The following is a 72,089-nucleotide window of genomic DNA, read 5'->3' as shown; positions in this document are numbered from 1 at the left end:
GGTTTTTTCGATTGTTCTCAAAAACGGTAAGTTTTATCGAAAAGTACCTCAGACCAAAGTTGTAGATCTCAAAATTCTCTATAAAAATGGTCCTCATGATTTTTTTCTCCAAGACCAAACCATTTCCCAATATTGCCTACTCTCAAAAGACAGCCAGTCATTTACAGAATCCCCTCTACTCGCATGTCCTTGAATAACACATGGCTATTCTAGTCCGTGTGACGTCATTCACATACCCAGGAGTGCCCAACCCACTAAGGGCAAAGGTACACCCCCCTCATCATCGCAGAGATCCCCCCAAAAGCAAGCTTCCCCCCCAAATAAAAAAATACCCCTCAAAACAATCTCCCTAAAATTTTTGATGTCGCAATCTGGGCCATGACCCCTCCTAGCAGGGGCGGCATTTCACCATTTCATTTGGGGGGTCGAGTTTCTTAAATGTGTATAACCCCAAAGCGAAACCAAACACACATTGAATAACAAGAAGTTGTCATAAAATCGGTTTAGTATGAATAAAATTAGTGTTTAGAAACAATTAAAATTTTGGTTCATTGACTAAAAAGTTATCATACAAAACATCTCGCTACTAAAGGTTTTATACCTTTTGGAAAAGTTATAAAGCATGAATTTTGAAATTCGGAAGAGCAGGGAATCGTGCTACTAATCTATCAGTGCCCGATGTCGTGCTGTTTTGCCAGTTCAGCTAAATGGAAAAGGTAATTTTTTTTCCCTTTGTGCTTCCAAAATATTTCTCTAACCTCCTGAGACATAAAAAAAAATCTTTCTCTACTAGCTGAACTGATTGTAATAGTTAAAAAACAATTGAAGTAACGCAAAGTTATGTATTAAAACACTTTTTATATCTTGCTCTTCAAAATCACTTCAAAAGCTACTTCAAAAACTGTGAGGGACTTAAAATTTTCATCATTGAATAATCTAGTCATGTCGGCGCTCTCAGCTTCAATGAGCTATCATCTGCCTCTAGCTCTGTTATTCCCTATTCCAGACATATAAGTCCATAACAAGGACGAAACTGCAGTCTCTGGATGTGAAAACCATTCTGTCGGTATATTGCTTGTATTTTTTCTTGCCTTATGCTAAAAATTTTACTCACAGTTGAAACATTTTATTTTTCGTTTTCAAAATCCAATCCAAATAACCATAATCCATAATGGATTGAAGATATAAGATTTTTATAGAGTAAAGCATTTTTCAAAAATCTTTTCCCGGTACAAACAAATTGGATAAAAATTCAAACGAAGTCATACATGCTAAAGGGCATGAGCTTTTTCATCATTGAAAGAATTGTTTTGCAACAGTTCTTCCAGTCGTCAAATCATTGCTTTAAAGTTATAGAGAAATGTTTTTATCGTTTTAACTCTTGAAGATTATCTTGTGTCACTCCACCATTGCATAATTATAGAGCCCCATAAAAGGTATTTGGTTGATATGTCTTTTTTTATTCAATAATCACATGCATTTTTAAGAAGCTTCTAAGAAAGCATTATAATGTATTGAGCAGCTGTAACGTGTTTCTAGCAGAAGAAAGCAATGAATACCCATTAAATAAATATGGAACTTAAAAAATGAGCGGAAAGTGAATGTAAAATATCAAGGAATTTTCTTGTGAAAACCATGCTGCTACACCACTTTTCACGAGTCTCTCATATTGGACATACCATCGTTACACTGGGCTCACAAGTGTGCAATATTTAGCCTATATGAGGCAATGTCTTCTTTAGTTTAAATTAACCATTATTCTCTATCTGTTTTCTATGTTCTGAAAAAGCCGAAAATACTCCATGAATTTCTAAGTCATCATCCAAATAACGAAAAACACTTTTTCTAGTCTGAAAATGTGTCAAGTTTCTTCAAATAGTTGCTGAGAACCAGCGTGATTTCCTTTAATGAAAATTGATTTCCGACTTAGATAAATTGAATTCACCCATTTTCTATCATTCTGCTCAAAAAATTTGGGGGTGCGACCGCCCCCTCTTGACCCCCCTATTTGCCGCCCCTGCCTCCTAGGTGGGCACCCCTGATGTACCTGCTTCTTTTTGAGTTAAACGTGCAGCTCGAGTGAATAAACGTATTTATTACAAGCGTCTACTGTTGTTTGTGCTGATCAATATTTAAGAAAAATGTCACAATTTTGCTTTATTTGCAATAAACTTTGGAGTGAAGGTGAAACTGTTGTGCTGCGCAGTTGTGGAATGCCAACTTTAATCGATGCAAGTGTCGGGTGAAGTTATAAAAATGCTGATTATTTAAGAAGTCAAAAGTCCGTTACAAGTCGCGTCGATTGCAGAAAATTATACACCCGGAAAAGTTCAGTCTCTGCAGCAACGTGAGGATGAACAGGCCAGTACTTCAAAAGTAAGTCCTCCTCGTACTGTAGCGCGATTAAGTGAATTTAAATCCAGCTTTTGTTTTTAAAGACACTGCTTATTTTGTGGCTGTGAAGTGGATGAGGAGGCTGAGAAGAAGAAAGCGCTGAATTATCGCAGAAAAATTCATAAAGCATTGACTAAATCATACTCAAAATTAAAACGTGCAAGGGCAGCTTTTAACACACCTCAGAACGATCTTGAGCTAATTGCAAAAGGGATTCTTTGAATGCAAGTGTAGAAAATTTATGAATTTTACTGCGATAATTCTGCGTTTTGTTCTTCTCAGCCTCTACATCCGCTTTCTCGCCACAAAATAAGCAGTGTTTTTTACAACAAAAGCTGGATTCAGATTCACTTAATCCCGCTCTAGTACGAGGTAGACTTACTTTTGAAGTACTGGCCATGTTCATTAGGGTGGATTGAAGAAAATCAAAATCTGATAAACGCTAAGTAATAACCCGGAAAAGTTCCTTTTGCAGAGATATTTGGTTATGCAAAAGGATTTTGACAGCAAAAATATCTTGAGGTGTCGCTCGCGTCTTGAAGTTGACCATAAATACTTAAAAACTGGAAAAAGTTACAATAATTTCATCAAATGTCGAAATTTGACGTTATCGCTCTTAAGAGCAGACTTTTTGGGTAGATTACACATTGCATAAGATCATTTTAATAATAAACTGTATTTTAAAGTTCCACACATGCGTTGAATCTTGAATTTGACCAATATAGTGTCAGAATTGAATAACATCGTGTTGCTCCGTACTTAGAGAAAAAATATTAGAAGTTATGATTTGTAAAAGTTTGCTTTCATATTAATTAATTCTTACATAGATATGGAAAAAATAAGTAATAAAAGCATTTATTATATAGTAAAAAAAAAATGTTAATTCTCCACTTAGCCCATAACTTTGGCTAAAAATGTCAAATTTACCTATGATAGAGAACAAAGGTTAAGTATAAAATTTTTTAAAAAATATGGCTTGCAACAGCCCACATAAGTCACCCTTTGAAACAAAAGACGTTAAGAAATTTTAATGGGTTTTGAACCCTCAAACTGTAACCACATTGATTACAATAAAACATAAGTTTGGCGTGCGAGTTAAACTATAACACTTCTCATAATTTTCATTCTTGATTGAAATTGTGGCTTGATGGTATTGTGGCTTAATATTTCTAGATTCTAATCGGACTCGAATAAATTCATCCCTTTTGGTTAGACAACAAACTGTACTTGACACTTCTTTCTCTTATTTTACCAATCGTCTCACTGCTTTAGTATGACATGTGAGGTTTTGAAAACCATACTACTCAGTAGGTACACCATCAAGCAATTTCTTTCAAAGTTTTATCGGAAACTCCCTTTTTGAAAGAGGGAGCTGCCGTGTTTTACCAGTTCTGCTTATCGATGAGCTCCATAGTAGTCTCTCAGCTTCAAAATTGAAATCTGAAATTATAAATGTTCATTGTCCATCTTCGAACTGGTCGTCGTAATCCGTCTCAAAACAAGTTCTCTGATGATGGTCATCCGCAATGCCTAGTGTTATATTTTTTAGATTCTCAAAGTAACCAATTTGCAGAACGAGAGCTGATGATCGAAAAATAGTACGATGGTAAGTTTGAAGAATTCGATTGTACAGCGAAAATTTACAATTCCAGATTTCAACTTGAGTTCTTTGATAAGCAGAAGTGGAAAAACTCGGATCATCTTCTTAAAAAAGGAATATCAGATAAAACTTTAAAAAAGAAATGGTGCTTGAGGGCATAACTACTGAATTATATGATTTCCAATACCTCACGTTATACTAAAGCAGTGAGATGATGCGCAAAATTAGATGAAGAAGCGTCAACCACGGTTTGTTGTCTTACCAAGAGAGATAGATTGCTTAGAGTCATATTAGAATCCAGAAATCTTACCCACAATGGGTAAGATTTCTGGGCTATATCACTAAGGCCAAACATTGTCAGGAGTCAAGATAATAATGCGACTCACCAGTCAAACTATGTTTTATTGTATGAAATGTGGTTACAGTTTGAGAGCTCAAAAAACATTTAAAGGGGGGCTGTTTTGAGGGGTATTTTTCTCAGTTTTTGGAGGGGGCTGTTTCTTTTGAAGGGGGGGGGGGCTCCATGATATTGAGGGGTGCTCCCATGCCCTTAGTGGGTTGGGCATCCCTGGATATGTGAACGACGCCACACGGACTAGAATAGCCAGATGTTGTTCAAGTCCATGCGAGTAGAGGGGATTCTGTAAATGACTGGCTGTCTTTTGAGAGTAGGCAATATCTGGGAAATGGTTTGGTCTTGGAGAAAAATCATGAGGACCATTTTTATAGAGAATTTTGAGATCTACAACTTTGGTCTGAGGTACTTTTCGATAAAACTTACCGTTTTTGAGAAAAATCCAAAAAACCTAAAATCTTGACCTTTGACCCCAAATAACTTTTTTAGCGCACATGGGATCGATGGGGACTTTTGACATTTTATTTGTAATGCTAAACCCAAGGTCTCTACAAAAATTTAGCTTTCCCGGAATTTTTGTTATTTGATCACTATTTTTATGTCTAAATTGACCGGGCTAGTACCTGTAAATATCATAAACAAAATAAGAAAAAAGAATTAGTTATTCGTAGATATAAATTAGTTCTTTTGTACATATTAAAGTAAAAAGACGAACGCATACATTTTTGTTAAATCAGCAATTGTATGGAAAATTCTTCTCAGAAATTATTCCTTTTTTACAAGTCCTTTTTTAGATTACTGTCCCGTAAAGGAAAGTAAAGGAAAGACGTTAAAAGCATGAGAGATAGCTTAATGCATCATAAAAATATCACTAAAAGCAAAAATAAAAAAATAAGTAAATACATAAAAAAAATTAAATATTGGGGGGGGAGCAAGGTTCTGAAACGGAAAAAATGTGTGTCAGCCGATCTATCTGTCTGCCTCCCCCCCCCCACTCAATAACTTTTGAGTGAAAAGTCTTTTTTTTTTTTTTTTTTTTGGTCTAAAGATCTCGACGAGGACACCTCATTCCCTTATTTCACTTTTTGATGTGAACATTTTTTTCGTTCGGTTTTAAACAGTTAAAAAAATATTAACATTAGCGCCTGCAGGGAAATTTAAGGTCAATATAGGCTCCGAACTTAAAGGAAGATTTGTTTCGAACAAAGTTTGTTGGAATTAGCTCTTGATGAACAACATGTATAAAAAAGATTTTTTTACTTAACTGTTTTAAGGGTATATTTTGAACAATTTAAAAGTTTTTAACGCTAACGACAGCGCGAAAAATTATTTTTCCCCCGCCAAAAATATTGCAAAAATTGGGCAGATTCTGAATACAGTCTCAATTAGACATACATTGTTAAGCACAAAAGTTTAGAGGGCACTTTACTGCACAAAAAAGATATTTCACCGAATAGCAATTGAAAGCCTAAAAAATCGAAAGAACATAAACAATTGTAATAGATGCCAAGACACGTTTAGAAAATATTATAAAATTCAACATTAGCAGACAAAAATTAAAATAAAAAAGTATGTTTCATTTTCTTATCACGATGTCTTATCTTTATATTTTTTAATAATATAGATTTTTGATTACAGACGTTATTTTCAAGTCATTTTAAGCCGAATTTCCCGTTAAACTTTAAAAAAATAAATAAAGACATGAAGAATGGCTTCAAGCGTCGTAAAAATATCAAGTACAAAAAATAAAAGTCAAAATTAAGTAAAATAATTGAATAAATATCGAAAAAATAACAATTGAAAAGTAGGATTACAGAAAATGCGTGTTGGTTCGTCTGTCTGACACCCCCTTCCCCGATCCACCGTCCCCTAGAATTTCGAACTTTTGAACTTCGAACTCATTCCCATGTTTTACTCTTTGATTTCAAAAAGTTTTCGCTCAATTTTGAACAGTTGAAAAGTAAAAGGCGCATTTGCTTAACACAAACTTTGTTGGGAAAATATCTTAATGAAGAACATTTATGCAAAAGATCTTTTTTGTTTTTGTTGTCAACTACTTTAAGGGAACAACAAAAAAGTTTTCAACATTAACGAAAACGCGAAAAATTATCTATGTCACAAAAAAATGTACAGATTCTGAATGCATTCTTAATTTTTGGTGCCAAGTGAAAAAAAAATTATAAATAAAAATTGAAATACCGTATCTCGTAGACTTTACATTGATGAAAGTAAGAGAAAAATATAACTGAATCAAAATGAAATGATGTTAAAGCGCAAATGTTTTTACCATGGTCTGCGGAGTGGGGGAAAAACCGACAAATTCCCGACTCCGACCTGTGCACTAGCTTTATTTGAAGCACATTGATGTAGCTCTTTACTTGATGTTTAAATTAAAATTTAGACTTCTACCATTACCTTCAAATTTTGACACTCTTCTGGTACTCATCAAGAAAAGTAACTATATGCTCCCTGTCCATCAGAACGTGGGTAGATTATTATTGCTGGCCGTATTGAAATACAAAGGAGCACTATTCCGATTGTACCAGATAAAGTACAAAACAAGTCTATTGTGCACGTCAGAAAACTCAGCCTTCTTCGAAAAGATATACATGCAATATATGCAATATTGTTCGTGCGCAGAGTTTTGCTCTTGTGACAGTCGCTGTGTAAACTCCCAAGGAAAAAATAACTCAATGCATGAAAACAGTATACAGTGGCTCCCAAAAGTCTTCGTACACCTACGACTTTCAACGAAACAGGCCCCAATCCATTGGTAAGAATAAATATTTCGGAATAGGTATTTAATTATAAGATCTATGATCTATTTTTAACAAAACTAGATGAAAAGTTTTTAAAAAATATTAAAACTTAATTTTTAAAAAATCAAAAACCAAAAAGTGCCGGAAAATTTATGTCACAAAAGTCTTTGTACACTTTATAAAATGTCTATCTATTATTGAATAATCTAACTTTTTATTAAGTTATTAATTAGTAGAATATCATACAGTATTCATAACACCTTTTAAACGTCTGGGAATAGATTTCATTCTTTTTCTTTCTTTTTCTGCGTAATTTCTGAGTAAGTGTTCAACCACACTTCGAGTCTTACTGTTTCTAGTTCTATTTTCGTTTTAAAGCCGTATTTTCGTAATCTAGCCCATAGATATCTCTAAATACGTTATTTTAAGTTCAAATCTGGAGATTGAGGGGGTATTTTCTAAATTCTAGGACAATTTTTGAGGAACTAGACGCAAACGTTGGAAACTGTGTGCTTCATATCGTTATCTTGATAAAAAAAAAAACAAAGTTGTTTCCAATAACCAAATTTTTGGCTATGAGTTCAAAATTGGTTTTTAAAATATTTAAAGGAACAGCATGATTCATTATTTCATCAAAAAATTCCAAACTACCAAGTCCTGATGCTGATATGCACCCTCACACTAGAACACCTCCACCGTCGTGATTAACTGATCCAACTAAGTTCTTAAGATTAAGTTCCTAATTTTTTCTTCTACTTACAATTATGCAACAATTTAACCAAAAATGTTATTTTTGGTTAAATTGTATTTAACCAAAATGTATTTACCATTTTTATCTGTAAGTAAGACGTAATTCTAAAACGTTTTGAGCTTATTTATCCCTGATTTTGCGATGAATAGCGTAAGCTTTCTGTTATTCACGCAACCAAGAAAATGTCTGCGAGAAGAGGCCCCATTTAATTCAGCTAATCAGAGAACTTGGCGAAAAATTTTAGGGGAAAATTAAACGTAAAATTTTTCTTTTAACTCTGTAGAAACTTTTACAGCACTCAAATGTGTATTTTTCATAATTTTTTCAACTTTAAATCTCCGATCACGTTTTGTCAACTTTGCCGGTTGACCTTTTCTTACCTTGTTTTTGGTCCGATTCCTTTGTTTAAAGCATTTTATCAAGCACTATACTATACAAACAAATAAATTAATTAATTTAGAGTCATTTCAAACCAATTTACCGCTACCGTGAGGGACAAAATCAAATTTCGAATGGTGTGTGTTGTTTTTTACGAATACCAGCCATTTTAAAGTAATAAGCACAATATTAAGGAATAAATAAACAAAAAATTAAAGCCAAATGACTTTTAAGGGTCAACACAATGCAAAAATATTAATAAAACGGCATATGATAATTTTAATCGTGAATTTATTCGAAAATATTTGAGTGTACGATGACTTTTGTGGCGTGTTATTTCTCTGTTTCTTCGTTTTCTGACTCATTTCAAAAAGGAGATATTTTGAAAAAAAACAATGGGTTTTGTTTAGAATGACATAGGAATGACGTGAAAAAATATTGGACTCCATATTCGAATTCAGTTTCGAGTTATTTTGGTTTTACTAAAAAATTTCAAAATGTACGAACACTTTTGGGAGCCACTGTACATGAATTCAGTGACTCTACTGATGATACTTCAGAATAAAGGATGCATTTATCTAGGTAAGATAATGCACTCAGTATAAGTTTTTGGTAATTTTGGCGAAGTATCAAATGCGTATTTAAATTAAAAACTATTTACCTTTTTTAGTCAACTTGCTGGATTATTAGCTTGTTGTGCGTTCTCCTAAAAATGTACGAAAAGAAATTGCAAGAAATCAGATGTTTATTATGGACGAATGAAATGCTTGCTCCTTGTTCTTTTTCTTTTTAAAATTATGTACATGCAAAATATTTGTAATGTGTGCATACATAATATACATGTGAAAAATATCACTTTTTCTAGTCCCAGAAATTAGAAAAAACGAAGTCATGTTTCTAAGCATCTTTTATGCCTTCATCCCACAGCTTTTTGTAGTCAAATCATTTTACGTTACAGACATCACAAACTATTCTGCTTTGGGAGGGCAAGTAAATATTTAACTGATTGATTTGAATGATTAACACTTTAATGTGTACACTAGGGTGTCCCAAAAAAATGAAAGTCGTTTTTTTTAAATGCATACCCTCTTATTTTTTTCCTTTTACATCAAAACCGTTGTAAAAAAAGTTTCATGCAATTTGAAGCACGGTAACCCGTGCCGACTTGCGCTTAAAGGCCTAAATGTGCAAATAGCGCGTGTATTCATAAGCAAGCAAACGCTCGCGACGCAATACTTTGCGAATCTCAAAACAGCTGTAAATAGTGCACAGAGAACAAATGAAAACAGAAAAAAACATACGTTGGGGAGGGGGGGGGGCTTTTCTGTGGCAATTTGCAAACCGTCAAACGTGTCAGTACGAATACATTGCTGTCAGCGAGCGCAGAATAGTCGTTCCATAGGGAACGAAACATGGCACTAGAATTGCGAAGTTCGAAAAAAGAGATATTTTTAATAGGAGTCGTAAAACACCAAATTACGGGTTTGAAACTTCCCTCTAACGGACAAGTTCTGTCTGTTTTGTTTTATAACATTCGAGAAGTAAATTTAACCATCAGTGAAAGTGCAAATCTCGCTATTGGGGAATACATCATCTTTTGTGAAAAGGCACGCATTCCCACCAAATCGTTGCCAAACTGTGTGAATAAACTTAAAAAGCTGTATCAAATTTGGAGAAACTTACAAAAAAAATCCAAAAAAACTGCAAGAAGTATTCAGGCAAAGCCAACAAGAATTTGAGAGTAATTTAAACAATTTTTTCAATATTGCACATGCTGATGCACTTCGGTTAATCAAAATAGAGGAAGACGGGATTTTCTTGCAACTCCAAAGAGAGCCCGGCCGACGTTTTCACTTTAGGTGGAGTGGATAAAAAAACTGGCCGACAAAGAGGAAAGGGCTCGATTTTGAGCTGTCAAAGAAGAAAATAGGCACATGAAATACGATTCCGCTTCAACATCTTCGGAATTGTATGAACCTGTACAAGAAAATGCCTCTTCGAGCTCTAGTGAAAATATTATTTCAGAAGATTTCCCTGAAACATATAAAGCAGTACCTGGAACAAGTTTATCAGAACCTGGAACAAGTATATTAGAACCTGGAAGAAGTACATCAGAACCTGGAACAAGTATTTCAGTACCTTGAACAAGTATTCCAGAACCGGGAACAAGAATTGTCAGTACCTGGAACAAGTAAATATGTAATGAGGAGCGATTTTATTACTCCAAAGTCAGTTGCTGCATTGGACAGGTGTCCAAGTATACGAGATTATGTGTTGATTCTTGAAGCTACTATTGACGCACTTGAGTGTAACATTGATGAATTTCCCATAGGTATCTTCAATTCGAAGAATTCGAACCGAAAAGCGGAAGGAGAACGAGGAAAGAATAAAAATTGGTTTTCAGTACGAGGTACCACATGTAGTGAATTTACCTTGGGATATGAAACTGTTGCCAGCTTTGAGTGCTCAATAATCAAAAGAATATCGCTTATCTATAGTTATTTCATAAGGATGTGACAAACAACTCATTGCTGAGTCTAAACTGGATAATTCTACAAGAAAAGAACAAACACAGGCTGTTTGAAAGGCAGTTTTAGATTGGAATCTCGAAGACAAAGTTCAAAACTCTTTGTTGTGATACTACAGCTTCTAAAATAGGTCCTTTAAGTGGTTCTTGCGCTATTCTTGAGCAAATATTTGATAGAGAAATGCTTTCCTTTGCTTGCCGCCATCATATATATGAACTGATCTATCCCACTAAAATACAGTGCTATGGAGAAGCTGCGGAGTTGTTCCGAACTGTACCCTAACTTAAAAATTTACTTGACTTTTACCGTGCTGAACTCACTAATATAACGGTCAGGGATGACTATCAAGAGTTGATAGAACTGCCTATCATATTTTTAGGTGGAGATACAGAAAATGAATTTAAAATAAGACCACCGGGAGCCATGCACCAAGCTCGATGGACGGCTCGAGCGATTTACTCCTTAAAACTATTACTATTTAGTTCACAACTAAAATTAGATACGAAGGAAAATGAAACATTGTTTGATGTCTGCTTGTTTGTAGTAACAATATACGTGAAACCATGCCTTCAATGCATTTTGACAGTCAAAGCACTCAACAAAGAGTTGTGCTTTTTGAAAAGGTGTACGAAAATGTGGACCCAATTATCTCAAAAGCTGCTCTACAAAAATTCATCCAGCTTTTATGGTATGGTCAATAAGATTTCATTCTTTGATGTGAAAAAGACTGTCTCAATGTTTATAGCAGTAAACGATGCAGCTGAAAAAGCGGTAAAAATGATGCTTGGTTTGCTTACAGCTGATGAGGAACAAAAACAATTTGTGTTACGTTGCGTTCAAGAGCACCAGAAGCTCTATCCTGACTGCAAAAAGCAAACGTTGAAATAAAAATATGTGCAGTAATGTTTCTTGTAGTCTAATATTGTTGTAAATATCTGCTTTAAATAAATTGATGTCACGTGTAGTAAGGAGTTATACAGTTAGCAATATTTCCACTATAGTCGCTGTACATGATTTCAGGTCCAACTTTGACCTGAAGTCGGCACGGGTTCCCGTTATTTTATTGCAATAAAACTTTTTTCTCATATTTCTGAGGTGAAAAGGAAAAAATTTGGAGGGTATGCGTATTCGATTTCACAAATTTTTTTTTCGCCATTATATCTTGGAACACCCTAGTGTACACTATTATATTGTGTAATTAAACATTTAAATGATTTATTTGTATATTTAGTACTATTTAATAATCGCACTGAGATAAAGTCATATCTATCATTTAGAGATGCAGAAACCCAGTTTTTGAGACGAGAATAAACCAGGGAATTTTGGGGAATAAACGCGGAAGTTTGGGGAACAATGGGAAGTTTGGAAGTAAACAAACTCCATGGTTTTTCACGTTGATTCTGAGCTTAAATCGGCAGCAGATTATAGGGGCCCTAGGGGCCAGCCCCCCCCCCCCCCCCCGACACACTCAAATATAAAGGAGGGAAATTAATTTAACTATTTCATTTATTATTGTTAATCGACCTCTTTTTCATAAAGATTTTTAAAGCAGTAACTTAAAACGACCACAAAACACGCAAAGCATATTTAAATAAAAGCATTTGTGACGTAATACTGCTGGAGTCATAGGCCAGAGCGGCAGAATACATTTAACTCTCTGGTTTTGAATTCAAAGGAACGTAATATCGCGATTCGACCATTAGTTCTTCTTTGATGGAATCAGTAAAACATATTTAAAAAATATGTGTAGACGTTCCTGGACATCAGCGTATCTAGGTTTCCTGTTAGGGATGGGCACGCATAGGAGCAACAAGATAGGTGCTTTTAGTTACCAACTTCCCTTGTACGAAAGCCGAAAATTGTATGAAATTATATTCCTCCTCCCCCCCCCCCAAAAAAAAAACATTTTATGGTACTTTTTGTCAAATGCGGGCAAAAAAAAAACGGTTATGTGACTCTCCCCCGGAAATTTTTCGACATTGAAGTCCTGAAGTTGCTATTTTAAATTATGTTCGGCGACACTTGGCAAGAGCGTAGGAGTTGGAGGTTCTCTTCTAAGTAGGGACAGTTGCCCTTCCTGCCCCTTCTGACTACGGCCATGTTCCTGTAAGAGTCATTTTGACCCTGGAAGCTATTTGTGAAATAATAGATCTCTTTTTTAACTTATAAAAAGTTCAAAATGAAGGAAATCGTATGGTAGTTTCTAGGCAAAAATGTAATATTAATCGAAAGGCGTGTAGTATTAAAATATTATCTCAACTATATCATAGTTTTTAAGAACAAATCAGCAACTGCTAGAATAATAATTTCTATATTCTTCAACGAAACATAGTCATGAAACTATGATTCTCTTAATTAGAAAACATTTTACTGTTAAAACATAAAATAATTAACAAAAACTCAAATGAGTAAAGGAATATTTACTCATGTTAGAATCATATTATGACAAGGTACGTAATTTAACCGCTCATTTTATAACATTGGGGTTGTTTCCTTCAGCTAAAAGTACTGCTTTTAGTCACTGAAATTGGTAGAATAAGCAAAAAAATCTTTACTAATATTATAAAGAGAGAGGGCGGATTTTTGTGTGTTTATATGTTCGAGGTAATCTCCGAAACCCCTGCACCTATTTGAAAAATTCTTTCACTATATGAAAGGTGCTTTCTTACTGAGTAACATAGGCTATAGCTCGAAAAAATCCGATAAATAGTTCTTTTTTTTAATTCCAATTTAGGCCCAAATTTCACGTAAATTGCCTATTAGTGGCTATTAAAGGGATGAAAAATTACTTGCACATATTTTATATCGTTGAAAAGGGTAGAATTTTTCGCGTTCTAAGCAATTTGTTTCAATGCTCTAACTTCATTACGACGGGAGTAATTTGCGTTTTTAGCTCGAACTTTTTTAGGCTTAGCTGAAATTTCGGCAATACTTTCTTCATTAAATTTATCAGTAAAAAGTGAAGGAATTGTCCCACAGTTTTCTTTTTGACACCGTTGGAAAATGCGAGATTTTTTACTCCAGAAATATCTAGACTTATGGTCGAAAAAATAACCTTCTATCTCCAAAGGAAAAAAAGTTACAAGCCGTTAAAAATAAACTTCGAATAAATCTAATCTCCATTAAAATTGCTAATGTTTTGTTTTGCATTACCATGGTTACGTCTTTTAGCTTCGCTTCATTTTTATTTCTTTAAGGTCCACAAACTTGGCGCCACGGAATTATTAAGCAGTGGGGAAATGTTTTCGCCAATTCTGCACATTTTACGATCTACGTTATGATAATTCCCCTGGACAATGTAGAAATTGTGGGAAGAGTTTGAAAATTAGGAGACTTAGCAATTTTCCCTATTATCGCCAAATTTGTGGACGCCAAAGATCAAGAACTAATGTATTTCGGACATGACCTTGCTGATAATGACAGAAGCAAAAGATTATAGCCCATAATTGACGATAGCGCCAAACCACCAGTTATCGAAATATTTTCGAAATTACTAATGAAAAGAAACCAGTCCATGGAAAAAGCCGGAGGGGATGGAAGTTGTATTTGTACGCGCTTTTACATTTAATTGTAGAGAAGAACATTACTATGATTTAGCTTTCAAAACTTAATGATATCCAAACAAAATATCAATGTGAAAAGTAGCCAAGTTCGATCGAAATGAGGTTCTGGATATACGGTGTCACCGTCACCGACAAGATTCAGATCTCAACGGATAACAAGTTCCATAGCAGTCCCTCATGGAAATTGGATTGCCCCGTGTTCTTCAATTCATTTTGAAAACTATTTTTTACTTTCTTTGATCCCGGATTTAAACTTAGCAAGTTACTGTATAATTGGAGTGGGCACATGTTTTGGAAATTGTTTTTCGACGACTAAAACTTGCCGACATTGCAAACTTGCTCGCCGATTTTCAGCGTAAAGAAAGGAAGTACACCACTCAGAGCATCCGAGGTTATCGGACCCACATTTACCGGCATTGGAAGCGAAGTTTCTACCACAAAGCCACGAAGGCCCCCAACGCATAATGAATGAGACACAATGAGTGATATAATTTACAAAATTATTCCAATAAATTAATGAAAAAAAAATTCCTTCGAGAGAATTTTGACGGACAGGGGTAATCTTTATATCAGAATTTTTCTTAAAATTACTTTATGGACTATGGAGTTCAGAGAAAATTATATGTGCACATTTTAATTAACAAAACAGGATTTTTCTTTTTATTTCGGAGTGGAAAGATAAATTTACACTTGCTCTAAGAGTTTTTTTTTTTTTTTTTTTATTTAGTTTTATAGCACGAGCAGAGTCGTGCGGGTACTCCTAGTAAATAAATAAATAAAATAACACGGAGCGAGAAGAAACTTTCGTTTTCCCAACGCTTAATTTTTCATTATTTTTTTTTAATTCCAGATTTTGGGAATAAGGCGCGGTCTTTATGACGTCACAGGTGATGAACTTTGGCGCATCTCCACTAGTGCAATGAATGCTTACGCTTACTGTCTACCGCGTTTCCAGGTTCTGATAATTCAATAGCAAATTCAATATTGCGCTCTACGCTTGCTATCAACCATATCGTTGCCAGCACATGTGAGTAAAGAAGCGAATCAAATATTGCGCTTGCGCTAATGGCATCAGCATTTCATCTCTTGTGGTGTCATGTGTAGAAGCGTGAAAAATGCAATTGCACCGTTTAAAATAATTGTTAAAGAATATTAAACTTTGTCAATTTACTTTTAAAAAAATGGTTAAATCCTATGTTTTTAAGCATGCTCTTTCAGAAAAAAAATACTTTTAAAATTTCGGAAACAGCCCCTTTAGGTGAATGGCTTGAAATGTTAAAGATATTTTACGCCCACATTCAAAGTATATTAGTGCATAATATTAATGTACTTAAAAGCACATATTAATTAACGTTAAGGGATTTTAAAAAGACACTTTAAAAAATTATGAACGTTTTTTATGAAGCATTATTTCATGAGAGGCGGGGGGAGGGAGTGCACTTTTTAATTTCCGGGACCCCTCCAAAAGATATTTCTGTATCCTCCCCTGGCTTAAAACATGATTATGTAAGATTTTTTCAGATGATATTGCTAAACTACTCTTCTGTGTTCTCAATATACAACAAGAGCTATTTAAAATTGAAATCGAATTAAAACTAAAAATATACTTATTCAGTAAGTTACCGCCCTATAGCCAGGACTAAGGCAGAAATACATGAAACACACCGCAGCTCAGTCAATTCCAGCCGAGGACTGCAGTTTCGTGCTTACTAGCACTCATCAGCCCGGCATAGGAGTGACTGAGCTGGAGGTGGAAAATCTCTTAAGGAAGCCAAGAGAGTCAAACAAACTGGTAGCTAATACAGAATTAGCACTGACCAGACGAGTGACCGAAGCAATGGTTTGGTTCAACTCGAATATTGAAGGCAAAGCAGGTATATTCAGTAAGTTACCGCCCTATAACCAGGTCTAAGGCAGAAATACATGAAACACACCGCCAGCTCAGTCAATTCCAGGTAACTTACTGAATATACCTACATTGCCTTCAATATTCGAGTTGAACCGAACCATTGCTTCGGTCACTCGTCTGGTCAGTGCTAATTCTGTATTGGCTACCAGTTTGGCTCTTTTGGCTTTCTTAAGAGGTTTTCCACCTCCAGCTCAGTCTCTCCTATGCCGGGCTGATGAGTGCTAATAAGCACGAAACTGCAGTCCTCGGCTGGAATAGACTGACTTGGCGGTGTGTTTCATGTAAAAATATGCTTGTTGAAACTTTTTTTTCCCCTTGAAAGAAATTCAAATTGTTGGCTGATATCCAAAAATATGTACTTCAGCAACCCTTGCTGACACAAGAATTTAAAGGGGTTTGTATTGTGTACTAAGTACCTTGACGGGCGACAGCATGAAATCAGTATACCATCTTGACGGCGTCAACATGTATGCAATGCTGATTGTAAGGTAATATCAATATTGGTATTTTAAGATGAATGCAATATTGCATACGTGTTGTTATTGTAATATTGCTTTTTAATCTTTATGCAGTATGAAACACGTCAAAAGAATAAAGTGAAACTGTTCTTTTCACTAAACAGTGGCGTATATATGTTTTTATTTTGGAGAGGGCCCATATAACCAAGATAAGCTCCCCTTCCTCACTTTTTTTTTTTAAGTTTTAATTTTTTTGGGAGGGGGGGACAACAACAGTGCCCTGCTGATCTTCTCATTTTGTTTCGAGGTGGGTAAGGACTTCATTCCGTCCCCCAGGGGTACAACCAAAAAATATTCTTAAGAGGGTACTCTTAAAAAATTTTCGCTTCTGATTGGAAAGAGGGAGGGGTCCGGGGCTCTCCCCCGTGAATTTTTTGAAAATGTAATCCTAAGAATGTAATTTTGAGCGTAATTCAGACAGCTTCCGCAGATCACGTCAACCGGACAGACGAACGTTTTCCGAAAGGGGAGAATCATTCATATTGCGAACGCCCGTAAAGTACTCACACAATGGAAAGAATCTTGTGGAGACCAATGAAATGCGACTCCCAACTGTACGGATGTCAATTATCTAGCTTTTCGTTCCGTTGACGGGTTCCTTATAATACGGCTTGCTGTCATGGTAACGCCGACCAGAAACTGGTTTTAGGGAGAAGAAAGCGGAGCTCACGTGCCGTACGGACGACGTGTGTATGTTACTTTAGACGGTCTCTGGTGATGCTACGTTGGGGAAAATTCTGGGGGACTTCTGCGTAAATTTTTACAAATTGAAACCTTAAAACGCCATTTTCGAGCTTTCCGCCCGACTCTTTGAAATTGCAGTTCTAAAGACGCAAATTAATTTCGATACTTTCAGACTAGCTTCGCCCTTAACTTCATCTTTTAAAGGCAGGGCGGTTCTGAGGCTCTCCCGAAAAACTTTTTCGAAATTAAAGTCCTATAAAGCAAAGTTTTAATGAGATATTCAGTAGTTCAATGTGGAGCGATTTAAACGCTCTCCACTTTAATTTTTCATAAATTGTAGTTTTTTCATTTTTAGATTTCATATGGGAGCAATCGGGCCCTTCTTCAAAAATTTTTCGTAACTCACATCTTAAAAACGCAACTGTGGATCATGTTTGGTAATGTTAGGGGTTCGACCATTTTTCAAAATTAAAGGTCCGGAAAAACAATCTTGTACGGTTTTTGATGCTATTAGAATGTAATTGTGTTTAGTAATAGACTATTGGAAATTTTTCGACATTGAAGCCCTGAGAACGAGATTTGAGACGCTCTTTTATGACTTTGGTGGGGAGGGGGAGGTTGCTTGCGGGGGGGGGGAAGTGTAGCACTTTGAAGACTTTTTATTTTTAGACCTATTAGGAAAAAGAAAAAAAAATGGGGCAGGGAGAGAAAAGAAATAGGAGGTGTTGGGAGTAATTACCTGATTAATGGCCAGAAACTTTTGAATTTTTTTATTTTAAGATTCTTTCCAAAAGCAATTCAGATTTTTCCCCAACATTATGGGTAATCTTCAGAAAGGAAGAGTTCGAGAATCCTCCCCTGAAAGGTAAAACGCAATTTCAGATTATCTTTGGAGAATGGAGACATTTAGAGGTTAGGAGCAGATAAGGATCTCCTCCCGAAACGTTTCAAAATTGAAATCTTAAAGAAACATATTCAGACTATTTTTGGTTGTAACTTTAGGTGAAAGGGTAGTGGTTCAAGGACTCTCCTCCAGAAATGTTTCGAAATCGATGTCCGAAAAACGCTTAAATAAATGCGTTTTAAGGACATCAATTTTCCCATATTACTCCAATCGAACAACTAAAACGTATTTCAAATTTCTTGCCAGGGACGAGAGTTAAAACATTTTGAAAGCCCTTCTTTTCAGATTGACTAAAAACTAGGGGGGGGGGTAATAGTGAAAGCAAGAGGGGAACTTAATTTGCTAAGTAATAAACCAGCATCTGTTAAAAATTTTTAATTTAAAGTTTTCTTCCTGAAAAAATTGATATTTTTTTCCCAACGTTATTTGCTTTTCGTTTTGAAAAAATAACTTCTCTTTCCCAAGACACGTTCTTTTCTTGAGTAAGAGGTACGGATCCCCTGACACCTTCTGAACACCAATGCCTGGTGCCCTCTCAAACACAAGGTTCCTAAACTTTAACGATTCGCGGCACAGTTTGAAGAATTAGCATTTTCTCATGGCATCCTATTCTAGTTTTATCTACATAATTAAATATTATTGTTACCATGGTAACAATACGTGGTACCCCTCATCGCTTCCTACCGTACCCAGTTCAGAAATCCCTGATCTAACGTATTATAATTATTATTTTCTCTATCATTATTTATTTATTCTCTCTCTTTTTTGGCAGCAATAAGTTCGGAAAATATTTGAGAGCAAACTAAAACCAAACAATAACTACCTTAAAAACTAGTATGTTGTGGCCATCACGAAACTTTCTTCTATATCTTTCTTATAATTCTGATCCCTCCCCATGCTTAACGAGGAAGCAATATTCCCAACAAAAACAAAATTACACATGCAAAAACTTGACGACCATCCCAATGTCTGAATTATTACAAAAGCAAAGCAAAGAGTGAAAATTGAAAGTTATTTTAAAAGCCTTGCTTGAATTAATTACAAATATTTTATTTGTTAACAAACATAAGATGGCAACAGTTAAAAATTTTAAATCATTGAGATAATATTTCCGGTCATTTCCATACAATTAAAATCACAAGAAATGCGCAGACGACAATCTATTACGATTTATCTTTCTTATTGTTGCATTAATAAAGCTATTTTTATTCGCAAAAAAAAAAAAAAAAAAAAAAAAAAAAATCAACACCTCTTGAAGCGATTGGCGTCAAAATTGAACCAAAGTCTGTTTAGATATGGATTCACATATGTTCCAAATTTCAACCAGAACGTAGCATTACTTCTTGAGATAGGGCACTCACAATGGAAAAAAAGAACGGGCTATTGCGCTACCCCCTTTTTAGCTGTCGACACCAAAATAAAATCAGCTCTTACACCCACTAAGGGCTACTTGCCGATAAATTTTTCTTTCATTCCGTTCATTATTTCTTGAGATACAGCAGTCACAATTGACGACAAAAAACGTTCTATAGCTCAACCCCCGTTTGAGTTATTGACACCAAAATTGAATCAGCACCTGTTCCTATTAATGGCAACATATGGACCAAATATTGTTTGATTCCGCCAGTTACTTCCTGAGGAATAGCAAGCCCGCGTAACTCAAAAAACGTACCAATGTTCCACCCCCCTTGGAGGAATTCGCGCCAAAAACCAATGGGCACAAGTTCACATAAGGGCACATATGTGTACCAAATTTCGTTCGATTTCCTGCGGTAGTTTTTGTTGTAGAGCGGCCACAAAAAACTGGTCACACACAGACGTGACACACACAGACAGACATTTTCCAAAAATAGTCGAAATGGACTCAGCACACCTCAAAACGTTCGAATCCGTAAAAATTCGAAATTCGAAAATTTGCACGAATCCAATACTTTCTTCTATATATTAGATATAGAAGAAAGTAAAAAGAAACTAGTATGTTGTGGCCATCACGAAACTTTCTTCTATATCTTTCTTGTGAATTCTGATCAATCCCTATGCTTGAAAAGAATGCAATATTCCCCGCAAAAAAAAAAAAAAAAAAAAAAAAAAAACTTGACGACCGTCCGAATTCCTGAATTCCCGCAAAAGCAAAGCAAAGAACGACTTGAAAGTTATTTTAAAAGCCTTGCTTGAATTAATTAGATGTTTTATTTGTTAACAAACATAAAATGGCAACAGTTATTAATTTTAAATCATTGCGATAACATTTCCGATTATCTCCCGAAAATTAAAATCACGTGAAATAAGCAGACGAGAATATTGTAATTTATCTTTCTTATTGTTGCATTTATAAAGCTATTTTTATTAACACAAAAAAAAAATCAGACCCCCATGGAGCGATTGGCGCCAAAATTGAAACAACGCCTATTTACAAATAGATTCACATTTATTCCAAATTTCATCCAGAACGTAGCATTACTTCTTGAGAAATGGCACTCACAATGAAAAAAAAGAACATTCGATTGCGCCACCCCCTTTTCAGCTTTTGACACCAAAATAAAATCAGCTCTTATACCCACTAAGGTCTACATGCCGATAAATTTTTCTTTCATTCCGTTCATTATTTCTTGAGATACAGCAGTCACAATTGACGACAAAAAACGTTCTATAGCTCAACCCCCGTTTGAGTTATTGCCACCAAAATTGAATCAGCACCTGTTCCTGTTAATGGCAACATATGGTCCAAATTTTGTTTGATTCCGCCAGTTACTTCCTGAGGAATAGCAAGCACGCGTAACTCAAAAAACGTCCCATTGCTCCACCCCCCTTGGAGGAATTCGCGCCAAAAACCAATGGGCACAAGTTCACATAGGGGCACATATGTGTACCAAATTTCGTTCGATTTCGTGCGGTAGTTTTTGCTGTAGAGCGGCCACAAAAAACTGGTCACACACAGACGTGACACACACACATACACATATACATACACACACACAGACAGACAGACATTTTCCAAAAATAGTCGAAATGGACTCAGCACACCTCAAAACGTTCGAATCCGTCAAAATTCGAAATTCGAAAATTTGCACGAATCCAATACTTTCTTCTATATATTAGATATAGAAGAAAGTAAAAAAGATCAAGATTTTGGAGGCGGCCCGGGCCCCCTCAGCCCCTTCCTTATATACGCCCTTGTCATTAAATAACTCGAAAATTACCAGGAATTTTCAAAACAATTTTTTCCTTCCTTTGCAACTAATCATAATACTCATCGTGCTGTCCGCAAGCTACAGTATATTGTAATAGCTTATATATTGTAATAGCTATTTTTGACATCAATCAACAATTTGAATTTTTTTCATAAAACTTGTTCATCTGAAAAAAATCTTACATAATAACCTGCAATTACTGGAAAAGCATGGAGTTTGTTTGCTATTTACTTCTAAAATTTCCAAATTACCGGGTTTATTCCTCAAAACTGGCTCAAAAACTGGATTTTTATATCTCAAGTTCTGATACATGAGAAGGCAGAAGGACTCGGTTTAGGGTTCCTAGGGACTCTAGGTTAGATAAACCTTACATAATAAGTGGTAAGTACTCGAAAACGTTCTAACCACAGATGAAAAATCTTCAAATAAGTTCTGTGCTCTATTACAACGTTTGTAAAATCCGTACACCGTTAATTAATAAATAATGCTGAAATACAACAAAAAAGCGTTTTTGCGCTTTGAGATGAAAAAAATTGCATGCACATTAGTCATGGGCATAATCGAGTTCTCATAATCGAATCACTCGATTATCAAAGATCACCCGAGAACTCGATTATTATGAGTTCTCGATTAACGTATCTCGAGTTCTCGATTATCATAGACCTCGAGTTCTCGATTATCGCATCTCGAGTTCTCGTTATCCCTTCGCGAGTTCTCGAGCGATGACTGCTCGAGTGCTCGATTATCACTTTCCGAGTTCTCGAGCGATGGACTGCTCGAGTTCTCGCTTTGTGAACTTCTCGAGATGTTGAGTTCTCGAGAAGTCAATCACTCGAGCAGTGTACTTCTCAATCGATTTGATAATCTGAACTTTAACTTCTGAAAGGATTCAGTTACCGGGACAGATCTATCATTTAGTGGGTCAGAGGCAATTGTGCCCACTTGGGTGGGGGAAGGGAGTCAGGGCGCAGACTACGCCATTGAAATTTTTTAGGGGCGTTGTTTTGAGAGGTATTTTTTACTTTCCTGGAGAGCTCTTGTTTTTTTTGGGGGGGAAGGGGAGGTATTTGCGAAATTTAGGAGAGGGGTGCGCCCTTGCTCCTAGGGATGTGTGCACCTGTCAGAGGGCTGGTTTTGAAAAATTAATGTTTTAACATGTAAATGGGCGTGGTTTTTGTTGTTTGCCGAAAAAAATTGCACAGGAAAAGGGGATCATGGCGCTCTTAAGGAGGGAGGTGGGGGTTCGTTTTAAGAGGTGCGCCAGAACACTTGAGGAATGGATACTCCTGCGGTCTAAATGATTTTATAATCAAAGATTTGCCTCTCGAATATTCGTTGTAGAAGTTTGTGTGTTGTGCTTGCATTCGACTAGTGTTGTAATTAATTCCATGTATGCTGCCGAATGCCTGATTATCAAATGAGTCTTTGGGATGATTTGGTAGCCCAATGATATATTTTTGAGAGAAAGATGTTAACGAATGAACATATTGACGGGTCTATGGGTGACATGGGTGTGTGTTTCGGCGGTGGAAGCAAAGGGGGGGGGGCGCTAAAAAGGTTCTAACTTGTGGGGCATTTAAACTAAAATTATATATCATGTCAAAAGGGGGAAAACTTTAGTTAAAACCTAAGGGAACCTCTCCCCCCTTACGTCCACCTTCGACTAAACCATTGGGTAATGAAACCCGAGACACGTGTCTGCAGTAATCTACATATTTGTGCTACAAAAGTTGGTTATTTCCTGTTACTTCTTAGCACAAAGGTATTCATTTATTTCTTAATAAAGCAAATAGTCCAGTTCTCGTGTAATTCATTCGCAGGGGGTGACAACCAGTAGAGGGGGACGGAAGTTAAGACGCAAACTGCGGGATTGTAATTTTCAGGAGATTTTCTCTTTTCGGCGTAGCGCTCTTGGGGGAGAACTCCATACGTGCAGGGGCGTGCATAGGGCGAGGGGGAGAAAAGGGACACCTGTTGGCCCGAGACTGAAGGGGGCACGAGATTTTTAAAATGAGAGGTGAAATGTATTAGGGACGTAGGGATAAACAATATACAGGGGGTCCGTCAAAGTCATTTGTGACGAGCCCCGAAATTTCTGTGCACGCCCCTGCATATGTGGTGCGTCATCGCTCTTGGAATTGATGAATTTGGAATGGTTTTAAAATCGCATGATTGCTTCTTGCGTGCTTTATTTCTGATGGAGTTATATTTGAATGTTTGATGTCGAATTTTCCATTATCCAGAGGTCTCTTTATAATCGAACGATATATTTTCGAACGAAAACTTATTAAGGAATTATACCATATGAGCGGGTTGGGGGGGGGGGGGCATGGTTTGTGTATTCCGTTGATGAAATCTTGAAATAACAGATAGAGAAATGAATAAAGTTCGCCTCGACTGTGTTTTAGTCGGGTGAACCTGTCTTCGTTTTTAATGCACTGATGATGGCACCTGTATTTTAGAGTGCCGAAACAGCTGTTTGCTGGTTTTTTAACCTTTTCCCATTCTCAATTTGTACTTTATATACGTTGTCATATTTTATTCACTATGCAGTACAAAGTTTTCGACTACTTTTTATGTAGATAGAGAAATGCTTTCCATATTGTTTTGCACGTGACAGTTATTTAGATCAAAACCAATTAAAAAAGTGGGGGATAGTGATAATATGGACATTGGACATGTGATTGGGCAACACAAACAGGTTTGAGCTTGAGAGTTGTTTACATTAATAATATATTAAAACTAAAAAGTGGGAACTGTTTAGCTAAAAATCGGAGGGGACACCTTCCTCCTACGTCCCCCCCCCCCCCTCTAATGTGACCCTGAGAAATTGAACAAACTTTTTGAGTGATTAACTTTTTGAGTGATTCATTCGCAGAGGTTATCGCGAGGAGGGAGATGTTGTGGCTGAAAACGGGTAATTCAAATTTTTGAGGGGTCTTTGCTCTTTTTGGGACTATCGTACTTGGAGGGGGAAGGTGATTGTCGCGAGGGGTTCTGTTGCTCACAAGAATGAAAGGACATCCTAATTTAGATTCGAATAAGAGTTTCTCGGGTGCTTTTTTAGAATGGGGTTAACCAGATAGTACATTTCGTTGAGTAAACGTTTTAAAACGGTTGCTACGTCGTAACAACCAATTTAAAACGTGTATGAAACGTTTAAACGATGTGTGTTCATAATATAAGGCTGCCTATCTTCCTAAGAGTGAGGAACCCCACTCCTCAAAGGCGACGGAGAACCCTCAGAACAAGAGCCTCCTAAAGTAAGACCAAAAGCCTTCTGGAGTTACCCCCTCTTCATTTAAACTTCATTTTGGCATCTCTAGATAATATATTGCTTGTTGTTGAATGTTCGTTATCGAGCGACGCTTTGGGATGATTTGAAAATCGAATAATCTGATTTTTTTAGAGAAACTTTGGTAATCAGTTAACCCTTTTTGAGGACCGACGCAAGGAAAATGAAGCGCAGCCACGGGACCCAAAGTTTCCAAATGGACCGCTGCCAGCCCAAACAGTTTCAGTAGTTTTTAAAAAATCATAAAATAAGCATCTCATTAGAATGACTCCAAATTTTTAAGTTGAGTAAATAATGTACTACTGATCAACATTTTAAAAATATAATGAATATAACATTATTAGACTATGCACACGCGAAAATAAATGATACGCAAACAAGAATAGTTACAAATATCGTACGTATGGAATGAAAAAATAAAATAATAGTTTAAAAACCTAAAAAAAACACGCTTTCGTAGCAAAATGAACTAAAAAGTGAAAAATAATCTTTGGATGATAGTAGTTGATCAATCACTTAATTTTAAAGTAATACAAAAAAGCGTGGGGTGCTGTCTATTTACTTTTTTGCTTGGACAACAAATGGAAGAAATCCAAGACAACTGATAAGAAGCCCCCCACGCTTTTTTGTATTACATTAATATTAAGTGATCGGTCAACTACTATCATCCAGAGATTATTTTTCACTTTTTAGTTCATTTTGCTACGAAAGCGTGTTTTTTTTTTTTAACTATTATTTTATTTTTCTGTTTTTTAGTCTTATGTTGGAGACGGCGACGTGAGACGACGAATTATAAGGCGACGAAATTATTTATAAAATGAGTGCGAGGTAATATCTTAAAAATAAGACAAGGACATACCGATTGGAAACTACTGTGAGTCATCGATGTATGTTTGCGGAAATCATATTTATATTACTTTGAAAATTTGAGATGCATTTGAATAAAAGTTTTGTTCAACAATGGTCTGATCAGCAATGAATTTCCAATTGAAGGCTCACCTAAGTTTTGGCATGAAATTAGTTGAAAACAATTATATTTCATGTTCTAATTACCTTGGAACATTGGAACAAATTTTGTCTCATGCAGAAAAATTAAAGGGTTTTTGTGGATATTTTAAAATAATTTTTGCGAGCATTTTTTAATGTATATTTTTTAATTTTTCCTTTTTCACATTGTTGGATTTGTGCCAAAATATTGATTAAAATTGGAGGAAACTAACAATTAAAAGAGTTAATTAATTAATTTGATTATAGAATATTGCATTGTCATCGGGTCTGAGGTCGCGTGCCAAATTTCAAAAGAATCCGATCGCAGGAAGTGGGCGAACTTTGAGCTGCAAGATTCCGTTACAAGATACATACATACATACATACAGGTGAAACTAATAAAAGCGTGTTAAAAAATAGACAATAATGATCTGCATATAATGTAATTTTAATTAAAAAATTGGACCAAAGAATGTGAGCTAAAATTAATTCCACACGACAAGCATCAAAACTTCTTTATGTACTCAGAAACATCTCGAATTCACTCCCTGCACTCATTGTTATTAGATTTTCCCCAAGTCAATAAGTGAAAAATAAAAATAAAGAGCGAATCATGAGGAAACAAAATAATGGATTTCACTTAAAGTTGCTCTATTATCAATGAGCCGGGAATCCCAATCTCCTGTAAAACATAGCAAGAAATATTTTACCCTCCCTCCCTTCTCCTATATAAGTCAGATACTAACTCTACTATCAACAGCAGCAGCAGCAAAAAAAAATAAAAAAATTTGAATTTTTGGCATCTTGAATTCAAATTATGTTTTTCGCTATCACGAGCGTGTGTGTTTGTGTAGGCGCATGTGTGTGGGTGCGTGGGTACGTAAGTGTATGTATGCATGTGTGTGAGTGAGTGTTGTGTACGTGCGTGTGCGTGTAGGTGTTCGTGTGTGTGTGTGTGTTTGTAGGCGTTCATGTGTGTGTCTGTGTAGGCGTTCGTGTGTGTGTGTAGGCGTTCGTGTGTGTGTGTGTGTGTGTAGGCGTTCGTGTGTGTGTGTAGGCGTTCGTGTGTGTGTGTGTGTGTAGGCGTTCGTGTGTGTGTGTGTGTAGGCGTTCGTGTGTGTGTGTGTGTAGGCGTTCGTGTGTGTGTGTGTGTGTAGGCGTTCGTGTGTGGGACATGGACGCCACCGCTCAGCAAAAGTGGATTTCGGGGGACAGTGCTCAGGACCAGCCGCGCCATCGCCGGTGGAAGGTGGTGCTGCAGGCCTGGTCCAAGCTGAAAAAGGCACGGACGCCAAAAACGGTCAAGTGAGAACAATAAGCAATCGTGATTGCTCAAAAAAAAAAAGGCAAAGCTATAAACAAGAACAAATGAGCCCTTTTGCGCAGAGCTGCGATTAATTGATTTGTTTACATTATTAACTTCTTGCTTAATAAGCGTCCGAAATCATTCGAAATAATCACGTGGTAGAAGAGACTCATACATCCCCTGAAGGCCGCCGAAATCAAGCTCTCGTTGAATCTGCAATCCCCAAGAATTTAGACTCACAATGAAGACTATTAAATGTATCTATTAAATGTATCCCCTAAAACAGACTCAATTAATTACTATGCAACTTTTATCGGAAAACAACGAAAACTAATTCCACTTGAATATAAAATATGAATTTTTCAAGGAGGGGGTAAGGGCTATTGAACCCCCTAAATTGAAGTTTCAGTGGCTACGTATGCATCATAACTATCAGGTCCGTATTTCAAATTTTACGCTTTAGGGGGGAAGGGGTTAAAGGGCATATAATCAATGCATAGTATCCCTAATAACAGCAAAAACTTCATTTAAATATAAATAATAATTTCTAAAAGCCAGGATGGGTCGCCCCTTTTAGATGTTACCTATGTAAAAAAACTCGATGTTTTAAAAGTCGATTGCATCCCCCCTCCGCCCACCAGGGCGATGGCACACCCTCTCAAATGTTACGGAGCATCTATCTAGGAAAAGAGCCCACGAACACCCCCCTCCGAAAATTGAGATAAAGAAAGTCTCAAAAATTACCCCTAAAAATTTCAATGGCGCAGACTACGCAAAAGTTCAACCCTACATCCCTCCCCTCTAAGGATTGAAACCCTTCTCCTTAAAAAGAGACTAAAACCTACCAAATCGACCCCCATAAACAGGTTCATCCAGGGTGAAGTTTGAGGGAGGGGGGCAAAGGGTGTGTACCCAGTGCAAAATTAAACGAAAAACTACAAAAAGCACGTTCCCGTACATTAAGAAGCATTAATTTTCAAAACCAGGGAGGTGATTGATCCCCTCTGGTCCAGAGGGGACCAGAGGAGTCAATCGTCTCCCCATCGGGCCTACCCTCAAAGTTGCAATGACAGAAGTACGCGTCAAGACACTCAGGCCCGTTATTTCAAATTTTCCAGGACAGGGGCGAGGGGGGGGGGATAAAAGAATATATGTACTCAGTGTATATTGTACAAGTTAATAACAAAACCTACGCCCACATATGTCAGTACCATTATTTCGAAAACCCGGGGGGGGGGGGAATCGCCCCTTCCTGACCCCCTAAATTACGGAGCTTGATGGTACACCATCCCCTCGTGCGCAACCCTACAGAAACAAATCGAGAAGTCAGCTGTTCTAGAATCAGAGTTTCCCACTCCCACGACCCCTCAAGAGCGATGGCGCACCCTCTCAAATATTACGAAGCAACTCCTAGGACAAGAACCCCCCCCCCATGCGATTTGAAAGACACTCTCACCCCCCTCTCCCCTTAAAGTTTTATTGGCGTTGTGTGCACCATGGACACCCTTAGCGGGCACCCCTGTAAAAGTAAACTTGATTCTGGAACTCAGGAAATCTAGATACAGGTTGAGAACTCGATTGAAACATCTCGAGATCTCGATTTAAAACATCTCGAGATCTCGATTTAAAACATCTCGAGATCTCGATTCAAAAGATCTCGAGAAGTAAATTGCTCGAGTACTCGATTCAAAAGATCTCGAGAAATCAATCGCTCGAGTGCTCGATTCCAAAGATCTCGAGAAGTCAATCGCTCGAGTACTCGATTCGGAAGATCTCGAGAAGTCAATCGCTCGAGTACTCGATTCGGAAGATCTCGAGAAGTCAATCGCTCGAGTTCTCGATTCGGAAGATCTCGAGAAGTCAATCGCTCGAGTTCTCGATTTCAAGAGATCTCGATTATCAATCGCTCGAGTTCTCGAACTAAAAAGATCTCGATTATCAATCACTCGATTATCAGAAGTACTCGATTCCCGAGATCTCGATTATCAAAAGATCTCGATTATGCCCATCACTATAATGCACATGTTTCCTTTCGGAGGAGAAAATCTCATCTTTACGGGAAACATGCGTACGCAAAATGCTTTGTAAGCTTGCGTTCGACGAGCTCAACTGGTAGCTACCCGTTAATCGATCACGAGACAGCTGATGATCACAAGCTTCAATTAACTAATCAACAGCTTAAAATGGTAACCGGTGCGGTAAACGTTAGATGATAGAACGCTGCGGTTCGTACCGGTTACTCGCTGGTCGACCGGTGAGGTTCGTCGAACGCAACCTATGATTGTACCGAGCACGGTTAGAAAAGATTTGAAAATGTATTCCAATTGCATATTTCTAGTCAATCAGTTTTATTTGTGTAATTAGCAAATTTTTTTAAGCATCTTTTTCTGCAAGTTGTTCATTTTAAAGTGGAGCACACTAAGCTTAGTTCGACGAGCTTGACCGGTAGCGCCCGGTTAGCTAATCACGTGACAGCTAATGCTCACTTGCTCCAATCCACCAATCAACAGTTTAAAATGGTAACCGGTGAGGTAACCAATAGATAATAGAACCACGATAGAACGCTGCGATTTGTTACCGGTTACTTACCGGTATACCGGTGAGGCTCGTCGAACGCAACCTAATATAGCCTCGTGTCAGCTGATTTTAGGAGGTGAAGCCGAAGATGTTTACATTTACATGTCAAAAATGTTTTGCATTGGATCCGTGTATGATTTTTGTTGCGGAAATTTCGATATATTAATGTAAATATTTAATTAAAAAGGCGTTTTTCACACAGTCCTCTCATCAACCTGGAGTCTGAAGACTCTTATTCAACTTCAACAACTTCATTTAATTAAAAATATTTTGTCTTTATGGCTCCTACTCAAACAGAGAATGCCTCTAAGCAGAAGCAAGTGTAAGTGTTTGAAAATTTTCGGAGTACATTTAACCATGATTGAATAAAAAATCATAACATTTTTATATTTAGGAAGAAAATTACAGAATTATTTGAAACCAACATAGCTTTTCTTAATTATGTAGAAAGCCACAATTATCAAACTTTAAAAATCATTTGTTCGTGTTCTGAATTATTTCTAGATGAAAATTCTCTGCTAATAGGGGAAGTAAAATTCAAACGGAGAGGGGATATTGTTTAATACTCTTAGTAACTTTTTCAAGTGTATTTAGCTGAAACTATCTCGGCAGTTAACATACGCCAGATGCAAGCTGATGTACAGCTTGAAGAATTTGTTTTCTGTTTTAGATGGATACTTTTTCCTCAAGAGATTGCAGATCACAGCAATATGGGCTAAATTATATTTCTTTTTTAAGCTCGGACTTTTTCAGGTTCAAAAATTACTGATACAGAAAACAAAATTTGGTTCAAATTTTTCACCAACAATGCATAATTCTTTGAAAACTTTTTAAACCTTTGCTAATTCGCATCTCCAGAGCTCGAATACGGTACCTTGCGGTGAGTAATAATACTAAGGAAAAAGGTAAAACATTCCATTCCACATGTTTTCTTTGGGGTAAATTACTAGCTTCAGACAGTTTATGGTGTAATGTAATTTCAGAAGAATAAAAAAGAAAGCTTCCCACAAACACGATGAAAAATTACTGTCATTCACTAAGTGTCAAAGCAAGTTATAAGTCACGGCATTTGTTTGTTTTACCTTTTTCATCCGCCATTAGACAATGGCTGCATCGCCCTCTATAGTTTATTGGGGTTGCAAATAGATACACAGCTACAATGTAAAATGAAAAAGTTTTGTTCAGCTTCAATTTCTCTGAATTTAAAGATGTTTTCATTGTTTATTATTTATCTCTAAATCCAAAAAGGATGAGCATTGTAAGTTTGACAGTGCACTTGTCTGTTACCTAGTGTAGCTCCTTAAGGAATGAACCAATTTTGATCTTTCTTTTCTTTTATTCAAAAGACGACTTGATTTGGATTGTGCTTAGTTCTTAGCAAGGCTTGATTAATGTATAGTCCTTCTGATTTAAGTGGCAAATTTTACAAGGACCAGTTAACCACTTGATTAGGGCTTTGTTCTTAGCTAGGTGTCACTTCTGTTGGACTTTAATCACACTAGATATTAATTTAAAACATAAATAATTAAACATAATTAGAACTTTTTCATAATTTTGGAAGTGAAAACTTACTTGCTCATTTAAAATATTAGTACCAATTGAAAGAGTGAGGGTTTTTTTTTTTTTTTTTTTTTTTTTTGTGTTTAATGGAATTTGAAACTTCCACATTATGTAGAAATGTGGAATTTTTTCCAAAAACGTTAAATAAAATCCTAAGCCTATATTCATGCTATTGGTAACAATTTTATTATTAACTGACTGGGAGAAAACTGGCTTAATGACATAAAATATTTATTTGCTGACAAAGAAGATACTTGTAATTAGTTTTAGTTAATAAAATCAAAGTGTTTTTAGCTGGATATTTAATTTTCCCACTTGATTCTGCTTTTATGACTAGCAAAACTTATTATTAGCTGTGCTTCCTTGACTTTTAAATGCAAATAAACTAATTTTATTTCAATGATTTCATTTTGACTAGTTCTGCAGCGAGGGAAAAAGTTCTAAAGATTAAGCGCTCCATTTTAAAAATAGTTGAAGACATGCTAGAAGAAGAAATTTCAGTAGATTGGTTCCTTCAAAATGTAAGTATAAACTTTCTACTTTTAAGTATCCCTCACTTTATTATTTTATTTGAATTAAGTATTAAAATAAATTAAGCTATTAAGTCACTTCTTGCTCTAAATCAGCGATCAACAACCTAAATTCTGTACCGATCTACGTTCTAAGCTTGGTGAGGCCCAAGATCGACTTGGGGGGGGGGGGGGATCTCCCCTTTCTGTGGCATTTGAAAATTGTTGTTCGAAGCAGTGTTTTCTTCCTTTAAGCATTTGTACAACATTCAAATTAAGTTTAATTTGTAAATTTGTTTTTTCTTTTGTGGATTTTTTTCAATAGCAAAAGTAAGAAATGAATATTTCTCTTGAATATTACTTTAAGCTTAGAAGTTAGGGCACTTCCAACTTCCAGCGATAATAAAAAGATCTGGAAATGTTTTGAATAACTTTTGTTTCAGAAGTTCAGCCAAATTCTTTTGCAGAAAATAATTTTTTTTCATGTTACTCTGAAGGAAAAAAAAAGTTCCAAAATGTTGTAAGGATCGACTGAAAAAGGGTTCGCGATCGAGGGGTTGCTTTCAGCTGCTCTAAATCATAAGCTTCCAACTTCTAAGTGAGCTTCTGAGGGTCACAACTGAAACCAACGGTACAGGCTGTTCCAAAAATGATTGATATATTTGAAAAATCAATAAAAAATAAACAGGCAGGGATAGAAATGTACCATTTTTTGCATTATGCTTGGGACAACAGTAAATTTTTTGATAAAAAAAACTTTCAAAATTAGTTACAATGTTTCTCAACAGATGGCGCTACAGGTATTTTAAAAGGTATAAAAACGCAGTCTGTAAGATCGCCAAAATGACCGGTATGTCTGAAAAATCAATAAAAACTAAGCGGGCAGCATTGATTTTTCAAATATACTGGTCATTTTGGCGACTGTACAGACTGTGTTTTATTTTATACCTTTTAAAATGCCTGCAGTGCCATTTGTTGAGGAACAGTGTAACTAATTTTGAAAGTTTGTCTGTCTGAAAGTTTATTGTTGTCGCAAGCGTAATGCAACAAACGGTACATTTCTACCCAGTGGCGGATCCAGCCAATTGTTTTGGGAGGGGCCATCCGAAATTTTTGAACAAACTCCGAACTCCCCAGAAATTTTATTAAAATGAAATTTTTAAAAACTCAATTTTCGGGGTATCGAGACATTAAGTGAGGGGGTGAATTTTGGAATCTCCCTCGAAAATGTTTCAAAATTTAAATTTCTGAGAAATTTTGAAAATTAGGAAACTGAAAACGCATTTTGTCTATTTTTGATGGTGTATGGAGAAAGGTCGGGTTTCAAGTGCTGGCCCCAAAATACTTTTTGAAAATAAAGCTTAGAAACCAAAATATTCTCTCATTATACATTGAGAAGTTAGAAAAAGAAGGGTGCTCTTCTCTATCTCTTCAGCTGTCCAGCCGAAAAATGCACCTTTAGGTAATATTTGCTTACATTAAAGGAAGTGTGAAGGTGCTTAGAATCCTTCCTTCCTGGAAATATTTTGCCTTTGAGGCTCTAAAAATTTGATTTTTAACTGTATTTATACCTGTTTTAGAAAGGGATCAAAGATTTGTGAGCTCTCCTCCAGAAACCTCCTTTTAAAGCTATCATCACGATATAAACTAGGGAGGAAGGGGGTCCTATCAAAAATCGTTTGTAATTGAAGTCCCAAAAAATTTCATTTAAGTTGCTTTTTTGCAAGTTAGATGATAAGGGCTGGATAAGCTAGTTTCCATCGAAATTTTTTCCAAATAAAAGACTTAAAATGCAATTTTTTGCTACATATCAAGGCATTTGTGAAAACGCATGTGAAAAGGGGGTTCTCCCCCTAGTTTCGAAATTAAAGCCTTAAAAACAGAAATTTAGGCTCTCTTTGGTCTTGTGAACAATAGGTATACAGTTGGATCCCGACTTACGCGAGGAATGCGTTCCAAGACCCTTCGCACAAGTCGAAATTTCGCGTTGTGGAAAAACGTGTGTTTAGAATTTTTTTTATAAGCATATCCAATTATTTCAGACATGTGTTAACACCCTCGGCTTTTTTTCTGGTAACACTGGTTCAAAAGACAAAAATTCAATCATTACATCTCTCACCAGTAATGATTAGGTCAATGTAGTGCTGCCTTGACATGATGTAAATAAGTGATAATCACTCTCCTATATGTAATTACCTTTGCATGAAAAGTAAAACATGAAATAACTATGTTTAACTGCAAAAAATTGCGGTTTACAGCAAACACATGTCTCGGGTTAACCAGGAGCCCCTTCCTCACTGTGAAATAAGTGAGCCTATTGATGATGTCTTTTCATCATAAGCTCGCTTATTTTGCATAGAAAATAGGGATTTCCTTGTAATCCTGAGACACACATATGCAACTTTGTGCAATTAAACATTGTTATTTTTCATTTTGCTCTATGTCTAATACAGTATAGAAAGGGGTTCTCAAAGTGGGTGCCGCGGCACCCAGTAGTGCCGCAAAAACCACTTGGCATCAATATATACGTATATAATATAGATAGACTAGGGTGCCACGAGAACTCAAGTTCTTCAAGAGGTGCCTCAACTCGAAAAAGTTTGGAATCTTCTAGTATAAACAATTTCTTTTCCATTGTTTAGACAATGTTGCCTGCAAAGACCAGTAACCCCAGTTGACAGCATTTAATGCAATTCAATTCTTCTTATTCTGAATTGGCTTATGTAATAAAAACACTCAGCACAAAATGTAATAGGGATTATTGTAGCTAAAAATAGGGAAAACATCATCCTAACAAATCTTAATACTTTTTCTAAGTGGTATCTTTTTTTTATTCTTATTTGTATTATTAATTATTTCACTGGTTTTAATTTTCAATTTCAGTGTTCTAAATTATGTCGAGGGGATTATGATGATGTTATTCAAGAAAGAAGCATTGAGCATATGTGTGGATATCCTCTCTGTCCAAATCCTATAAAACAGGTACCGATAGTTATGATGTGATAAATAAGATTATTTACAGATGTCCTTTAACAATAAAAGCTCAAATAAAACAAAGGTTAATGACTAATAGCTCTCAAAATTTCTCTGTACTGTAATATAGCAGATGATCAACACCATAGTAGTGTAATTTCCAGAGGAAAACCATATACTAACTTCGTATGAAGTTAATGCAGGATTGGCGTGTGTACTGACAGTCAGCTATTAAATTAAGTACAGTATACTGTTCTTGATTATCCACGAAATTAGGTGGCATGGGTACCTTGGGTAGTAAAAATTGGGGATGATCCGAGAAAGGCTTAAACTGTGGGAGCAATTAAAATTAAAACGCTTTGTTTTAAAATGTTTGTATTGTGTATAAAATGTAACTCAAAAACTATATACATTGAATATTAATTGCATTCAATCTTCTATGTAACAAACCACATAAAATTAATAAAGAAAAAGTGTAGTGATAATAACACCAAGGTAAAGGGTTGCTTAGAGCAGGAATTTAATTAGAGGAAGCAACTCCAATCATTGGCTTAGGAAATGCTGATGCAAAGACACCAAGTCACATAGTTCAACTATGAAGACACATTTTATGCGAAATGAGTGAAAGAAACCTGATTTCTTCCAATACTTTATTTGAAAATGTATCACATGACTTGAAATCCTTGATTCTAGTTTTGAAAGCTTCACCCCCTCCAACTTTCATCCCTTCTCAATGAGGGGTCATCCACAAATAATGTCATGTTAGGAGAGTGGAAGGGGAGTTTCTGACAATGGGGAGAAAGATGGTAACAAGTAGTGTGATGTCCACATTTTTGTATAACAATATGGGCAGTTCTCAAAAGGTGGGAACAAAAAAGTTAACTTTGAGCAATTTCAAAAATTTTCGAATTTGACATCAATTTTGATTTTATTCTATAGTATGCATACCTAGAACACAATATATGAACATGAAAAGACAGCAGGTATTTGTAAAAATTGTTAATTAGCAAATTAAATCAGCAATCTGTAGGTAACAGATTTTGGACATTGCTTTCCTGTAGGTAACGGATTTTGGACATCATCATAACGTAAGTTTCATCATTTTTGACAATTGTTAATCTGATTTTTAACTTTTCCAATGAAAATTTTATTTATTACTTTTTAAATTTTGCAATTTAATAATAAAGAGGATATTAATGAAATACTTGAATGGCTATACATGCTGCTCCTTACATTTAATAAAGTTTTGGAATGATTTTGAAGAAATTGATGCAAAGTTAAAAAAAAGCTTCAAATTAAAAATAATACAATTGTAAAAAGTGACATCAGTTTTAATAATGAATATTTTTTCTAATGTCATAAGAATTAAAATGATGTCTAAAAAAATTATTGAAGAAAGAAATTCGTATTTCTATTTGGAGATCGTTAAATTATGTTTCCAAAAGAAAGAAGAGAAAAAGAATTCTAAAATAATAAAAGCGGAAAAAAAAAAAAAATTGCTAGCGCAGGTGATAAAGTCGCCAAAAGTGGTACAGCTGACGATAAACTACATTTGTCAGACTGGAATTCCCCTCTGGTAACCTTTAGCGTATCGTATACTGTGTTGTCGCCAATGTCGCCAGCGGAAGTTTGCTTGGCGATGTTAGCGCAAAATGGCTTTCGTTCGATCATAGAAAGCCATGTTACTACTGTAATTTATGCATTGTTCAATGTGTAACGTATTAATTATGCAAAATACCAATGGATTAAAAAAGATAACATTATAATAACCTTTTTTATTGAGGTTAGAAGACAGTGGATCATCAAAAATTATGAATAAACGGACAGAATTATCGGCATCAAGATCGTAACGCCATTTGGACATCTCACATGTATGTTTAAGAAAAATCATTTTTCTTCTAAGATACTGCATAAAAGCTTATGAAAACACTTTTAAACAATTAAAAATTGATTCTGAGGATCGATAAATACCTTTAAAACAAAAACATCATATACTTAGTTCTCAAATAATAGCATTTTAAAGATCGCAACTTTTAGACATACATCAAATTTCAAAGTTACGTTTTTTTTTTAAATCGTTTACAAAGTAAATAATCTATCTTTATTTTTGTTATCTGTGTAAAATATTAACAAAAAGTTATTCAGTGTAAGATTCATACCTTTAATTTTTTTTTGAAACGTATGGAAATAATTAAAAAAAAATTTTTTTTAATGGTACATTTGCTCAGTTAACGTTTTGGTATGTCCAAAATTGTGCCTTTTAGCAAAGAAAATATTTTTTTAAGGGCATTTGAAGAGCATTTTTTCCATAATTTATGTCAATTCTTGTCTCTATACAGTATTATAGTTTAACTCAAAAATTTTTGAGTTAATTAAAATGAAAGTTATTTGGTGTTGAAGCTTCAAAGTTGAGGTCTGTGTTTGTTCCCACCTTTTGAGAACTGCCCATATGTTTATGAAAAATAGCATAACACATGATAAAGGGAGAGGAGGGGGAAAGGTGAAGTGTGACACTTTGTGATAAAGGGGTATTTGTGTCAAATACATTGAAAAAGTGAATAATTTATGGACAGCCACTGAGCTGATGTAAACCCTAAATTACACCTTACTCTTCTGTTCAAATTATAAAGCAAAAGCAACAAACTTTAAAATGTATATATATATATTTTTTTTTTTTTGAAATAATCTGTCATTTGTTTTTGCTTTTTGCTGTGAAAACATTTTCCGGAACAGCTAGTCCTGACATTTGTAATTGTTCCACTCCTGGGGTTGCTTTATACTATAATAATAATTTTGTGGGAATTTAATTGAAATGTATCCAGTGGCAGATTTTGATTGGTGGACAGTTTTGGTGGCCCTTTGCAATGCATTTTTAGGATCTGGATGTAAGGGCCCCTCTCTAATGCGCCCAATTGCAGCACAATTAATCCCCCACTGAATATAACAGCAAAAGAGAATTATTTCTCCGGTGGATATTGCTAGATTCCATTCTCGAACTTTAAAAGAAAAGAAACTTTTAATTGAAGAACACAGAAATCTATCCGCCAATTTTTTAAGGACTGAATTACAAGTTTCAGTATTGAAAAGTGGCCCCTATGTTGTTTAATTGAGAAAGGTTTTTACTTATAATAAAGATTTTAAATCTGGGTTCTTAAAGTCTATTCTACGTATCAATTTGATACAAATGACAACTTTCAATTGTATGTGCAAGACAAAAAAAACATGTTACTGCTGTTTTGGCTAAATTATCTCATAATTGATAGTTTTATCGATATATATGTTTTTTTTCCTTTTTTCCCCCCCCCCCTTTTTTTTTTTTTTACTAAAAACTGTATTTTTAGATTTGAAGCTATGATTTATAAATTAAAAAATTGCAGCTAAAATTTTCTACATTTGCCAAAATTTTCTACATCTATTGGTTTTTTTCTTCTTTTTGTAATTGTCTCTTCATTTACACAAACTTCTAACTCAAGTAATTAATGTTAATAATACGATTTTAAATAATTTCATTGTATAGTTGAATCCATGTATTATATTAAAAATGCTATCATCTCTACATAAGGTAATGGCATCAGTAACTGACATGCTTAAAACATTGCTCTCAAGTTAACTCAACTTTCTGACCCTTATAATGCATTTAGACTTTTTAAACTATATTTCTCCCATGCAACAACATCTCGTCTAACATTTGGCTGCTTCTGGATCCTCTAAATTGGTCAATTCTATTTTTATTTGCTCAATTTCGAAGAAAGCTCGAACTCTAGTAACAGACACCGAAAAATCTGATGATAGTAACAGACAGGATAAAAGGATGAGTAATAGACAAAATTTGCTTTTTCTCTCAAAAATTTGCAAATGTTTTTTTGTTTTTAGTACTAAAGCCTTTAAATTCAAATGTACAATAATTGGGTACTTAACCAACCAGAAAACTAACATCATAATAAAAAATAGAACTTAAGATGACAGCGAGATTTTTACAAGCAAAAATTAGATTTAAACTCTTGTAAAACAGTTACCTGCATTTGAACTTCCAAATTGGAAACATTTTACCTCTAATATAAGTAGGAAGGTGATTTGCCTATATGCAAATGTAAAAATAAAAATATATGTAGGTAAACAGTCTTCTTCATAATTCTTCTCCTTCTAAACTCAAAGCTGGATGCTACTTTTCTTCTTCAATGATGACTTTCCTCTTTCTGTAATTTCGTGGTTTCGTTATTGTTTTTTCTTGTTCTCTCCTTTTCTTCATATTTTCCTCTGCTTTCTTTTCTTGATATTTTCCTGTTCCTTCTTTCTTTGAAGTATTGCTTCAGCCTGTATCTTCTTAGACTTATGCAAATAGAATATACAGCAAAACATTTAAAGTTTCAAAACTTCAGCTGCAGAATTAATTCAATTTTATACAAACCTATTGAAACTATTACTTCCCTCAGCTGTAATAAACATGGCACACTAGTGCTGTTTTTAGTATTATATTAGGCAAGAAGAATATGAATACAATCTGGATGTTATTTGAGTAAATTTGTGAAATTAAAAATTTTCCTAATATATTAGATTTTGGCTAAAATTGCATTGTTATTGTTTCAGTTAATTTCCTTTTTAAAAACTTCAATTAATATTTATATTATATTATTAGATGATTTTGATGTATTGGTTTTGTATTCATAAATTCAAAAACTGAATTTGTAGTACTATTTTCCATTTCAAGGCATTGAAATATTTTTTAATGTTTCAGATTACTAAGCAAAAATTTCACATTTCTTGCACAAATAACAAGGTCTATGAGCTTAGTGAAAGAAAAGTAAGTTTCCTTTTTTGCATACCCTCCCTCCCCTCCCCCCCCCCCCTTTTTTAACACTTTTTTTTAACAAATTGACAAAAGCATAGTGAACTAAAACCTTTCTATGCTTAATACTGTTAAAGTTTAAACAAGAAAATTCGTTATTTAGAAAAAAAGTATAGCATGTAGGGGGATGTGGGGCAAAATAAAATAGCGGGGCAAAGTGAAATGTTGAAAAATTTACTCTGCTTTTAGCGCCACTTATCTAGTAATATTTTAACTATGTAGTAACAAATGTAGTCTATTCCAGTCAAGAAAAAATTACCTCTGAAAATCATTGAATACAATAAATAATACAAGCAATTTCCAAAAATTGATACTCATATTGTAACATTTTGTTCTAAGTCGAAAATTATTTTTGGTATTTGTAAATGAAAATGTTCTTGTAATTAAAATTTGAAATATAAATTGAGACCTTCATGTTGGGTGCAGTATTTATTTAGTTAATACTAAGCTCATTTGTATTTTAAATATTTTGTACAATTAGACAAGTACATGCAGGGCAAAGTAAAATACTTAATTTCATTTAATTATCCAGTCATTTATTAAATCTCTTATGTATTCTTCATTAATTAACTTTATTAACATAGCTTAATTTAGTAATTCACTTATTTATACATTCATTCAATCTTTTACTTACTTTGTTTGTCCTTATACATTAATTAATTTATTTGATTACTTGTTTATTTATTTATTTATTTATTTATTTTTTCAGTATCTTTATTTATTCATTTAACCTTTAATTTACTGATCAAAAACATTTTTTATAATCAAATGGAAAATATTTCATTCAAAAATATTTAATATGCATTACCTGCAAACTTCATTCACAGTTGTGTGTCATTTTTAAAACGCTGGAGGATGTGCTTAGTAGTCTAATGCACATTTCAGCTAGCATTCGTTTATCTATTACTCTTAAACTAAACAGTTTTTAAAATCCAGGCTGTAGAGTTTCGTGTGTCCTTTAAAGGAAGAGTTAACCGTACTCAATGAATTAAGTTATTCCTTTTTATGTTTTTGCAGCAATTTGCTATATTAATTAGTGATGTTCCGGATATCCGTATCCGTTACTTTTTTGACGGATCTTAAACGGATCTTTTCTATTCTAAAAATTTTTAAGTATTTGAAAAAAAGACTCTTAAATTCCGTTTAAATTAGGTTTTATTCCCTATTTAAATTATAAGGTATCATTTCAGAAGGCAACGGGACATGTTTTTTTTTTTTCATTTTTAGTTTAATATTAGTTTTTGTTATTGATATGGGGTTTCTGTTTTTCTTCATTTGGTTTTTCCCGGCATCCTTCAAAAAAAGTGAGACAAAAGTCTCTATTTACTGTTTGTAAAGGTGTTCCCGGCTCTGTTATTTTGTCAGTCGGAGTAATTTGGATGGAATGGGTCAGCGCTGCATTTATGCTAAAATAAAATGAAAAATTATTCCTAGCCTATCCAGTAGCAGCTTTACATTCTTGCTCCCAGGGACGGATTTAGGGGAGGGCAGGCAGGGCTACTGCCCCGGGGCCTCCACAACAAAGGGGCCCACACAATAAAATTTTTACAAAATATCCTAACTTTCACGGGTCGAAAATATTGGATCTATACATATGTATCAAAATATTGGGATGTATATCAAAGTATCTGATATTTTCGAAAATATGATGATCTTTTCGAACCCTGATTAGGGGCCTCCACTCCTTTGTTGCCCCGGGGCCTCCACACTTCCAAATCCAGCCCTGCTTGCTTCTGTATCCTACATCTACGGAGCAAGATAAAAAAAAAATTTCACATTCTATTTAAGCATTAATGTTGCGCTGACCCATTCCTTCCAACTCTCCATCAATTTTAACGGAGATTTCTTCAAAGAGTAATAGACTTTATTATATTTTTGCGGTAGATGACATTTTTTGAAGAAACAGTGTTATTATAGTGACAGGAATACCTTCCATAATAAATTTTACATTTGGACAGTTGAATTGGGCAAAAACATTTTGAGATCCGTATCCACGGATCTTGACACTAATGAGCCGGATCCGGATCCATATACGCAGATCTACTTTTTTTAATGATCCGGCACATCACTAATATTAATGTGTCACAAGTGTTTATAATACAAATACAAAAGTGATATGCAACAGACTGTGGGCCCAGCTGAGCTGGTCCTAGTCAATTTATAAAACCTCAATGAAGATTAAGAGCCTTGTTAAAACTAAATTACCAGCTAAGTTAAGTAAACAAAACCCCATTGCTAGTAAGAGCTGCTTCTGGTAAACTATTTCAAATGCCTACAACTCAGTTAAAGTAATAATTTTTCCTGCTTTCAAGATAAGTTTTGGGATTTGAAAAGCTTAAAACGATGCCTGGTTTTTCCATCTGTAGAAATTTACACCATGAGCATCCTGCCTTTTAATAAACTTAAATAACTGGATCAGGTCCTTTCTTATTCTCCTTTGCTCAAGACCAGTGTCACACACAAGAAGTCTACACCCCTTCCATCGCCTGTGAGGATTTTTTTTTTGATTGACTATATAATCCTATGTATGTGTATGTAAAACAATTCCAAGCAAAGGTAACAATGATTTCAAATCTAATAAATGAAAAAGATAATAATAATTTCTCTCTTTTTTCTCTTGCAAAATTAAACTGTGTGAACATAAATTCGTCTATAACAGCGATAGTCAACCTGTCGATCACTATCACACAGTCTATCTCAAACCCATTTTGAGTCAATTGTGGCAATATTTTGAGCCTTGCTTTTTGTCTTAGTAGAATTATTCTAAACTGCAAAAAAGTTTCATACAAGTTGAACAACAGCAACCCGTGCCGACTTGCGCATGAAAGTGTGAACCAACACTGTTACTTCACCGAATTTTTTAAAAAATTCTTTTTGGAAGTTTGAAACTTCATGTTAATAAAACGTTGCCTCTGTAGCCCCACACATACCAAAAAAATATTTATACAAATCAAAAAATATTTAGGTTTCCAGCAAGAGGCCTAAAGTTTGTAATTTTCTTTAAAAAATTTATTTTTTCTGTATATTTTTTTTAAATGTAAGGTAAATTTTAAGAAGTTATCAAGCTGAAAAATATAAACAGTAGAGTTGATAATAACCGTTTAATCGCAATTTTTGTTCTCTTGCTATACTTAAGTCTTCCACATGGTAGTACTCAAAATATGGATTTTTTAAATTTCAAGTTAATTTTTTCATTTTAAATATATTATTTTTTTTATTATTCATTTGCAAATATTGATTTAAAAATTTGTTTGCTAATAATTTTTGAACTTGTTACTTTATTTAAATTTAGGTATTTCTAGTATTTTAAAAGTTAAACGGAAAAAATCCATTTTTGTGAAATTTACAAATTTTAGGCCTTCAGCTCGACACCTAAATATTTTTTAATTTGGATAAATATTTTTGTGGGGTAAAAGGAGCAATGTTTTACTGACATCAAGTTTCAAACTTTCAAAAAAAAAATTTTTTTTTTATTCAGCCTAGTACGCCAGGGCTAGTTTACACTTTCAGGCACAAAAGGGCACGGGATGCCATTGTTTAAATTATATGAAAGGTTTTTTTACAATTGTTTTTTTGACCTAAAAGGGAAAATATAAGGGGATGTGCGACTTCATAAACCAACTTCCTTTTTTGAGGGAGGGGGTGACACCCTAATCAAAGTATATATACTCTCACCTCTAATGGTTCCCCCAATTGATGTTATTGAGTAAATGTTGTAAAAAAAAAATTCCTTTTTTTTTGCAAAAAGGATTAAATGTTTTCTGATTGGTATGCAAATTAAATAATCATGCAATAAGTTCCAGAAATTTCTAATTTTATCACTTTTTGCTGAAAATTTCAATTAAAACTTCCTGAAAAGTTGAAAAAATTCAATTTTTCAGAATCGTAAATAAACCCCCTCAGAAAAAAAGGTTTTATTTTCCGTTTTTTACTTCATTCTACAGAAAAGGAAGTATTGTATTCGCAAAAAAACTCAAAAATCGACCTTAATTTCCATTTTACATCACCCCCGAATGAATGTTGAGGTTTATTTACGACTCGACCGCACGTGGATAAGTGCCTAAGAACGTATAGACACATGAAATATCCATTTTGACGATTCCCGAGTTATTTATTTATTTATTTTTTTTTTTTTTGTTTGGAAATTTGCCAGTTTTTTTCGGATTGTTTTCATCTCTACTCATGTTACAATGTTAGGTGACTCACGTTACTTTAATCACTTTAGGCTTTGATGTTAAGGTACTATACTGATTTCAAAACATCTTTTTTGAAAGTTTTGTTGCAATTTCATTTGATATAAATGTAGGTTAATGCTAAATTGCCTATTGCAATGAGTCAATAAATTTAAAAAAAAAATCATTTGAAGCTAAAAATCAATAAATGTGAAAGTAGGTTAAAGCTAATAAAAATCACTTTTGAAAAATATAATTTAGTTATTTTGTAGGAAGAGCAGTGGTAAAAGTGTAAAATATCACCTTGAATTAATAAAAAGTTGAACTCCCAGTGTATGAATCAGCTTAGAGGAGAAAATAGTACGCCCTTCTATTCATGCCACTTCCAGTACAGTGACTGCCACTTATATGAATAACGTTTGCTCTAAACTGTTTTGATTCCAAAAAACAGCCGATTCAATAAAGCGGCTAATAAAGCTAGATTTGGTTCTGTTTTTGACAATTTGATTCATTAAAGAGGTTGATTCAATTAACCACTGATTCAATTTAACCGGCGATCACTATTTTTTTTGTTGGTTGCACTGTGGTGATTTCCAATTCTACGTTGACCTTGCTACAACTGGTAACTTTTACAGATTAGACTATTACATTATAGATTATGCCAATCATCGAACTTAATATTGCGTAATGGTCATAATAATTGTTGGCGTTTAGAAGCAGTCTATTCAAAGAATTTACTTTTCTCAACGACTGATAAGGAATGGATTTTTAACTGCTCAAATAGGAATAAATGAAATGTGCAAGCTTGCATTTTCAAGTTTTTACACTCGACATCTTTTCTCCCTCAAACTAATCTGGGTCTTCTTTCTTCTTTTCATAACATTCTTTTCATTCTTTTCATAACATTCTTAAATTAAACCTAGATTTAATTGAGTTAAAAAAAATTATTTTGGGTGGAGTTTCACTGGGCGCTTGAAAGCTTATTCACAAATCCACATTGTATTTACTGCAGAATAACTTTTTAGCGACTACAGGTTTGCAACGAGGCCAGTTGAACAAATTTTGCTTTGCTTTGGGCCTTTTCTTTGTGTACTTGTTGAGGCGATCTTTAAGAAGTCTATGTTTATCCACATTTTCCCCCTTGAAAGCTCTCTTTCTGTATTTTTCAGCTCATCTTGAATTGCTCGATACAATTTCTTTAGTTTTTCAATTTTCCTCATCCTATAACTCCTTCCTCCAGAGACGATGTTTCTGTTAATATTATTATGTTCCGCACCTTTTCTGGCATTCTGCTGTAGTGTTCTTCTCCTTAGTCTAAAAACTTATTTTTTATTGGTAGAAAAAGCCCTTTAGAACTACTGAAGACAAAAATGTTCACGTCAAACATATTAGCTAGTATATTACTAGTAGTTCTGCCTTAGCCCTGGCTTAGGGGAAGTAATTTACTGTTCAATAATGCTAAGTAATTATTTAAAAAAAATTATTAATGTTTTTTGTTCCCAACAATAGATACAATCAAAAGAATATGTTGGGTTGCATGTTGGAATATGATATAAGAATGGTGGAACTTTGATCCTGAACCCCCCCCCCCCCTCCCCCATCCCAACCCTCTTTGAAAAATTCCTATGTGTACCACTGCTCAAGACTAGACATATTAAGTATTCTAAGCCTGGAATCACCCAAGTTAGAAAGTCCATTTACTAACCTTGTAGCCCTCCTTTGAACCTTTTCCAACAAAATGCTGTATTTTTTAAGATAAAGGATACCAAAACTGAACAAAATACTGTAAATTAGTTCTTAAAAATCTTCTGTTTAAAGGTAAAATAGCTTCTTCATGATTTTTTGAAATGAACCTATTGATAAAACCTTACATTCTGTTGGTTTTGTTACTTAATACACTTCATTGCTGACTAAACGTTAAAGTCCTAACTGAGTAAGGCAGCCCAGATCTGCAGCAGTTTCTTCTTCACTTGAGACAGATCCTTGGAAATAATTGCTTGCGTGCTTACAGATCATATGGACTGAATTTGTTTTGGAAATCAAAAAAGAAAATAATTTTAGTTAAGAATAAAAAATGGTACTTTTTTGTTTTAAGAATATATTCTTCTTTTTAAAAAAATGTACGACATTGGTTTTTAGTTAGTTCAGGTAACGTATGACTGATGTCTTACCCTTCAGCTGTCAGGCAAAAGAGAGTTTCCCAGATTTTCTCTTGCATATCTGCTTTGTTAAAAGTTTTTCTAGCTTTTTTTTTTTTAATTAAATTCAATTCTGTTGAAAAATCATCATTGAAAGTGTGTGGGAGGGGGGGGAGCTACTAATATTTTACGTTCTACAGATCTTTCAATATCGTGATTTGTGTATTCAAATCAAAATTAATATTTCATGAGATTTCCCTTCTCACTTTAAAATTGGTAGGTTGAAGGAACAGACACACTCTCTTTCTCTCTTATTGAATGCTAAACTACCCAGTGCTTGAATAAATGCAGAAATAAGATATTACTGTATTGGAAATCAATTATCATTGCTTCTCTAGAAATTACTTTTACCTTACAAATATTGTTCTACATTGTATGTAGAGTTTCTGTATGTAATGCCAATGCTCGGGATTAACCTTTTATTATTTCTCTCTATTAACGACTACAATTATTAGCATTCATTTTATCATTTTTTAATGTTTCCTAAATTGTTTTTGTAGTGTTTTTGCAGTAATGAGTGCTATAAGGCTTCCAACTTTATAAAGCACCAACTTTCTTCACTTCCGTTGTACATGAGGAAAGATTCTCCATCACTTAACCTTCTATCAGAGGGAGAAAACAAGTAAGTAGAACTTTTGTTTATTATTGTAATTCTATGAGCCCTTATATTTTTTTTTCAGTTTTGTTTTTAAAAAGTCCTTAACGGGGGAAACCAGTTTAGGAGGAACAAAATTTTAGTGTTTTTCATAATTTTTTTTAATTGGAAAGGAATAATCTGAGTTTTTTAGACGTACACTTTGTAATTGTTTTAAGTCATTTCTCACAGAAATAGTGAAGTTAGAAACTGCTGAAAGATCACCATCAGAGCTTGTTGCTTGTGGATGTTACCAAAGTCACAATTTTTACCTGTAATCATTACAATTTTTGTTTTTTGTTTGTTAGCAACATATTTCTTAAGAATATAAACCTAGTTGTGATCAAAAAAATTGGAACCGGTCTAAATTGGTTTCCCCCCATACATAGTGTGCTTCTGCCATCCATGCAATTATGTGTTGTGATACACCCTTGTATGTAAATCCTTAAAATAAGTGCTTATCTGAAAAAGAAATCATGAAATATATGAAATTCTATCTGTAAAACATTTTATGGATTATACCTACAATTTGACTGCTATAGAAAGAAGTTAGGTAAGAAACAATTTTTAACTGCCACAGCATTGGCTGTCAAGGCTGTGTAGCATAAAATGTGCTATACAAATAAGCTTCTTTAAAGTATTTTATATACCTTGCCACAATAATAAATACTAATGTGGCAGTGTTTAAATGAAAGATAATGTATCCCTGGATCATTTTCTTGATTTTGATAGAGATCTATTTAACATTTAGTTACAGGCTCTAACGAATTGAAAGTTCTTAAAGATAAAACTTTTGTATTTTATTTAAATTCTTGTCCTCCCACCCAAGCTAGTTTTGAGAGCAAGTGAGAAATTAATATTCAGAAATCACGAAGAGAAGTGCTATAAATTTTGCTGTATTTTTCAATTGTATGTACTTTTCAAACATTCTGAATAATTGGACGAAATCGGAACAAGGCCTGTGTTAGGAGACTGAACATGCTATATGTAATATATTTAAATGCTGTTATGATCATTGTGAGGCACACATTCGTGATGAGCATACAAACAAGGTTGTTTTACAAAATTTGTTCGTTTAAAAAAATAATTCCAGAAGTAAGTAAAAACATGAGTGAAAAAATAAGTTTTAAAAATCATTCAACAGCTTTTAAAAATCCAATGAAATACAAAATTACTTATTTTTCAACTAACACAGTTTATTGAAATAATTTACCTTTTATTGTGCATGCCAACTTAACTGATAAATTTAAAATTTCACTGAACTTTGCCCTTTGTTCGAATGGTAATCTAAAGCACCAATTCTTAATTTCGCTGACCCACTTGAAATTTGTTCCAAGCGGGCAATTTATAATTTTTTCCGTATTTGTTCTTATGTTCTCTAGTCTGATTAAATGGATTTTTGATCCCGATAAGGAATAATATTTGGCTTATGTTATTTGATTTGTTTCTTTCGGATTTGGTGCAAATAAACGGCTGGTTCAATTAGCCTGTGGTCCACCTTTCTATGTTTTGTAAATCATGTATTGAATGAATGCATTCTTATACATTGTGCATTAATATTTAGTTTTTCCTTTTTGTTAAAGTACTTTATTGCTTTTTCTGACATGTATCTTTTCCCCAGTTCTAACTTAAAATAAAAAGTCATATCTCATTCTAACAAAATTCAGTTTGCTGTTTGTTGCATATTTTTAATGAAGTTTGTTTTCAAAATAAACTACCAATATTTATTTTAAACTTTGCTAGAAAATCTATTTTAGTGGAAGGCACTGGTTACATCAAATCACTATTTGGGTTGCATCAAAAGTTTCTTAGAAGAAAAGCATTAAGGTTTTAATAGAAATTCACAGGTGCTCAGAAGAAAAATGGAAATATTTGGTATTTTTGCTAACCAGAATTTTCTTAATGATTTTTCACAAGTTTGACATTGATACCTTAAAAATTCTCATTCATATTTAAATTGTATCTTCCGCTTCTTGTTTGGGGACTAGTACATTAGACCTCTGGGTGCAGTGCTTGGTTCAGTTGAGTCCCTTCTTTCTTTCGTTGTATTTCATCTTACCCTTCAGAAAAAAGTTACAATCAACTTCGCAAAAGACCATCTTTACTTGTTTTCTGTGGATGGTTTACAGGAAAAATGTAAGTAACCTATTAATAGAAATTTATTTTGTTAAGTTCCAGAAAAAGAGAGTGAGGTATATATGTAACAGTTATGGTCACAATCGCCCCTGAATATAGGACTTGATATTTTCCTGCATCTATTTTTAACACTAAAACATTATTTTAAATTGTATAGTACCTAGCATAAAAATCAATGTTACACACATAATATTTCAGGGGCAGTGCAGGGGAAGAAGTAATTTTTCAAGAAGTGCTAAGTGAAAAAGAAATCGAAACTGCAGCAAGTATTACTCCACATCCTACTAATAATTTTTCAAAAATGCTTCAAGAAGAACTGAAACATTGTGCCGAGAGCCTTGAAGGTCTACAAATAAAAGAAAAGATTTATGAGTAAGCTTTCTGTCTTTTTCATATTTATAACTGAATATATTACATTGAAAAACATGATATTTTAGTCTTTAAACATTTATTGTATTTAAGTCCCATATCCATAAAAAAAAGCTTCTCAAAATTGATTAACTAGTTTACTTCTCACAGAAACATTATACTATTTTTATAATTTTTTCTAACATGTCCCTCACTAAGCTGATGCAGTTAAGGCAATCTGCCACCAGATGGACACCATGAAATCCAATATTTAGCACAAAAAGAAAAGACATCAAGTTTTGATAAATACCATTTTCCAGTTGGTAAATGTTGAACATCTGAATGATTATTATTATTACTGGAAAGTCGCCTGTCAAGGTATGATGGGTGAAAATTGCTTCTACATTTGAACAAAGCCATTGCCTGTTTGGTGATATTTTGATAGTTGAAATTGTAAACTCCAGTTTATTAACCCTATACTCCAGTAGGTAGCGTTCATTGTCAACCACTTTTTCGCTTCTTCATTCCCCTGAAGTGACAGTCTTACCAGTCTGTTAAGTTGCCAGATCGAGTTCAGCCTTGTCATAATAAAGCCTTTCTCTGCATGTTAAACATTACCAAAACATATTATCAGATTATCATGCCGTGGCACAAGTTTCATTGTTGAAGCACGCGGGTTACTCAATCATCAGCTATTATTTATATGAGGATTATATTTAAATATTAAGGCAAGGTGTCTCACTAAGTATTAACTGAAAATGAATTGGGAGAACTGTGCAAAATTGTAATCAATAGAATAATGAAGTAGTTTGCGTGTTTATTAGGAGAAATGTGGTACAGAAGTCATGAAATTCTAATTACTAGCAAGGAATAGAAGCAGCATAAGAAACTGAGAAGTAGTTTGAGGCAGACACTTTTCCATTTTTTCTGGTCACTTATGCACATAGAATGTACCTCTTAGAGGGAGGAAGGGGGAAGGGTTTGGTCACAACGGTCCTTATGTGTTTTTAAGCTTAGGATTGGCAATGTGCGTGATAAAACCTAAGGTTCTGGGAATCTTGATCCCCTCACTTGCATGCTCCCTTGGTACTTTTCAACTATAGGTATGTTACTTGGTTACTGACTTCTTTACTTTCAACCTTTGCAAAACAGAAAAGTAATGTTTATGTCACTGCTGTGTTTGCTCTTCTTTTTCTGTTTTTAAGGTTATTAAACTGTAAAGAATATGTATGTAATAGAATTTTTAATGTTTATTAATGACTCAATATGTTTACTTGGCAGGGTTGGCTTTCTGCCGGCAGAAACTAGTTTTTGCCGTGCCAGTGGCAGAAACTGGTTATAACCGGTAAAAACCGGCAGAAACTGGCAAAAACTTAAAAGCGTCTTTAATAACTGAAGTAATTACTAAGTGATATTTGTTTAAGTTAACTAAAAAATTAAACTTCATTTCATCATTTAAAAAAATAAAATTCTATGCTAGTGCCCTTGCTTTAGTTCAGAAAGGGAACTTTTCAATTGCAGAAGCTCTAAAAATTTGGATTAATATAACAAAGGACGAGAAATAATACGGGTGCTCAGGAAAGAGGAGTGACATACAGAATTAAACAGGCATTAGTGATTGTAATTTGCTTGCTTATATGCTTCATCTAAATTGCTTGTGATTGAAATTATCTCGTGCTTCAAGAAGAAAGTGCCAGAATTTTACTTGCCAATATTAACGTAGATTTTGTATCTAATATCACAGCTTTTGCAAAACAAATTGGCCCCACTTCTCAAAACTTATTTTTCCAGTCAAATTTTTACCATTACCCTAGTTACTACATGGTGGACCAGTTTAGAAAAATATACAATCGATGAAAGTTTCACAAACATTTCTTGTTCCTTGATGCATTGCCTACTATCTCTTCTGTTGCAAGAATATCCTAAAATTTCTTATTTGTGCACATAAATTGAGAAACTGTTTAGATTATAGAAAAAACCTTTTCTAAGAGGCAACTGCAGGGTTAAATCAATGTCACATTTAAGTTTTAAGTGTGAAAATATTGTAATTAAAGTGTGCTTTGGGGTTAACAACTAATTATGTTTTTCCATGCATTTTCTATTGTATGTCAGTAATTAATTTTTTGTCATTTTGTGGGTTTTTGCCGGTTTCTGCCACAAATGTGGCAGAAAGTGGTTTTTGCCATACCGGTTTCTACCAGTGGTTTTAACCGCCTCGGCAGAAACTTGCCAACCCTGTTACTTGGTGGATTATTTTTTATTTTAATGTTATATTTAGTTGGCTGGTTAATTTCATCAAAATTTTCATGTTATTTAATGGCTTATTTAAAAATTTGGTGGACTATTTTTCATTTTAATTCAACTTTTAGTCTTGTTTGATGATTTGTTGCATATAAAAATTCACTAAAATTACAAAATATGTTATGGTATTGCTAGTAACTTTGACCAAATATGGTGGCAATAAATAAGATGAAAAATAATCACCAGGAATAAAATTGTGCCAAGTGACATACTTGTAATGAAAAACCTGTTTGTTTCTATATTATCTGAAGATTTAATTCACATTTCCAAATGGTTGCATTGCTATTTCTGTTTTTATGCAAGACATGCATGCCTCAATAAATTGCCAAATCAATTAACTCCACTTTTTAAAAAATTCCTCATTTCTGATTAAATAGTGCTTAATCAATGCTTGGCATGTGCATTTATATTAACGTTTTATTCAGTAGATTTCTAACCATTTGATGGCAGAAAATGTAACACCAGGGCCTATTTACTCCTATTTTTTGATAACATCTTCTTCATACATATTCTCTACTTTTTGTTTTATGGAGTTAGTCGATTTGGCAATTGAGGCATCCATATATGAATGACATGTACTCAAGTTAGGAACAAATTACTACATTTCAATTATACAGTGAAACCTCCTTAGCAGCCACCCCTCCGTTCCGTTAAAACTTGGACGCTCAGAAGGGGTGGCCGCTCCTAAAGATTTTAATCATTGAACTCGAACTGTATTACTAATGATACAATTCAACAATTTAAAAAAAAATTTGAGAAAATAAAAAAAAAAAGAAAATGCCTTTTTTTGTGATTTCTACCTTTTAAAAAAGATGATAAAATTTGTGTTTCCTTAAAATTTTCCAGCTTTATAAAAAACAATTTTTTTTTCAAGTTTGTTTTTAACTTGTAAAAATGAATCCCGAATTGAGTCAGTAGCTATAGCTTCCAAATTAGCAATGATGTCGTCAATTTTCTCCAAAGTTTACGAAGTCAAAAACATGACTTTTTGTTTATTACAAATAATATCAGGAACTTCATCATCTAAATTGGAAATAGCACCTAAAAGGCACAAAAATGCGCTGACAGTGGTGACATTCCTCAAAATGTCACCCTCCTTCAACCGTTACAAAAAATCTAAACACAGGAAACGCCTGGCTCTGCTCTTAACGAAAAGCTAACAGTAAATAAATTTAAAAACTGAAATTCAAGAGTAGTCAGCAGGCGATTTCAAAGCCCAGATAGGCGACAACTCTGTCGCTCAGAGGGATTTGAGTGGCCACTCTGAAGGGTTGAGTTAACATTGTGCGCATAGGCCAAAAATTTCGTGCTGTGCGAAACTGGCCACTAACAGGGGTGGTCTCGACACAAAGGTGGCCGTTCAGAGAGTTTTCACTGATATATATATTTATGTATCTTCAGTACTTAAAACATCCGTTTTCATTTCTATGAGTATTGTTGGAATGAAAAAAAAAAATAATAATAATGATTTATTAGAGTTCATAAACATGTTTAAGAATCCAAAGCCTAGTTGGGTTTATCTCCCTTTCCTTTTGCCCTTTACTTTCTTAACATGCAATTAAACAATTTTCCCTTTGATTTATTGTTACAATTATGGTCTTTGATATTTTAAAGTAATTATAATACATTCTGGTTTTTATTTGAGCACAAAGCTAAAAAATATATTGTTTGGATCAAAGCTATTAAATTTAACTGCATCCAAATAATATGTTACTCTCATTTCTAGAAAACCTTACATTTTTGAAAAACAACAAAAAGCACCAAAGCATGAATCCTTGATTGAATCAGATGAGGATGATGATTATCAGTTTAATGACGACAGTGACGAAGGAGATAAAGACTTTTTCCCAGAATATGACAAAGCTTTCTTATCCCAAAGAACAAATGCAAGTGGGAAAAAGGCTGTGTTAATAACACCTAATAAGCCCTGTGACAAAACAACACTGCTACCAGCAGAGGTGTCTAGGGAATTTATTGAAAAGATTTTTGAAGATTGGATGACGGAAGACACAATGAAATACCTTCTGGGAGAGAGAGAATTTTATGCAGCTAAAGCTGATGTGCTATTTCAGAGAGTTATGTCATCTGATCCCAAAAATACGAAAAAGCTAATTTCTACAAAGAATGAATACATTGATCTTTGTTTGAAACTGGACAATTTTCCGGATGATGATTGTTTTGAAGTCGAATGCAACGTAACTGATTCAGCCTTTTTGAAAACTGAAAAATCATCACCAGAGGATGCAAAAAATACTCCTGTTGACACAAAACATACTGCAAGCATAAAAACTGAAGATGATACAAATGTTTCTGAACAGAGTTCTGAAAAATCAGTTAATCAAAACAAGCAAGCAAAAAACAAGCCTAGGAGAAAGTCAAAACATAAAAGTAAAGGAGTAACTTTTGCATCAGATGTAAAACCTCCTAACAGCGCTGCTACAGAGTCAAGAAACAGTGATAAGGTTGCATTTTCTTTATCAATTTACTTTTTCTTTCAATGTATGCTATTTAAATGCAAACTCTCACAAAACATCAATTATATATTCTTTAAAATATTTAATTAGCATGGAACACTACAGATTTGAGAACTAAAAATACAGTCGGACCTCCATATATCGAAGTAGCAAATTGCCAGAAAAAAATTCGATATATAGAAAGGATCATATTTTATCATAAAAATATTCTAAAACATTAAAATTACAGCTAATTTTCGTATATGACCATTGGATTAAATGAAGGTTAATAATGAAAAAATTAACAGAAATTACATTCAGGGTTCGTACGGGTCATGGAAATCCTGGAAAGTCATGGAAAAAAAATAACAGAATTTCAGACCTGGAAAAGTCATGGAAAATTGAAATTTTCATTGAAAGTCATGGAAATTTATTTCAAGTCATGGAAAAATGTCCTGGACAAAGAGAAAGGAACAGTAACTAAAGGAGCATTAGAAATCTTGAGTGATTTAACAGTATAGCACATAAAAGCTATTACAAGTGGAAAATTGAACGATCCAAAAATCAAATCTGAGTTTTGAAATCTCATTGCATCCATTTCTGTCGCAGCCGCTTGCCATTTTTTGCAATGTGATTTTACTGCCTGGACATCATTTATTTTGAATTTTCTGTTATTTTCAACACTTCTTATATTTCATATTCTGTAGTAGCAAAATTTCACATTCTTAGTTTACCACGCCCACTCAAAAAAAGCAATTCAGTTGCATGCGAGTTCGATTCCATCACTTGTAAGAACTTTATTATTAAATTTTTCAGAGTTTATCTTAATTTGTTGAATGTTTTAGAAAATGTAGATATTAAGTAAGGCGACAGAATACAGAAAAAGAGGAATTCGTATGCTCTAAAACAGTAGTGCCCAACATACGGTATGCAAAACTAATCCATGCGACCCGCTGCTACGTTCAATGTCGGGAATTAAACGTGTTCTGAAATTTCTGTACCTATTAATTTATATGCATTTGAAAATGCAAATTTGTAAACAAAACAAATATACTTTTGAATCAGAAGATTGATTCATTACTGAATGTTTTTTTTTCAAAAAAGATCTGGTTTGGAAACATAAAGAACTAAACTATGTGGTTTTACTTTAAAGAACCAAAATACTGTCAAGTTATGTGGATGATTAAAGGCGCTGTTGACACTAAAAGGTAACTTTTGAAGCAAATTTATTGAAACTTAATGATGACTCATTCAACCTTTGTCCCATTCAACATCATTCTGCCTGTTTAAAAAAAAAAAATCATACATTTAAGCATCATCATATTTGCTTCACTGCATTTTTACTTTACTTAAAATTATATTATAAAGACAAATAAGAATAGTTTAGTGTTTTAAGTGTGCACTTATATTTTTTCCACAACGAGTATGCTTCAATGAGGCTGTGGGACGTTTTGCTAATGCTCATTTCCAAATATTACCAAGTTTGAGATTAAATAGTGCTATTCTCTTCGTGTAACGAGGTCATGAAAATTTTCATTGAAGTCATGAAAAAGTCTTGGAAAAGTCATGGAATTTTTTCATCCAAATAGAGTATGAACCCTGTACATTTTATGCCTTCTTTCGTTTTGACAATGTAATCGAGAGAAAAGTAAAAAATCGATCTACTTAACTTGAATGATTTTTACTGAAGCTAAAAAGACTAGGAATGATAATCAACAGACAAAAAGGATAACTTGAAACTGAGTTTACAGTGTTACTTGTTACAACTAAGATTTGGAATTAACTTGAAGGAATTTAAGAATTCCAGAACAGAACAACAACCTATCTACACACCCCTCAACCCCAGATTCCTTATGAGTTCCGTAGCAACCTTCAGTGAACATGGTTTTCTTTGCTAACCTTCATTTTTCATGATACAAAGTCTAAAGAGGGAAGAAGTCTAAGAATGTCTCGAAAAAAATTTCGATATATGGAGATTTTTTCAATACATAGAAACAATTTTTCTATAATGAACACAGAAATTTGCTGGGATTTTGATGTACAGAAAATTTTAATAGGTGGAAGTTCGATAGATGAAGGTTCGACTGTACAGTTATATGCTTGCTTAAATGCTTTAAGATATTAATTCTTTTTTTTTTTTTTTTTGTGTGTGTTAGACCTTTTTTTTATATTGCTATATTGAATTTGACTTTGCATCTGATTCTGTTTGCAGTAAGTTGTGCTTTGGACAACAAGTTGAAATTTATTCTTATATTCTAAGTCAAGGGTTCCCAAAGTGGGTGCCCCAAAGAGAGGTGAGAGATGCCTTGAAGTATACACAGTATCAATGTGTATAACATATAGATAAGAAGAAGGTGGCATGAGGAAATTCAAATTCTTCAAAGGGTGCTGGGAATCAAAAAAGTTTAGAAACCCCTATTCAAAGTCATAACAATTTTTTTTCCCTTGAATTAAAACTGAATTATCTGATTGTATTAACTTAACATTTTAGCTACTGTTGACAAAATTCTAAGCATTAACTGAATTTTTAAAAAGTTTTGAACTTTAATTATCATTATAGGTTGTGTAAAATTTGAGACTCAAATATGCAATAATAATTACTTTTAACAACACATTGGTTTTAGCATCAGTTATTCCCTGATTTTAGCAGATTCGCATTAGAACCATATAGCTTTTAACATCCAAGTGTGTACAGCACCCTCAGTTTTAACATTATTTTTCTGTGACTTCATTTTTGCTTCTGTCTTCAAGTGAAATTGAGAACTTGATTCGAAAGAAAGTCATAGTTACTCTCGAATTGCCACTTCCATCCAACTACGAGTAGTTGCAACTAGTAGTCTCTTCTCTTAATTTGTGCTGACCATTATCTCTTCCACAGATCTCAACAAATCTAATGGATCTGTATGGCATAAGTGCATGTAAAACAGGGGATAACCATTTCACTTACTGTTATAAAATCAACAAAGCTGACAAAAAAAAAAAAAAAAAAAAACTGTAAATGAACTTACCTTCTACAAAAAGTTTGAACACAATAAAAGAGATTGGCTATGTTATAAAACCAGAGAAAGTGATTAACGGATAATGAAACAAAAAATTGTGGTATTAGAAATAATTTGAAGGAAATAAATCGATGTACTATCCTTAAAACAGTTTTTTCCAAAAAGAAAAAAAAAGAGAGAGACTTTTCATTTATAATCATAACATGTTTCTCAAATCATATGGGTCATTCTTCAAAAAGTGTAACTTTTCTGTCACACGCCTTTTACAGTAAAAACTTTAAGGAACAATTCATTTAACAATGATTTTTAATTTCATCAAAAATATATCTATTTAAACCTGCCAACAATATTTTAATAATAATTTTTATTTGAGTATATTTTTGGCTCACAACATGTGAATTCTCACCTCCGTGGCATGTCACACACCTTGTGTGACTGTTTATATTGTCTAATAACTTGTTTAATTAAAAGTACATACTTATTTATTATTCCTTTCACAAGTGTCTCAAATACTAATTGTTTAAGCATATTTAATTTTTTAATATTTTGTTTTAGTTCGTTTTAGTAGGACAAGGAGTTATGTCACACAATAAATTCTCACCTCCGTTACCTAAACACAAAATGCCATTCCTCATTAACATGTGGCAGTAATTACATCACATTTTATTTTCCATGATACAAGAAACCCCTCTTGTTTATTTTCAGCTATAGTTGAAGTTGTGAGATTTTTGTCGAAAAGCTGAAAATTGATTTTGCTTTAAAAACTTGGTGTGGTTATTCTGACTTCTCACCTCCATGAACTTGAATTTCAGAGATATAAATTAATGTAAAAAAAGTAGTGAGCCTGTTTTAATGTGCTTAACGTGTGCAGATTGTAGCAACAAAGAAAAAAAAATTTCCCTGAAAAATGTATCTATTAGGCCTATATTAATGGAAAATTCCTCACCTCTGTGAATCTCACCTCCATGACAACCTTATCAATGTCATTATTTCTGAGATGAAAATAAATGATGGAGGGGAAATACATCATTCTACCGAAATTTATAAATTGCCAGTATATCCTCAAATTTATTAAATTCTATTTTTTAACATACATTTGAAACTACTAATCAAGCCGTACTTTAATTAAAAGAGCTTAATATTATCTTCCCACTGATCATTAAAATAGCTCATTGTTTGCACAATTAACAAAATTATTTGATGTTAAATTGACCTCAATTTTTAAATATTAGAAGTTTTTTTCTTTTTTTTTCTTTTTTTTATTTATGAGTAAAATAATTGGAATTTAGCTAGGCCATTGTTTATGGTTACTTTTGGTATGTAACACTTTCATGTAAGAATGTAAAAAAACGGAAAATAAAAGGTTTCAAAATTAAAAAATATTTGCATTCAAAAGTTACGTTTTCTAGAGAACGACCCATATGTGATGCAATTTTGTTGTGTAAAGGGTTTTTTTTTTTTTTTGTCTTACCAGTACAGTATAATTTGGTTTGTAATCCCTAAATCAACCTCTTTTTATAATGGCACGTTGGTTTTAGGTAATCAAAATAATTATTGATCCTTTAATGTCATTATAACCAAGATTGACTGTATTTAAAAGTCATAACATAAGTAATATAGTACTTAAAAGTAATGAGAATATCTTTAAACCACATAAGTAATGATATATAAAGAGTAACTTTGTTTAACAGAAAGTTTATTTTCTTAATTGAATCTCCAAAATCCAGTTTGAATGTGTGCAATTTTCATTGCAGATGTCTGCCACAACTTTACTGTTTGTTTAGAAGTTACTTAAACAGCCATTTAAATATGAATTTAAATTTTGAAGATTTTTCTTAATGCTATGAAAATTATTTATATCATTCTTATTGCTCTTTATTCTTTTTTCATTTGCATTCATTAACTTTAATTATTTAGCTACATGTATTGAAACTTGCTTGTTTATCACTGTATGAGCTTTAAGGTATTTAAATAGTACATCCCTAAATGCTCGAATTTTCAGTTTTCTGTACAAATATTTATTTATTTTAGGAATTGGATGATACATCACATGATCCAGTTGTGCCTCTAGTAGAATCTTTATCTCAAAATGCTCTAAGAAGACAAGTTGTCCTTGAAAAACTAAAACCAATGTAAGTTTTACACTTTAAACCAAAATCTTTTGTTTTGGTTCACATACAAAAAATAAATAAAAATGTCATTATACTTGTGTCGTAGTTAAGGCATTAATTTCTGAAGAAATTAATCTTGGGGTGCTAACGAGATCTTGGTGAAGTTTTGAGTGGTATAGTGTTGGTAGGAACATTGAATTATTTAGTTAATTCTAGCAAAAGTCGGGATGAGTTAAGGGAGGATTTACCATTCCTCAAGAAAGACTGTTGTGGTTGTTGAATGTTAGTGTGTGGTGAGTATTAGTAATTATAGAAGAAGATTATAATAACCCTGAATTCACTGCTTTATTTACTTTTCTTTATTTCTTTTTTTGTTTTAAAAATGTATATGTAATTTTATGATGGGTAAAATTTAGTATGCCTTGAAAAACTGAGATTGCAGTATTTATTCTTGTCTAAGCTGGCCGAAAAATGATGCTCTTTGTGCAGAGCAACCGAAGTTTTTTAAAAGGGAAAAAAATTTAATTAAAGCTAAACCAGGCACTCAAGTTACCTACCTCTGAAGACGAGGCCTTTTTAAAAGTGGTATTTGTAAATTACCGTTATCAAAATGTTCACAGGAAGTAAAAATACAGTGAAATCCCGTTACAAAGAACTTCAAGGGACCGAAAATTTTGTGTGTTGTAACAAGAATTTCGTTGTAATGGAATTTCAGCAATGTAATGGAAATTAAAATAGGACTGAATATTTACTTCGTTAAAATGGATATTTTGTTATATTTGTATTTGTTGTAACGGGATTTTACTGTACAAATAAGTCTTGAGTTTGAAAATTTATTATGAAAATTACTTTGAGGTGAAAAAAAATTTTCCACTTGCTTCTCTGAAAAGTGTTTGGATGACTCTGAAGGTATGTGATTTAACATATTTTCTCTTCTTAATTTACATTTGCAACAATGAAACACATACTTTTAAATCACTAGAATTAAATGCATAGCATAAGAGATCCAGCCCAAAAATATGTTTTTTGTTCCCTGTGAATCACTATAATTTTTTTCCCCCCATTATGTTTTGAGAGCTTTTAGTAATCTTGAACTGATATTGAAAATTGAAAGTGCTTTAAGAAATATATGCTAATGAATTTGGGTAAAATGTAATGCCAAAATTTTTGCAATTTCTTCATATTAGCCTTTACTTGTAATGACCATGAGTAAGTGAAATTAAGAAAAAAACATAGATATGGATATCGATAACTACTATTTAATATCACTAAAACACATAGTTGTAATCTTATTACAATGTGTTATATCTTGTGGCTATTTAAAATTCCCAGAGAGATTCTAAAGTTTTTAAAGCTAGCTATACTGGATATTTAATTTGATTATGATAACGTTTTACAATTTGCTTTGCATGTATTAGTAATACTTTTAGATAATTTTAAATTGCTCAAAATTTACATTTTTTTGAGAAGAATGATGGCCAACAATGGAGGGGGGGGGGAGTTGTATTGAATTGTAAAACTTTTCAACAAAGATGTCAAAATTTTTTGTTTATCTTAGGCCAACTTTCATTGTAATGCATGTATTATGTATGCATGACATTTTGCATGTAATTAAATGAAAAAACAAACTCAATGAAATTTTTTTTTTCTTTTAGTGTGATTTTGTATTAGGGTCATTCTTTAAAACGTGTAACTTTTCTGTTACATGCTTTTCACAGTAAAAACTTTAAAGAACAATTCATTTAACAATGATTTTTAATTTCATCAAAAATATATCTATTTAAACTTTCCAACAATTTTTAATAATAATTTTTATTTTAGTATATTTTTGGTTCACAACATGTGAATTCTCACCTTCGTGGCATGTCACACCTTGTGTGACTGTTTATGTTGCTTAATAACTTGTTTAATTAAAAGTGTATGCTTATTTATTTATTATTCTTATCACAAGTGTCTCAAAAACTAATTGATTAAGTAAATTTAATTTTCTAATATTGTGTTTTAGTTTTAGTAACACAAGTAGTCATGTCACACAATAAATTCTCACCTCCATTACCTAAACACAAAATGCTATTCCTCATTAACACGTAGCAGCAATGGCATCAAATTGTATTTTCCATGATGCAAGGGAGCCCCCTTGTTTATTTTCAGCCATAGTTGAAGTTGTGAGATTTTTGTCGAAAAGCAAGAAGATAGATTTTGCTTTAAAAACTTGGTATGGTTATACTGACTTCTCACCTCCGTGAACTTGAATTTCAGGGATATAAATTAATGTTAAAAAAAAGAAGTGAACATGTTTTCATATGCTTAACATGTGCAGATTGTAGCAACAAAGAAAAAAAAAATTTCCCTGAAAACTGGTATCTATTAGGCCTATATTAATGAAAAATTCCTCACCTCCATGACAGACCATATCAATATCATTATTTCTGATGTGAAAATAAATGAAAGAGGGGTAATTCATCAATTATAGGCAATCTACCAAAATTGTAAATTAGCAGTATATCCTCAAATTTACTAAATACTATTTTTTAACATACATTTGAAACTACTAATTAAGCCGTACTTTAAGAGAGCTTCATATTTTATTCTCACTAATCGTTAAAATAGCTGATTGTTTGCACAATTAACAAAATTATGACTTTGATATTAAATTGGCCTTGATTTTTAAATTTTAAAAGTTTATTAATTTATTTATTTCTGTGAACAAGCCTTTTTTTATTTTATTTTTTTAATTATAAGTAAAATAATTGAAACTTAGCTGGGCCATTGTTTATGGTTACTTCTAGTAGGTAACACTTTCATGTAAGAATGAAAAAAAAAGAAAACAAAAGATTTAGAAATTGAAAAATATTTGCGTTCAACAGTTACATTTTCTGGAGAATGACCCATTAACAAAGTTGTATTAAGCGAGTTCATTTGTTTTTAAAATGACTAAGTACTTCTGGAGTTGACTGCTATTGTATGTTAGTTTCTTATGACACATTTTTGATTAAAATACCCTAATTTGAATCTCTCTCTTTATGCAATACAGTGAAGCACTGTTAATACGTTTTTAAAGGGACTATGAAAAAAGCGTACAAATGAAAAAACGTATAATAGGTATAGGTTAATGTGTATTAGATTCTGCATTTAAAAAACGTATAATTGATGAAAACGTATAAACAGTGTTTCACTGTATTACCAATATCCTCTCTCTATATATAAGTATATATGCATTGTTCTTTAATTTCAGATATTACGATGTACTTCCAATAGCCAATTTTCATTATACAGACATCCGTGATTCATTAAAGGACATATTGAAAACATTTAGGTAAATAATTGGTTTTTTTATTGTTTTAATTCATACTTATTCAGTGACTACAGATTAGGTTGATATGATAAAAATTGAAAAAAGTAGGTTAGTGGGGTAATATCTACTTGTACCCACTTACTTGAATAGTGGATTGTTGAATTCCTGGTATAGGAATATAAATGTATGAACCAAAAACTTTCATAGGAACAGTAAAATTTCTCTTATTTAAGAAGTAATTTTTGTAACACTACCTCTCTTTATTGCAAAAACAGTCTGAAGTTTGGAAAGTGACATTAGTCCACTTTGATTATATGTTCTGTCATTCTCGCAAAAACTTTGCTTCTTCAAAAGGAAAAAAAAGTTATGTGTCATTGAAAATGCAACATGTGGAATGCATGCTTCAAATAATATGCTATTTACAGGGTGGACACAATGTACCTTGTTGTGCAAGTGATGCAAAATGCATTGCATTTTCGTGAGTGTGTGACTCTGGTAGCAGTATCATAACAGGTCCCACCCTCTGCGCGATGGCATGGCATCATGGTTTGGGGTGTCATTGCCTATTGTAGCTGGTCACCACTATTGTAGATTGTTGGCAATGTGACGGATATTTGAAATAAGGATGATGTGCCATGTCTGGGAACACTACCCTTTCTTCAGGGGATTCCCAATGCTATTTATTTATCAGCTGGATAATACCCAACCATGCAAGGCATGCACCTGCCAAAATGTCCTGCAAAGTACAAAAGTGCAGGCTAGTAACAGGCTCACATTGCAGGGCTAGTTGTCTTCCCTAGATTGTTAAAATTAAGTAGACCAAGTATTTCCTATCCTATCTCTCGTTTTGATATTTCTTTGCAAAGAGAGAATCCTCCAAAAATGCATTTTTGTACTGGTACCTATCGAATTCAAATAAATTTGAGAGTCCTGATACATCAGTCAATTAATATACTCGTAATGAAAATTGCAAGATTTTATTCGAAAAATGAGCTCCTAGTTTAAGTGCTGCATCGAAACACTGATCAGTGTCCGAGGGTAGTGTGAATTTGTTCCCCTTCTTTAAAAGAAAAAGTTTTGTTTATAGATTTTTAAATGATTAATTTGAATGTTAGGAAAAGAAAAAAAGGAAGTTTTGTGGAACCCTTGAATGATCTCCACAGAACCCTGGGGTTCCACGGAACATAATTTAAGAAACGCTGGTCTAGAACATAGACCATTTTTAGGATATTTCATTTCCATTTTTTGAAAAATTAGATCAGGGTGACGACAGATCAGGGAAATCAGGAAAAAGTCAGGGAACTTGATCACTCAGAGAAAATTGATCAAATGAAGGAAAAAAAATTTTTTTTTTTCCTTGCAAAATGAAGTACTTTGATTCCCTACAAATTTTCCATTAATTACTTTTTTTTTTAAGTAAAATGAATGAGGTGCGGTTATATAGTGCCGCATATTTGTGCATCTTTTTTCCCCAAGGTCCAAGTATTCAATCTTAGGATGAACTTCTTCTGAGTCTGTAAAGTTGTTTATTTTACCTTGCTTGAATTTTCCTTCCACGCATTCCAAGCTACGTAAAATAAACAACCCTACAGGCAAAGAGTAAGCCGTCATTCATGACTTTGTTCCATTGCCTTTACTCATTGTCTTGAAGTAATTAGCATACTGTTATCATGATTTCAAGAAAAAATCTTTGTTTTTTAAATTAATGCTGAAAAAATCTTAAATCTTATCATTTGGCATTCTTAATTTAATTGCTGAAGTTGAATTTTGACTGAAAATCAAATTTGTTTTTTTTTCCATGGTATTATTCGCTGTCACTTCATTTTTTTTTTTTTAGACTTCAAAACCATATACATATACATTTTGAAATTAATAATTGTTTTTGAATTTCAATGTTGTTTGTTACTAAAGTAATCTAAGATTTTTTTTCGACAACTAATGGCATCGTTTGAAATTGAATGTGTGCATAAGTAAATATTTTTATTTTGTAATAGTTAAAATACTGTATTCAGTCATTAAAACCTAAGTTCTTGATTAGAGAATAGCTCAATATGACTAGTTGTTGAAAAATTTCAATTTGTCTTACATAAATATGTCTATTCTTCCGTGTGTAAATAAAGGGCAGTAACTGCACATTTTTCATTTTTTTGCATTTTTGTCTTCTGTTGTACATTATCTTTATTGTACATACTAGCTTATTTGGTTTCCACTGAAAAGAGACGCAAAAAAAACCGTCTAATTCCAACATTTTCCTATTGTTGGTACTGAATCCACCACACATTTCTTCAAATATCTCGAAAACTAATATCTGCTGATACTGCCGTTTACCTGCACACAGCAGTATTAATTACGTAAGTGAAAATACGTTACTTCTATACTTAAACTATCCCTTGTTATTCTTGCAGCAAAAATTATACTGCTTGAAAATTCAGTTTAAGATTATTTCCATATTTAGATGTGTCTTTAAGAATGGTTTTAATAATTCCTTAGAATACTTATGTTAACTGGTTCCTGGAAGTAAAGCATTTGTTTTAGATTTCCTACAATATAGATATTTCTCTGTCGATAATTTAATATACTTTTATTTAAGGAGCATCTTTTCAAAATATTTTTTTAATTAACAGCCCAAACCGTTCTAAACACTGCATTTTATTTAATACGCAATGCTTTTCAGGTAGGGCAAAGAAAGGAAACCATTATCATTGGTAACGTAAATCAGGGAAATTTGGTGAACTTAATCAGGGAAAAGTCAGGGAACTTTTTTTCCCAGTTCCTGTCGCCGCCCTGCAGATAGCCCATGGCAGCAAGGATTTCTTTCTGAATAATAGTGTATGGCGGCAACATTTCTTTGATAGCAGTTTTATTAGTCATGCGTTTCCTACGGTATGGATATCGTGGTCGCCCAATCTTTCTTTCACCTTATTTTTAACCATAGGAATTTCGTAACGGTGTTGTGTATTTGCGACATGTTCCCGATATCTCAATTTTCAAAACTAGAAAAATGTTACAGGCAGGCGAAATTAATCCTCCCCCCCCCCCCCCAAAGGTGTGGAAAATATTGTGCATTGTATGCAGTACCTGCAAAATCCCAATATTGGTCATTTTGTTGATAAAAATCATATTTTGAACAAAAGTGATGCATATTTTATCAGTTAGCATTTAATCCTTCAATAGTTACAGTAATACACCTTTTCAACGCTAAAATTTCCCCTAGTGACGATTTTTGGTACTAATCATTTTATTTCAGAAATCAAAATCCCATGGTTATTGTGTATGCCCATGAAATTTGGCAATGTTTCATCTAATACTTCACTCGCTAACACCTCACATTATTTTATAACCACCTTGTACAATGCTGGCAGTGACAGCCCCTCCCCCCCCCCCCCCAAGCAAAAATCTGACTATCTCTCTCTCTTGCTACATATAAGTTTGAAAAAAAAATGAGTGGCTTCAAGATCTTTGAAAGTGTTGAAATGTTTGTTTAACATTATATACTGATGACTACCAAATATGATTCCATTTCTCCACTGTACACAGACTTATGGTATGACGCCTAGGATTATTATGAAGCAGATGTCGCGGTATAGAAGGTTCAATTGAGATAACTTAAATGTAAATAAGTGGTGAGGGCAGTCAACAGGATTTTTTTTTTCTTTTTAATGGTTGGAGGGGAACCCGCATAAGTCAGTGTTTTGCCCAGGGCGCGGTTGAGCTCTCGGCGGCCCTGTATAGGGTAGACCGACCAGTGAATGAACACCTCGTATATTTCGTTAAAAAAATAAGGTTTTTTTAAAAAAATTTCTTAGATGAATTGGCAGTAGTAACTTCTTTCTACCGATTTCCAGAAAAAAAAACAACAAAATGCTTTTTTTGTCCATTGGTTGGGATGTTCAATTACTGGATCAGGGCACTTTTTTTTATTTCAACTCCCCAAAAAAGCCTAAATGCACAACCATAAAAATTCTCACATTCTTTAAAAAATAACTGCTTACATCATTTAATGCATTTTTACTGTCATGTGGCAAATAATACAATTTTTAACGATGTTCATTCATTGGTCGGTCTACTCTGTATATGATTTTTTCACAACATCCTTTCTTCTGAGTAATAAGCGTGAAAAATAAGGAATCTTAAGATATTCTATCAAATCTTAAAATGAAGAATGAAAGAAAATCTAATGATTGTCTTCTAACATTTGTATTTGGTAATGTATAAAAATGTACTACTATGCATGCTTTAGATATTTCAACTGTCAAAAAATGAAATATAAAATCAAAAAATCTCCCTTTTTTTAAGCTTTACTCCAACAAACATCATTTTCAAACCTAAAGAGTGGAAAATAATTGCTCTTTTCCTACATCGAATGTGAGTATGTTTTCAGTTTTTCACTTTTGCTTTATTTATTACATTTAAATGATTATAAAACATTAAGCATAGTTGTTCCTTATAGCAGAAATTTTTGAAATCCCTTGGGGAGTCTTCAAATTTAACTCATTATATTACAAAAATTGATTATCTCTCTCTCTCTCCTTCCTAGCTTGACAAAAACAGTACTAAAAAACCTTTATGAAGAAACAAAATTCAAAAAATTGTTTCAAGAGCTTATGGTATTTCACACTATGTCCATAGAAGAATTTGAAGATATTGCGACAGAAATCACAAGCCCACAACAACTCCATAAACTTCAAAATTGTTAAAATATGTATATATTTTATTAAGTATAATAAATATTTCTATTAAATGTGGTCACTTTTATAAATGTGTAATGAAACTCAAGTTTTTAGGAACTATGAGTCTTGATCTGTGATCTTGTCTCATTTACATAGCAGTCTTTGGATTAAGGAAACATTGAAGCAAAGGGATAAGTGCATATTTTAAATCTTTTCATGATGTGAAAAATACTTTTTTGTCCAACTGTAGAAAAGAATTTAATTTGCTAGTTGTTTGCATCAGGGCTGTGGAGTCGGAGTCGGACTAATTTTGGGGTAAAGGAGTCGGAGTCGTTAGAAAACATGTCGACTCCGACTCCGGGCTTCTTTTTGTCTTTCATTTTTACTGACTCTCATTGCATTTTTTAAAAACTGATTACTAGCAATTGGTTCGATTACATGTATAAAAAGTTACTAATGAAAAAAAATAACTGCTACAATGGCAATCAGCTAGCTTGAGTGCTTATCGAACTTTCTGTAGCCGTCCCCTAGTTTGCTTGCTTTTTAACTTAACTAATATATAGCAACTGTCAGCAAACAGTTTTATCGCCTAACATTTTCAAGTAATCAATTTCAAATAAAAATAAAAATATAGTGTTTTGTTCGATCTCAGTTATAAAATAGTAAAAGGGACGTAACAATTTAGTAAGTCGGGGCCCGTACCTCAGGTGGAAACTTTTGAGAGTGATCGACAAATTCTAATAAGTTCTTGCGTGAAAACACGAATACAAAAGATCCGATGAAATAATCTAATGTTTTTTTTCTTTATTAAGACTATTTCTATAAGTTTGGTTCTCACTAAAAAATTTGGAGCAAAATAAGTATAAATGATTTCTTGATTACAATACTAAATAATTGCAGTTAATCTTAAAATCTTCACATTAAGGTTAATTCTAAAGCAGCCAATAAAATTGAAATTAAAAATTTAGCGAAGAAGAAATATAGGTATAGTAAAAACTATTCGTATAAATCTGTATACCGCCGCATTTTGTGTAAAATTTGCTCCTGACGTATATGTGCCCTATTTTCGTTGAAATTTTATTGATGAAATATAATTTAAAATATAATCGGGAGAATTTTCAGAATTAAAGTATTTATACCTTTTATAAACTCTGAAATTAACTTTAGGTGTCACCTACCACATGGGTGTCACCCGGGGCAAACCACACCCTCTCAAGAACTTGGACTTAGAAAAAAAAAAAGCTTTTTTCCTCTCAAATTACAGCTTTCAAAAATTGAAAACACACGATTTGATCAATATCTATTTGTTAAATATTAAAGGGGGCAAGGTAATCCTTTTCAATTTTTTTAAAGGAATTTTTAAGTCATTTCATTTTTAAACTCGTAACTGTTGGAAAATTTGATTTTTAAATTGAATTTCTAACGTTGTATGCATCTTGGGTTTACAAAAAAAATGCGAAATTTTCATAAAAAGGAATTAATATTTTAATCTCTGTTTAAAGGTTTCCCCCCTTCTCCTGAAAGGAGAGAGGGAATTGAAAAATACAATTAAAAAAATCCGGAGTCGGGCGTTTCAAAATCCAGGAGTCGGAGTCGGCCATTTTCCTTCCGACTCCGCAGCCCTGGTTTGCATGTGTCTGTTGATAACCTATGGATAGGTTCAACTACGACTACCATTTGCCTGCATTTTCAGGATGACTTATATTTTTACTGAAAAATTCGGTTTTGTCCCCATCTTTTGTTGAGCATTTTAATTTTTTTAACTATTCAATTTTTATTAATTATCTGTAACCATGTAATCTCAAAAACTTAGTCAAAACTGAATAAGTATTAAGACCTCCGTTAAGATCAAGATTTTTTTCTCATTCTTGGGTGATACACACCATGCATTTCCCGAGTCAGTGACTAAGACAGAACAAAATAATACAAAAATATTTATTATTACTTAGTCTTAAAGTATCTTCAGAAGTTTTCCCTTGGTTTTAAAAAATGTTTAGTAATTGAGAAAGATGGCTTGCATTCAAAATTATGTTCATTTCATTGCTCTTGAGTTCCTAACCCGGGGCTCAACTTAAAATTTGAAAATAATTGTGTTAAAACTTACTAAAAGTAATACATAGCACTTGCTGGGAAGACAATTCGAATTTCAGAAATTGTGTAAAGTAAACTAAGTTTTAAAATTCCTTAATGTTTTCTACACTTTTATTGCAAAATTAAAAGTATTTCAGGAAAATGCTTTTCTTGTTGAATTTTTTTACTAAGTATCAAAGATTTTTCCTTGGTTTAATCTCTTGTTACAAATGCATCTCTTTTCCCTTGTTGCTGGAGACCACATTTATGAAATTTAACAGAAAAAATAAATTGACAAGTGACGGATGGGAAAAAATTGTTGTTCAAAACAGATGCAGTATCATTTTAAAAGCATATTGTTGTGATTTGCAATGTTTCTGCTATAAAATAATTCATTTGCCTGTTGTTAGCTAACTCTAGAAAGGATTAGCTGACTTTTTGTTCAGCTTTTAAGTTAATTAAAATCCTTTTTGTCATACCAAGGGGGGTGGGTGTCATAGTTGTAGATGGCTTGATGATGTCTAGTTGTCACAGTTACCTTTTTTTCTTGCGATACCAAAAGAGACAAATAGATGTCTTGATTCTAAAAGCAACAACTTATTTCAATAAGAATTACCTAAAATGAACCAATAGAAGAACCAAAAAAGAATCAATTATAAATTTTCAAGTGTAAAAGAAACTTAATTTAATTTTGTAAAAAAGAATTCCAGTCTTGATATGCCTCATGCTTACAATAATTAAAGTGTGACTGCTTAGTGATATAAATTTCTTAAATATGGAGATTTTCTGTAATGCAGCCAGTCTTGATAAGCACATCAAAGATATGTTCCTCAGAAGAATTTTACTACTGTGTTACCTTCTGGGCCAGATTTTACATTTGGCAGAGGAAACCCAGCTTAGGGGCCCCTAAATTTTACATACAATTTTTTAAATTACGTGAAAACAGTACTTTCATTTGCTTGTTATGGTGTTTGAAATCAAAAACGATATACGGAGTGTTAAGTGTTCAAGTTTAACCTGCAACCCTCTATTTTCGCAACCGTTAGTCCTAGATGCATACTTCCAATTTCAAAAATGTTGAAAATCAGTTGTGGAGTTAAGATATTGAAAGTTTGAAGCAAAAATAAAAATGACTCAAAAAATACAATTTAACTTTTTATATGGGCCCTAGATCCTCTAACTTATATTTAGAGAAATAATCTCCATTAAAAAATATCACGGACAAAAAAAACTTGACATTTGTGTGACCAAAACTCAAGGAGATAGTCCAGTTCAAAGTTTTAAGGAACCACACAGAAGATGAGATTGTAACTTATCGCCCTTTCAGAAGAATGACAGGTCTTCATAGTTTTAAAAAAAAAATTATATTTTTCATTGCTATTCAAAAATAAATGCAAAATTTATGTCCTGATATGCAAAAGCACACTACAAAACCTCCAACAGTTTGAAAACTGCACTCTATGCACACATATAATTTTAAACCCTTGTTAACCCCTATATTTTCCCCCAAAAGGAGAGTGTAAAGTGGTGTTAGTCACAAAGCACTGCGTTTCATATCTAGGTGAATATTGGTCGTACAAATTTCAAACATTTTGCGTTGAAATTATTTTTTAATGGAGATTTTTCTCCTAAATATAAGTTAAGAGACCAAACCTGGGGCCATATAAAAAGTTAAATTTTGTATTTTTTGACTTATTTTTACTTAACTTTCAATATCTTAACTCTGCATCCGATTTTCGACATTTTTGCAATTGAAAGTATGCATCTAGGACTAACGGTTGAGAAAGTAGCAGAGCTGCGGAGTCGGAAGGAAAATGGCCGACTCCGACTCCTGGATTTTGAAACGCCCAACTCCGACTCCAGATTTTTTTTTTTTTAATTGTATTTTTTCAACTCCCTCTCTCCCTTCAGGGGAAGGGGGAAAACCTCTAAACAGAGATTGAAATATTAATTCCTTTTTATGAAAATTTTGCATTTTATTTTTTATTGTAAACCCAAGATGCATACAACATTAGAAATTCAATTTAAAAATCAAATTTTCCAATAGTTACGAGTTAAATAGTGAGATGACTTAAAAATCCCTTTTAAAAAATTTGAAAAGGATTATCTGTAACTTGACCCCTTTAATGTTTAACAAATAGATATTGATCAGATCGTGTGCTTTCAATTTTTGAAAGCTGTAACTTGAGAGAAAAAAAGCTTTTTTTTCTAAATCCAAGTTCTTGAGAGGGGGTGGTTTGCCCCGAATGACACCCATCTGGTAAATGACACCCAAAGTTAACTTCAGAGTTTATAAGAAATATAACTACTTTAATTCTGAAAATTTTCACAAATATATTTTAAATTATATTTCATCAATAAAATTTCAACGAAAATAGGGCACATATACGTCAGGAGCTAATTTTACACAAAATGCGGCGGTATACAAATTTGTACGAATTGCTTTTACTATACCTATATTTTTTCTTCGCTAAATTTTTAATTTAAATTTTATTGGCTGCTTTAGAATTAACCTTAATATGAAGATTTTATGATTAACTGCAGTTATTGTGTGTTGTAATCAAGAAATCATGTACACTTATTTTGTTCCATACCTTTTAATGAGAACCAAGCTTATAGAAAGTCTTAATAAAGAAAAAAACATTAGATTATTTCATCGAATCTTTTGGATTCCGGCTTTCGCGCCAGAAGTTCTTTGAATGATCTTCTTTGCCGATCACCCTTAAACGCTTCAACCTTAGCTACGGGCTTCGACTTACTAATTTGTTACGTTTCTTTTACTATTTTATAACTGAGATCGAACAGAACACTATATTTCTATTTTTATTTGAAAGTGATTACTTGAAAATGTTAGGCACCAAACCGTTTGCTGACAGTTGCTATTAGTTAAGCTAAAAAGCAAGCAAACTAGGGGACGGCTGCAGAAAGTTCGGTAAGCACTCAAGCTAGCTGTTGCTATAATGGCAGTTATTTTCTCATTAATATTTTTTTATACATGTAATCAAACCAATTGGTAGTCAGTTTTTAAAAAAGGCAAGGAGAGTCCATGAAAAGGAAAGAAAAAAAGAAGCCTGGAGTCGGAGTCGGCATGTTTTCTAACGACTCCGACTCCTTT

General features: G+C 33.5%; 1 protein-coding gene across 1 annotated transcript; it reads left to right on the top strand.

Moving 5' to 3' along the window:
- Nucleotides 1-29,789: 29,789 nt before the first annotated feature.
- LOC129222157 (putative RNA polymerase II subunit B1 CTD phosphatase RPAP2) lies at nt 29,790-66,952 on the top strand. The gene is made up of 11 exons (XM_054856613.1): nt 29,790-30,021; nt 31,678-31,780; nt 34,652-34,750; nt 39,477-39,542; nt 46,458-46,579; nt 48,926-49,099; nt 53,103-53,838; nt 58,860-58,960; nt 62,175-62,255; nt 66,531-66,599; nt 66,772-66,952. The coding sequence occupies exons 1-11, from the start codon at nt 29,978-29,980 to the stop codon at nt 66,929-66,931; spliced, it is 1,755 nt and encodes a 584-aa protein (XP_054712588.1). The 5' UTR covers nt 29,790-29,977; the 3' UTR covers nt 66,932-66,952.
- The last annotated feature ends 5,137 nt before the right edge of the window (nt 66,953-72,089 follow it).

This window comes from Uloborus diversus, chromosome 5, assembly GCF_026930045.1.
Source record: "Uloborus diversus isolate 005 chromosome 5, Udiv.v.3.1, whole genome shotgun sequence".
Lineage (NCBI taxonomy): Eukaryota > Metazoa > Arthropoda > Arachnida > Araneae > Uloboridae > Uloborus > Uloborus diversus.
The sequence above is the reverse complement of the archived record's forward strand: the minus strand, read 5'-3'. Positions and strand labels throughout refer to the sequence as shown.

Coding starts and splice junctions, on each gene's coding strand:
- LOC129222157 (XM_054856613.1), top strand. CDS start 29,978: ATGGCTCCTACTCAAACAGAGAATGCCTCTAAGCAGAAGCAAGT. Junction 30,022..31,677: donor GCCTCTAAGCAGAAGCAAGT/GTAAGTGTTTGA, acceptor CATTTTGACTAG/TTCTGCAGCGAGGGAAAAAG. Junction 39,543..46,457: donor ATGAGCTTAGTGAAAGAAAA/GTAAGTTTCCTT, acceptor TTGTTTTTGTAG/TGTTTTTGCAGTAATGAGTG.